The sequence below is a fragment of the Girardinichthys multiradiatus genome, chromosome 20 (assembly GCF_021462225.1).
Source record: "Girardinichthys multiradiatus isolate DD_20200921_A chromosome 20, DD_fGirMul_XY1, whole genome shotgun sequence".
Classification (NCBI taxonomy): Eukaryota; Metazoa; Chordata; class Actinopteri; order Cyprinodontiformes; family Goodeidae; genus Girardinichthys; species Girardinichthys multiradiatus.
Window position 1 is genome coordinate 21,800,699 of NC_061812.1, and position 57,878 is coordinate 21,858,576.

Here is a 57,878-nt window from a genome sequence, read left to right on the forward strand (position 1 = left end):
ATAGATCCTCTACCTTACTTAATAGAGATCATGAGCTGCTTTTACAGATATTCTTCCATTATTTCCTGCGGCACCCACATTTAGTTTTTGTTGCTGAAAAGTTAAATGCTTTTATCTGACCCACGCACACAACTCCAGTTGAGGTAACGTTTGACAAACTCAACATATCTAAGTTTATGATGGCAGGACAGAAGAAGCTTTTGCCTCCCAACCAACTGGTTGTCACGTAGACCCCATATGGCCGTTGTTAAGACTTGGTGCATCTAAGTGGCATCTTAGATGGTTTGCTGCACTTTGCTAACAGCAAGCTTTGGAGAATTTCTTTGCATCCCTTAGAATAATCCTCGCCATTTTTGTTGGCAAGATAAATATTGGTCCGCGCCCAGCATAATGGCCAGGAGATAAGAGAAACGTTATATTTGGAAACAGAAAATCATAGATTGCTTTGTGTTTCTAGGAACTCACATCGACTTAAAAGTATACATTTTAAAAAATATACATTTACAATTACATATATTTTAAAAGGACTGCTATGGGCGCGGTGCTGATGGTGTAGGGGTTAAGCACGCAACCATGTATGCAGGCTACAGTCCTCGAGGCGGCTGTCCCAGGTTTGAGTCCCGGACCCAGCGACATTTACCGAATGTGTCCCTCTCTCTATCCCCTTTCCTGTCTGCCTACTGTCAAAAATAAAGGCCACTAGAGCCGAAAAAATATCTTTAAAAAAAAAATTATAATAAATTACCACTGATACCTGCTAGAGGTCAGACATTTAACCTAACACATTAAAACCTATACAGTGGAAACCAGATGTTTACATACAAGGCAGGAAAAGAACATTTTTCTAACTTTTTCTTTTTCATTGACTGGAATTAAATCATACCAAAGTCTTTTGTTTTAAAAAAGCTTTTCTCCTCAAATTCAGAGGTTTACATATATGTTCTTAGTATTTGGTACAGTTGACTTAAGTAGGTACATTTAGATATTGGTGTGTAATTGAATCTTCTTGAAAAGTGACTAAATAGGAAACAGCTTAATGAGGTGCAAAATTCATGTTACAGAAAACGCAGACAGGAAAAGGGTGTTAAAGTCCAGATGTTTATTTATTTATTTATTGTATGTGATGCATCTCATTTAATTTCCATGGAAACTGCACCCCAAAGAAATCAGATACAGTATCTCTTGAATTAATAAATTCAGTACATTGACAAAGACTAGGTTGGAGTGCCCTCCACTGGCTGATTTAAGGAACAACAATACATGTTGTATAATCAGTGTATCAATCAATGTGTTTTTCAAACCCCCTTGATCCTTGCAAGGCGAGGGGTAGTGTACACCTTGGACCCTAGAAAAGTCACAGCTCTATCCAAGCACAACACAGGACAACCTTACATCCACACAGTCCCACCTAAAGTCATTTTAAAGAGACCAAACACCCTGGGATGTATGGTTTTGAATGGAAAAACCAACACATGCACAAAGTGAGCATCCAAAATTTAAGACCAAGGCTGGGGTTAAAATACTCATAATACTAAACTAAGCATAAAAAGAAAGAACTGTGTTTGGTTGATTATTGCTTTGATTTAACAATGTTTTTTGGTACTAACTCTTACACTGTTGAAAGCTTATTTATTTCCACTTAAATGTTGTCACATATGCAAGTAAAATGCACATGGATTGAGCAACTATCACGTTCTGGGTTTGGATCGGACCAAAGTGCAGATAAGAGCTTCGCAGCCGCATGATGAGAGGAAGACTTTTTTTTAATTAAAGGTCTCCAAAACGTAACATAATCCAGCAAGTACAAACATGAGTCGAGCCAAAAACTTACATGTATACATAGTTCTGTAACGTAGCAAAACTGAGCATAAACAGGGGTAATGAACGAGGAATAGTGACGGAGGAACCAGCGGGGAACAAAGAACACAGACCAACTAATATACAGGGAGAAAACAAAGGCAGGTAATCACAGGAACTAAGAACAGGTGTGGCAAGGAGACATGGAGGCATAAGGGACAGGTGGAACTAATTAACAATAAAGGAAACCATAGACCTAAGAACGGTTAATACAAAAACACAAACCAAGTCCAAGGATGTCATAACATGACAGCAACAAAGTTGAGTAAATGGGTTGTACCCATGAAAAACTTGCTGTCGTTTATAAGAATGCATGCTTGAAGTCAAAAGAAACAAGGCATGTTGCCAATTTATCAATTCATTCATTTAACAACAGGGGGCTCAAAAGTGCATGAAAACCATACACCACATCAGCCTGGTACCTCCTCATCATGCTGGTCACCATTTTTATCACACACTCCTGTGGGACAGCATCCTGATTTTCTTTTTTATGAGTCCAACCCACATACTCTACTCTGCCTCTCAAGCCACATACGCATTTTCCTTCTTTATCCTGGCGCCGACTAATAGAAAATAAACATACCCAATAACCCCTTTAAATGTAAAACTGTTCCAAAATGTAGATTATTCTATTTAAATATACTGTTGAATGGACATACTTTCACAAATTTCAAATGTTTACCTCTATGAAGAGTCTTGCGTGTATGTTTTTTGGCCATCTCTGCTTCTTTGCCACCTTCCCTGGGAGTATGATGACTTCCTATTTGCCTCCTGATTCTGTTCTGCCTTCACAATCATTTCCTCCTCTTCAGAACTTTCTAGAGTCCAGAGTGTCCTTCCTGGCCTATTCTCCTCTCTGAAAAAGACAGACATTTCAGGATTTATACAAATAATAAAACTTGGCTGAGCGTATTTATGACTTTCAGTGTGTGTCTGTCCAACCAACCTCTTGTGGGTCATCTGCGGTTATTGGTGGAGTGTCTGGAGGCAGTTATATGATAGGGAGGCTTGTGGGGTCTTATTGACAGTGTAGCTAAGACAGAAGAGACTGAAAATCTTATCTTGGTATTCAATCTTGTGTTCACATAGATGAATCTGCATCATGCTGTCCAATGAGAAGAAAATGCAAAAACGTTATATTAGATGATTTCTGTGAGGAACAGCATATTTGGCTTGTGTCACAACAGAAAAATAAATGAGCAAAAACAGCTTCAAGTTGCTTTGAAGGGGAAAAATCAAAATGTGATAAAAAATTTAGAAAAAATTAAAAGATTATAACTGAGTGAGAAGAGAATTTTGAGTGACAAATAGGCTTGGTGAAATGCCTTTGAGGTCACTAATATTCAGTATAACTGTATTTATTCTTTTAATTGTATTATTCTTTTAATTTTAATAATCATAATGTGTGATAAATCTGGTTGACATGTTGTGATGAAGCAGAGTGCTGAATTGTACCGTATCTTGCCTCTTTAGATTGAATTTTAAAAAAAGCAACTCAAAAAATATCCAAATGAAGAGCTCACAGTTGTTTTGTGTGTGCTTTATTTTGTTTGAAACTAAGCAATAATAAAATTGTGAGGGCAAGCTATCCTTTATTGAGCTGCTGATATAATGTGATGCTTAAAGACAAAACAAAGAAGAGGTTTGATATTTAACCAGAAAAGATGTGCAGTTTCAGGGACAAGTACATCTTACAGTGATCTAAATAAGAATGATAAAAAAGCAACCTCACAGAAACACCTAACGAAGCAAGTCGATCATCCAAACCTAGGTGAGGTTTAATAGCCACCAAAAGTCCTTCTGTGGTAAAATGTTTAATTCATTTTCTCAGCCTCTTCTGACTAAAAAACAATTTGAATCACACGATTTATAACAGAAATGTTATCTAAAAAAAGTTCCATCTATTCCGATCTGAGCTGTTGTAAACAAACTGGCCTGTTTGTGACCAGCGACTGTAGAATATCAAGATGAAACTGTTTTACAGATTAAAGAGTGAGAGACTTATTTATGGAAGAACATTCTGCTCCACTTTTCTTTCAAAGGTATTTACAGGTACATCTAAAAAATTTGGATATCATAAAAAAGGTTCATTTAGATTCATTATACATAAAATAAAATAGTTCAAACCTTTTTTTCTTGTAATTTTGATGATTGTGCCTTACCCTCAGTCAATTTCTTGTGTAGTTTTTCCAAATTCTTGAATGATTTGAATTTGTATGGATACAGCACTCCATGAACAATCAGCTTCTTTAGCAATGGCCATTTGTGGCTTACCCTCCATGTGGAGGGTGTCAATGACTGTGTTTTGGACAGCTGTCCAGGAAACAGACTTGCCCATAACTGTCCCAAACTAGGAGACTATTTAGAGGTTCAGGAAAGCTTTGCAGGTGTTGTCAGATTGGTTTGTGACACCATGTGTTTCTAATATTTGATTTGATATTTTCACAATATTCAATTTTTCTGAGACATTGAATGTTGAGTTTTCATAATCATAATCATCAAAATTACAACAATATAAGGGCTTGAACTATTTCACTCTGTGCAATGAATATATAATATGAGTTTCACTTTATGAAATGAGTGACAGCAAATATTAACTATTTTCATGATATTCAAATTTTTTGAGATATACTAATATTCCGAAGGAAAGGTCTCTTGAATTGCAAAATAAAATAGATACACTTCCCTCCACAATTATTGGTGCCATAATTTAAGATGTGTAAAAAACAGATACTAATTTCATCTTTTATTGTAGTACCACAATTTCACACTGAATGTTTTAGAAGATCTAACATTCAAATACATCTATTCAGTGGGGAGGAAAATCACATGCTGCAGTTGTTGTCACCCCTAAATGTTTGCTATTTTTAAGTTTATTAATGTGTCTAGTTACATGTATTTAGTAATCCATGACTTCCTGATATTCTTTTCTATACTTGTTTTGAAATAACACTGTATATATTGATATTTAGTTAAAAAATACGTTTTTATTTCCCAACAAATGCATATGTTTATATTCAGATGTCTTTACATTGACAGCAAAGTAGAACCAAAAGTCAAATTCCTTGTTTGTGCACACAAACCTGGCCAATAAAGCTGATTCTGATTCTGATATGACACGGTACTGGGATCCATTTGTCAATACCTCCCTGTGTTAAGTTTTGAGTTTGAGTTCTGTTTACTTTCTCAGCAGTGCCATGTTCTTTACTTGCTTTATTTCAGTTCATTCAGGTTTATTAGATTCACTCTGTTGTTTAGTTGTTTGTTACTTCCCTAGATTCCAAGGTTAATGTTTAGTTTGTGTTTTCTTGTAAATCTGTTTTCCCCTGTTTAGGTTCTTTTGGTAGTTTTATTGTTTACTTTATTCTGTTTGCTTGTATGTTTTCTATTACCTCCCTGCACATCTGTGTTAATTAGTCACTCAGTTTCATGCGGTCCTTCATCCACCAGCTGTTTCTCATTCCCTTCTGATTAGATCCCTTGGTTCATTCTTCACTCTTCTTCAGCATTTATACTCTCTAGTTGTTATTACTCTCCACTGGTTCCTCCTGGAGACTACCCTGTTTGCTGCCTGGCTCCATGTCCTTTGATCACACACTCCTGTTATCCTCCTACCCATGTCTCATGCTTGCCTGTGTTCCTGTACCTGGTTGTCTTGTAAGTCAGTTTATTATTAAACCTTTTTCATCTACTCTACTATGCTCTGCATTTGTGTCCTACCTCAACACACATCAGGACCGCATTTCTTTTAGCCACTCTTCAAAATGGGGAAAAATTAAATAACATGAAATTAAAGAAAGACAGATGTTATCATTGTAAATCAAGAAATAACACCAAGAGGATAACAAGATTAGCAGTATACATGGCCAATAATAACTAGCTTTAATAACAACTGATGATCAGTTTTTAAAGAAACTGGAAATATGACCAAAAGAACTTGAAGAAGACCCACGGTTATCCTGTCCCCAAAAGACTCCTGCAGATACTCAATAGTCTCAATACTCAATAGCTAAGCCAGGTTCCCACAGACTTTTTGGAAATGTGAAAAATCTCTGCCTGCTTCTTGTCACAAATCCTGTTTGTGGTGTTTTTGGACAGGATCTGAAGGCGTAATCATGGAGAGGAGGGTGTCCGGTTTGGGGACCTCAGCATCCAAGCTTTGGTTTTCGCAGATGATGTGGCTCTGGTGGCTTCTTCAGGGCACTACCTCCAGCGTGTACTATATAAAAATAAAAACATATCCAGAAAAGTATACCAAAATTAAATATTATTAAGCATTATAGTAAATTATATATATATATGTATATATATATATAATTATTAATACCAATACTATTAATATTTATGTAAATAATGCTAATGTTAATAATAATGATATCACTATTATCACAATTAAATATTAGTTATATTATTAGCATGGTAAAAAACAATTAATAATAGACTACCTAAAAATACAAACAAGACAGTATCTGACTGGACTTTCTTTTCACCTGAGTGCCAAATGTGTGTTTGGCTGAGGTGTTTCCAGGAGTCCATTCTGAATGATAGTATGCAACAAAAAAATTAAACTAATAAAATAAATATATAAATCTCACATGACAGCAGCTTAAGTTGGTGTTATAATGATGACATACAAATGAAGCCAGTTGTGCTCTACACGACCAGTGAAGCAAGCACCCTCAAGGTGAACTGCTACCTCATTAATGAGAGGATCAAACAAGAACGAGGCTGATTCCTACTGAGTTCCTCATTTGATGGAGTTTGAGCAGAATTAACGAGAGGAGAATCACTCCCCCTGTGGGACACAGACAGGACAGCTGAATAAACTGTTTCCTTCTGCCTTTGTTTTCTGATAATGTATTCATTGAATGAGCTGTGACATAAAAAAAAAACAAGAAACGGGAGCTGCAGAAAATGTAACTGAGAAAGCAAGACAATGATTTATGAAAATGTAAAGTTTGATTTAGATTGTAGAACAAAAGATATTTTAGTAAAACAAAATGAGCCAGGGAATTATGTTATTTAACAACAGGTGTATTTTAAGAGTATTATGAAAAGAGATGATTAGGAGTTTTAACAATGTATTGAAGACTGTGGGTGTGTGTGTGGTGGTTGGGGCGCATTTTAAGAACAACATTCTTCAAAGCAAAACTGCGAGGAATCTAGGATTTAATGTGTTCAGATAATCAAGAGAAACAAAAAAAAAAAATCAATTAAGGTTTAAAACTAACAGTTTGACTTCTATTGTTAAGATTTTTGGTTTTTGACTCATTTGTGCCTGTGTTTTAATAATTTTCTTATTGTTTGTTTATGTTCTGTCAGTCTTGCCATATTCAGTTCATAATAATAATAATAATAATAATAATAATAATGACCATGGAAACATGGTTATTATTATTCGTAAGGTTTTTCGATATTAATTTATTCCTTTGTTTAGGCTCTTAATTTATTCTTGCATTCTGTTCTCTGTGCATTTGGATTTATTTATCTTAGATCAGTGTTAGTCTTTTCTGCTTGGTAGTTTGTTTGTGCCTTAGTTGTGCTCCCTTTAATTAGTCTCCCTCCCTCAGTTTCCCTGCTCCCATTCTGCCACAGCTGTTCCACATCTCCCCTGATTAGCTTGTCTAGTTCCTTTGTAGTTTTCCACCTCTGCCTCAGTATTTAAGCTTCAGGTTTTTCATGGTCCCTTGCTGGATTTTTTCATTACACTGTCAGTCCCTCTCGTCTGTACTACATGACTTTCCTCCCTGAAAGTTCTCATTTTTTTTATTATTATTAAAGAACTCTGTTTTGCTACTTCGGTCCTTCACAAACCTCAACATGACAGCTACGTTTTATTCCACAAGAATACTTCTAAAATCATTTGATATGGTTTTTTTTCAGGACAATTAAGCTGACTGCTTCATCTGTAGAAACATATTAACAGATGCATTAGTTTTATAAATGAAATGGTCTTAACTGGGACTCTTCTCGGTTCCATCTCAAACCTGGTCATCAAGCTGAAACCCAAGAGCCTGAGGCCTCCATGCAGTCTTTTACCTCTTACTGGCCCAACTGACTGAGCGAAAGATTGAGGGACACAGGCCTAATAAATCCAATGGCCTTTGCACCAAATTTTCCACAATTTTCCTCTTTCAGCACTTAGAGTTCATGAAACTTTCTCTGTCCATACTTCTTAATATTGCTGCTAGCTGGGAGTACTGCATCCATCATCAGTGCCTTCATTTGAGATTTCCCAGTGGCTGCAGTCAGCCCCGACCTGAAAATCCCAGAAGATCTTGAGCCCAGTCATTCCTGACAAAATCTTAAATTCTTATGTTGTGGATATAAAAAGTGTAAACACTGCCTGATAAAATGGTGGATTTATATACGTTAAAAAAATAGGATCATTATAAATGATTTCAACATTTTTTCCAGGTTTAATCTGCTATACATATAAAGTATACAGATCAACTAAAAGAATGCAAATCTGTTCAGGAAAAAATTAAACAGATAAACTGCAATAAGGGTAGAATACTCTGTTAGTTATTTTCATCATTTTAGGTTTTTTTTTTTGTCTTTTTCATCATTTTTTTATTTTTATGCTATATCATTGCTGGGCACTGTTTTTTCCACTTTCTAACACCAGCTACAAGCCCTGTAACCTTCCGCCAGCTGTCATCAGCCTTCTCAGACTTTTAGATTGTGTTCAGCTCCCTTTGTATCAGTTTTATCTATTTTAACAAAACCAGTGCATGAACTGTTTAATAAATCATATCCTACACGCAAATGGTGAGATCTGGGCTTTAAACTGCCAAAGTCCCATTTTTCAAGACAACAGAGCTTCATAGAAAAGCAGTTTAGGTTTTACATAAACATGAATGCAGAGCTAATCTGTTCACTGAAAACTTAAAGAACAAAGCATCAGAGACGGTTCTGAACTGCTAGGCAGCTGAGATCCATCATCAACTAATTAAAGAAAAACATTTAGTTTCAGAACTGCAAAAGTTTGTCTCCCTCAGTTCCCAAACACTTCCAGAGCGCTATTAAAGCAAGGCATGATGAAACGCAGTGATAAACGCCTGTACATAAACAGCGACTTTCTTTCAAAATGAGTTAAGCAGTGCAGAAAATAGTCTTCTTTCTGTATAATCTGCTACAGTCACAAACACTTCATAGAGTCTATTTTACATCATTAGGTGGATTTCACGAGACAACAGCAAATTATCTAAATAGGAAAAGAATCTATAAAAGTGCAGGAAGGTCTTTAATGGTGGCATCAGTGCCAGCAGCTGTTTGGTTGATGAAGGGGGAGTCCTGCTGTTTGGCCAGTCTCACACAGAGGTTGTTGTGCTGAGAGGAATTAATAGGAAATGACAGCATAAACAGTCTCCTACGCCCACTGTTCAGTGGGCATCTATTCAGTTGGATAAAGACATGCTTTTGCACTGATTATTCACTTCCTTTGGGGAAATAAGTAGGAGGTAGAGGCAGAAATATGTGAGATAAATCAAAAACATTAGATTTATTTCTGAGAAAAGGGAATGTTTTGTCACATGGGACCTGCTTGGTTATCCTAATGTACCTGAAGGATGACTCACATGGCGTGTTTCATGAGGAAGACAAGAGGAAACTCACCTTACTACTACGGGTCACTGCCATCACCTCAGCATGAATTGAGAATTCAGTGACTAGTCAGAGACCTGCTGGGTCTCAGGGGTGAGAGAGTCCATTCAGCCATTCATCTTTTTCTGCTTATCCGAGGTCAGGTCACAGAGGCGACAGGTCCAGGTAGGGAAAACCGAGACATGCCTTTCCTCCGGGGGGATCCTGCTGTTCTCGGACTAGAAGGGTAACATAATCCAAAGAATTCTGTGTTTGCCCCAGAATCTACTTCAAGCAGGATGTCCCAAAATCCATTTGAAGAAAAGAACTACCTAAAAAGTGACTCTGCTCCAACCTTCTGGATGAACCCTGACACCCACTAATAGAATTTTGTGAATTTCCAGGCCAGGGTGAAGTAAAATAAAGATTTGTTTTATTATATTCTGAACTCATTTCAGTCACTTGTATCAGCAAGTGGACAAGGTTCCTGCAGTATCTTGAAGCCATTCCTTCACTTTTCCAGTTGCCATGCAAAAGAGATAAAAGGAATCGTTTTCAACCAATAATGATCCTCCCAGGAAAGCAGCACTCAAAACAAACAGATTACATAAAGAAGTATTGGATTTTGGCAAAATCTGAATAAATTCAGCAGAATAATGCAGTTTTGATCCATTGCATTTATTAAAGAGGCAAAGTTAGACCACACAACTTCTTCTGGAGTTGGGTTTTTAAGATGTTATGACATCTCATAAGCACAATAACTGCTACCATAACTAAATCTTCAAACCGGTCTTTCAAAAACCCTTTCTGAGACTTCTCACCCAGCTTCACAGTGTAATAAAATTCACTCAAACAGATATTTGTCTTCAAAGAAGTCCAAAAAGGATCGTCTAGGTAAGTATTCAAAGTTATGAAGAGTCAAATAGATCCAAGTATGACTCAAAAAATCCAAGACAGGCAACAACTGTTTTCCACATGGACTTCATTTTGTTGACTGTAAACAAACTGATGCACTTTATTCCCAAAGAGATCTATTTCTGAGTCATGTCAGAAAGACGGGCTCATTAAAGCAAACATTAATTTCACATTTCTGCACGGCTATTACAGTAGTGGTGTCTCCTTTGGCCTTTGCTCACAACAGTTCTCCTGTTTTCCATTCCACGTACTGAATATCTTTCGGTCATTGTTTGTCTCAGACAGACAGTGGAAACAGCCTCGGGTCAGCCTGAAGCTGTTCAAAAGCCTTCTGAGATTTTTTTTAACAATCCACACTAAACCAGAGTTTTGTCTTTTTTGGATAATACCGCCAACTATTTAATGAGAAATGTATTATCCTTGGCAGTCTTGTACATTGTTTGCCATCTCCGTAGAAACAATTTGCCTCTAATTTTAGATAAGATGAAATAATTTTAACATGTTAAACCTTTGTCAATATAAACATTTTCATACCCCTGGAAGATTTGGTTTTAAATTATTTTCAGTATGCAAAGAGGTTTTTTTCGGATAGCAGGAGAGACAGCCATTTCACAAAAGATAACAACGTAAAAGGAACATAAATTAAGAAGCTGTTTTTATTTATATTTTAATAAAAAATCCCCAGTCAAAAAATATTTCTATACTCCTCAGTAAATAGTGGAAGAATCATTTTAGTTATTTTAGAAATCAAAACTTTCTTATAATTACTGACAAGCAAGTCTTTGAGGTTGGAAGGCCTCCTTGTCATCACCCTAATCTTTATCTCACTCCACAGATTTTCCATCAGATTCAAGTCAGGACTCCAATCCAAAACATTAATATTACAGTCAGTACTTTTCTACCGCTTATTCCATAGTGGGTCGCGGGGGAGCTGGTGCCTATCTCCAGCAGTCTATGGGCGAGAGGCAGGATACACCCTGGACAGGTCGCCAGTCTATCGCAGGGCAACACACAAACAACCAAGCACACACTCATTCATACACCTAAGGGCAATTTAGAGCTACCAATTAACCTAACAGGCATGTCTTTGGACAGTGGGAGGAAGCCAGAGTACCCGGTGAGAACCCACACATGCATGGGGAGAACATGCAAACTCCATGCAGAAAGACCCCTGGCTGGGAATCGAACCCAAAACCTTCTTGCTGCAAGGCAACAGTGCTACCAACTGTGCCACCGTTTATTTGAAGTATTTAATATTACTTCAAATAAAAAGGAAAATGTTTTTAAAATAAAAATTTTAAAGCTAAATCTGCTAAAGGAATGAATGGTTTTGCAGTTACCTTTATTTGATAAAAGAAAAAACAAACAATAATAATATATTACCAAAAAACTGTAAGATATCACAAAATATTTCTGTCATACCAACATGACCACATATTTTTCCATTTTCTAATATTGTTGAATATAATGAAAAAAGGTCTTAGGATTTATGTTTTCAGCTTCTTCTATCTACATGCCCCTTTCCAACTCATCCTTCTTGTAACTCTTCAGAACTGTCCTACTTTCCCTGTAATTTAACAAGAAAACAACACTACTCTTAGGACTAAATGAAAAGGAAATGAAAATCATCAGTGATATGCAAACCTAACACAACAACCTATCAGTACAACTAAGCAACACATCAACCAGGCTACCACTCTGAAACAGGTTATTTTTGAGCATCGTGATATCCACTATTATGCTTTATATTGTCTTTCAGTTTTGTCAGGTGGCAAATCCTCAGCTTCTTCTGCTTCTTCAACATTCTTATCTCCCCCTGCATCCTAAGCTGAGTGTCACCACTTCTAGTATATCCAAATCCTTGCTTTATGCTCTGAGAGACATCTACAGGTCACTAGCTTCATGCTCACTTGACTTAGACATTAGCTCCCCCGTGACCCTATACTGAAGAAGCAGGTATAGAAAATGGATGGATGGATGTTTGTTTTTGTTTTCTAATGGAGAGACAGGTGCTGCTGTTGAAATATTTCCAAGAACAGTACAGTACCAGTATTGCTTAAACAAAGCCAGTGATGCATGACATCCACTTTATTGAAAAGGTGACTTTTTCCTATCCTCCAAACATAAAATCAGTGGTTTAAACATTTTGACAGTTATATTAGTTCATAGTTGTTAATTTAGGTTATTAATATCTTGTTTTACCTGTGAAGCTCTCGTACTGCAGAGGGGAAGGCAAGACATTCACTTGGTGTTCAGCATATCTGTCCAAGTGCTTCATGTGTTTTAAGAAAGTTGGAGTGGTTGGTCAGTAGGTGGAAGTCTATGGAGTCACACACTAGAGTCCAATAAAGTCACACCGATGCAAGAAAACAGCTTCTGAATAGCTGTCCTCTGAAGTAGCCAGTGCGTATGAAAGGGTTGCCATACATTCAGAGTGTTTTGTTTAATTCAGCAGAATAAAATACTTCCAATAGTTCTAGTTCATTGATGAAAACCTCCATGAAGTTTGATTCTTAGACACTTGAGTTTCTTGGGAAACAGCCGCCCACCTCCACCATCTCTGGCCATCCATCGTAAGCGTTTGTATTCTTATCATTCACAGCTCGCTAGCGGGGGCAAAAAGAGGAAAACTGCTTTGCTTTTCTGCATATTTTCAAAATCTTATCTGCCACAAATACAACAACCCAAAAAAAAAAAGACAAATGAGGTTCACCGACCTGCTCAAAGAAGCTTTTGATTTTTATCCCTACTCTTCCAGCAAACGCCCAGTTGTCTCTGTGTTTAACTGAGCTGATCAAAGTGCTTCCCATCTCGACAAACATCTGCCGTATTTCATCTGTCATCCTGCAGCAAATGAGCAGAAAGGGTCACTGTTCTGTGAACACCCGATCGTTTTCAAATGTCGAAAAGTTGTGATTCGGGCTTACTTTGTTGCTGCATCATCAAAGGAGGCCACCAGCACAATCAGTCCTGGTTTTATCTTCTTCAAGTATGCCAGGATGTCTGCCGAGTCTTATGTGGAATTAAAATTTGGAAAGAAAAGAATTAGGAGCTTCAGTAAAGCTCAACATTTGAAATTTAATCTAAAAATGGTCACAATTACTTACTTCCACTAATCATATTAAGATAGTCAAACCTTTCTACAACTCCATTCTCACCTATTGGTAGCAAAAAAAAAAAAAAAACATTTTTAGTTAGTATTTTATTTAGTCATGGGAATTAGACTGTGAATACAGATATTAAATGACTATGTAAAACACACGATTAAACAGCTTGGTAACTTATGTAGTTAGTTTCTGTCTGACTTCATAATTCTCTCCCCTTCACAGCACAGCTTCAGTTTATTGAAGTTTGCGCACATTTGTTTCTGTGCAGCCTTTTTTAATTGTCTCACAGTACTTCAATCAAGTTAGGCTCTGGATATTTGGTGAGACATTGTAGTTTGATTATTTTAATTTTTCACCTACTGTTCTCAATCTCAGTGCCCATTCTACGCATGCCACATCCTTCCAAATCAAGTCATTTATAGACACATAGCTAATCAGCGTGTACACCATATTATGTCTGAATCAGACAATTCCCTTTGGCTGCTTAACCATATTTGTCAGAGTGTAATAAATATGCCTTGAGACAATATATAGTGCCTTGCAAAAGTATGAAACCTTTTCACCTTTTATTACATTACAGCTATGAGCTACAGAGTATTTTTAATTTTTTTGTGCTAGAGAAACACAATGTAGCACATAATTTTAAAGTGAAAGGAAAAGAATACATAGTTTTCAAAATTTTCTTATAAAAATCTGAAAGGATTCCAAGAGGGCACCGCTGATGGAGCTTTGCTCTTCTGCATGTTTTTGTGTTTTGTGGTGATTTCTGCAACCATTTGAGGGTCTCTCTCAGCAGAGAGACACTTTTTTTTTTAACCGTGTCCTGTCTGGCAGAGTAGCGCTCAGAATTGTTGTCTGAGTGCCAGGAAAAAAGCCCAACAGATTTACTTTCAACAGTGGAGCATTACAGCTAACACTTTAAAGCTCTGGTTGATATTCATAAAAATAAACTTTATTAGAAACTGCAATGGGATTATTTCAATTGTTACGGACACGGACACAGAAATGGAAAGGAAAAAAAAGAAGCACTAAAGAGAGAAAGGGGGGCAAAAAGGAAAAGGGGAGAGAAGGAGAATAGAATGGAGGAAAAAGAAAGAAGGATGAAGAGAATACAAGATAACACCCTGCTTGCTTCTACACTTACAGAAATGTTCGTATTACCAGCCTTTTTACCGAAAGGTGCACTGTACTTCTGAATGCAAGATGTATTTAGTGGTAAATGCGGCTCAATATAGAACATTTGTGTATCTGCTAACACCTGAATCTAAACACCTGTGGGTCTGAGTGTAAGCGTGCATGTGCATACAAGGTTTCTCCATAAAAATATGCAATAGTGAGTGTGAGGAGCCACAGACCCGCCCCCCTGTACTTGGGAAAGATACGGAGGAGATCCAAGCCACAGACATCCAAAGGCCCCTCAGAGCACAGGAACCCCAGGAGAACCAACACATACAGCCCCACTCCAAGCACCGCCACCACGTCCCACCCCCACCACACAGCGCTCCGCGACAGCAAGGCAAGGGCCCCACGCAATGCTGTCTCAGCCCCCGCCCACAGGCGCAACAGGGCAGACACCGTCGAGCACTGAGCTCACAACGGAGCCCCCAACCCCACACCAAGATGGGACAAACTCACCCGGCAAGAGGTCCCCGGCCAGCGGCAAGCACTCGAGACTGGCGTCCCCAACCCTGCACCCGCAACCACACAGACACACCACATCACTGCCTCTGAAACAATAGCCCAAGTAGAAACATTATCCAGCTCAGCTCTACCATCGCCGCTTAGCCGATCCAGATGCCGGTGACCCCACATCCAAGAAGAGGACACAACCCCCTCACTCCACACGCTGCAGTCCCCCACGTCACCCCCCAGACACAACAGTCAGCAGAGCAGCACACCGCCAAGCCCATCCAACCATTTGGCCACCGTCAGCAGCCCCAGCCAATCAGTCCGTGAGAGGGAAAAATGCACCAGCTTGGGTAACCAGGCCGGGCAAGCCAACTGCTCCAGGCCAAGCACATCTCATCAGCCGCCCCAGTGCAGGCACAAGACATGCTCCACCGCCCCACTCACCTGACCGCTAACCTTAGCCCTGCGCCCGGCCAGGTACAACAGCCACAGAAGGAAGCATTGGAGGAAGGCCACCACAGCACGCCAAGGACCGGGCACCCCACCAACCCCACACCCAAACCCCGGAGGAGCCCCAGGATTCCGGCCACCCACCCTCCCGTATGGCACAGCTCACCGCACCAAGCAAGCTGGCCAGCCCCTCCATCAAAGTGAAGCCACATCTCAATCAACACTGCACACCGCCCATCCAAGACTCCCTCGCCGAAGCCCGATGCCTCCCCAACCGATGGACCATGCACCGAAGTCAGGGGCCGAGCTGTCGATTTCAACCAATTTATAGAATAATCCAAAATTCTTGAGAAATAATTTCTCAATCCAATTACCTGGGAGACAGAGGATTGCGAATGCTGGAGAAAGAGTAATACATCATCTGCATAAAGACTGATTTTATGTTCAATATTCATGCATTTTATGCCTTTAATATCCTTAGTTTGCCTGATTGCTGCCGCAAGTGGTTCAATAGAAATTGCAAATAATGAGGGGGAAAATGGGCATCCCTGCCTGGCATCCCTCTGAAGAAAGAAGCTGGAGCATGTTTAGTTATTGGTCCTGATACGTGCCGTTGGGGAACTGCATAATATTTTTAAGCAGTTTATGAAATAGCTTCCAAAACCAAATTTAGTCAAGGTTGCAAACAAGAATTTCCAGTTAACTCTATCAAATGCTTTTTCTGCATCTAGAGATAATATATTGGTCTCACTATTTTTACTGTAGGAATAGTCTATTAAATTAGGTAATCTGCATGCATTTGTGGATTAATGCTTCCCTTTTATGAAACCAGTTTGGTCAGGATGTATTATGAGAGGAGTTACCTTTTCTAGTTTTTTTGCGAAGGCTTTACAGATTATTTTAAGATCAACATTAATAAGGGATATAGGACGGTTACTGGTAGGAAGTATTGGGTCTGTTCCTGGTTTTAACAGGAGAGTTATGTTGGCAGAATTCATATTTAGCGGAAGTATTCCATTTTCTTTGGTTTCCTGCAACATTCTTTGGAATGTTGGAGCCCAAATATTCCAGAATTCTTTGTAGAACTCTGTTGGGAATCCATCTGGGGCTAGAGCCTTTTTATTGGGCATGCTTGTGAGAGCTTCTATGATTTCGGATACAGTCAGTGGTACATCCAGGGCCATCGCTTGATTATCTGATAATTTAGGAAGTGTTACTTTATCCAGGAATTGATGTCGTTATCTGACGGGTCTATCTGTTGTGAGTATAAAGCTTGATAGAAATCTCTGAAAGTGCTATTTATTCTTTCAGGATTATAAACTGTATTCCCTGTCGAGTCTTTAACAGCAAATATAGTTGTTTTTTCTTTATTTATTTTTAACTGGTTAGCTAAAAAGCTACCTGATTTATTGCCATGTTCAAAGTTTTCTATTCGAAGTTTTTGCACTAAGAATTGGATTTTTTTGTCTATAATTTCATTTAATTCTAGTTTGGCTTTACTTAATTTACTCTGCATTTCCTCTTCATGGGAAGCTTCTAACAGTTTAATGGTTTCTTCTAATTCTTGAATATGTTTGTTTTCTTTTTTTTCTTATGTGATGAGAATGAGATTATTTGACCTCTCATCACAGCTTTCCCTGCCTCCCAGAGAACAGATGTTGATGTCCCCGGGAGGTCATTAAACTCCAAATATGAAGTCCACTCTTCTTTAAAATATTTGATAAATTCTTCATCCTTAAGCAATGATGTATTAAACCTCCAGTTTTTGCTTTGTGGGTTTTCTTTCTTAATTACTAGAGTTTAGGAGACTGGAGCATGATCGCTGACAGCTATAGGGTGTATCTCAGTGTCTGAAATATCAGTCAACAACGAGCTGCTGACTAAGAAATAATCCAGATGGGAGTAAGAGTGATGGACATGTGAGAAGAAAGTATATTCTCTGTGATTAGGGTGAAGAGATCGCCATGCATCGCAAAGTCCGTAATCACTCATGTACTATTTAACTATATTTATTGATTGCCAACTGTGCTGAGTCCCTGTGGTGGTCAACCTGTCTAATTCTTCATTTAGCCCAAAGTTGAGAAGAAGTGAGTAATCCAAGTGTTTAGATACCGCAGAAAAAAAAGAATGGAAGAATGGGGGGTCATCAACATTTGGGGCATATATACTGACAATACATATCTTTTGGTTATGTATTGATAATTTCATTATTATATATCTACACTCTAGATCTGTAACTGTGTCTAATACTGTAAAGTTAACATTTTTGTGAATTAAGATTGGTACTGCCCTTTGCCTAGAATTATAGCAGGCAGAAAACAAATTAGGAAACTCGTGTGATTTAAGATCATTTGTGGCTGTGGCAGATTTATGAATCTCTTGTAATAAGACAACGTCTGCCTATAGTCTTTTAAGCTGATTAAAAATTGTTTACTTTTTCTCTCTGGTGCCTGCTCCATGCACATTCCATGTGACAAACCTTAGTGTACCCATAGTTGTGTTGGGGCTTGGGAATATCCTGCCCACCAGAGGTCTCCCTCGAGCCGCTAGGTGTACTCCTTCCACAGGTGTCCCTGATCTTCATCTGATTGTGGATGCCTTGGAGGAGTACTTAGGAGCCGAGCCACCAGTCCTTCGACGCCAGACGACCATGTGTACCTGTGAGGTGTGGGCGTGTCCACTATTCCGGAACCGTGTTCTAACCTGGATCACTTAGCTACTGTTTGACCTTGGATCTCCTTCATTTTTGGCTGTCTGGTTTGGCTCCCCAAGACCCCCTGGACTCCCGGATTCCCAACCTCCCCTGTAACCTCTGTGAACTCTCTACCTGCCGGGAACCCAGCAAGCAAGAGACTTGTTACACAGTTTCTAAAAGACCTTCCCGGAGTAACCTCTCTCTCTCTCCCCAGAGAACCCAAGAAGCCTTTGTGCCCTCCCGTGGTTGACTGACCTGAGAAAGACCTGAACTTATTTTTGTGCTGTGAAAATAAACCCTTTTCTAAAGAACTATTTTGCTCCTGAGTGAGGTTTTGCATATGGGTCAGACATTTACCTAAAGCGATGACAGAACACTCTGGCCAACAAGACCCAGCAGACTCACTCAGGAGAGAGTTGGTAGATCAACACCAACTAATCCAGTCACATGATACCATGCTCAGGTCGCTTCATGATCAGCTTGCAATTTCTAACCAGCGTTTGGAACAGATGGCTGGGCAGATGCAGGGGCTCATTCAGCACTTACAACCTGCCGCTGTTCCTACCCCCACACCAGCAGGCGGCGCTGCGGTCCCAAAGATGCCTCAGTCGATTACCCATCGTGACATCACCTCTCCCAACCCGGAAAGGTTCTCGGGTGAGATAGGATGTGGTGGGCTCCTGTTACAGTGATTTTTGGTTTTCAACCAATGTCCTCATTTGTTTCTTCATGACAATGCCAAGATCTCCTATATCCTGGGTTTGCTATCCGGAAAGGCTTTAAAGTGGGCTGAGGCTAGATTTCATGATCCCTCCAGTTTTGGTTGTTCTTACGAAAACTTCATCGATGAATTTAAACTCACCTTTTCTGAGGAAACTGGTAAGACTGGCTTATCACACCGATTATGGAGCTTAAAGCAGGGGACTAGATCTGTTGCTGAATTTTCAGTTGATTTTCGTACCTTGGCAGCAGCGTCTGGCTGGGATTCCGGCGCTTTAAAGGCAGCATTTTTTCATGCACTAAATGAACCTTTGAAAGATGAATTGGCAGTTTTGGATGAACCTGAACCTTTAAATGATTTTATCGCCCTAGCCATACGGATTGACAACCGTATCAGAGAAAGGAGAAGGCTTCAAGCTGAAAGAACATCTACCGGCAGGGGTCCCGTCACTAACTACTCTGGGCTCTCCCGCATTGTCACCTAGTGTGTCTCAGGAATCCGAACCCATGCACATGGGCCGTGCCCACCTCACGGCTGAGGAAAGATTAAGAAGAAGAAGGGCAAATCTCTGTCTGTACTGTGGCTCGCCTGAGCATTTTCTAGTCACCTGCCATGTTCGACCAAAAGATCGGGTCCGTCAGTGATGTCAGGAAGCCTGACGGACCAAGACTCTTCTTCCGTGCCTCCCCGTTTAGTCCTGTCTGCTAAGATTTTGTTGCCGGATTCCACTTATGATCTGTCAGCCTTCATAGACTCTGGCTGTGAATGAGACCTGATTGATAGTGGGCTAGTGAACCGATTAGGACTGCCTACCGAAGTACTCTCCACACCGTTTAGAGTAACTGCCTTGGATGGAAAAGACTTGGTCCGTATCACACACCGAACCCGACCCATTCAACTAGTACTCTCAGGTAATCACCGTGAGTCCATTTCTTTTTATGTTTTCCCCATCTCACAATCAGCCATCGTGTTGGGATTTAGCTGGTTGAAGCGGCATAATCCACATTTGGACTGGCCCAGGTCCAGAATCCACTCCTGGTCTTCATTTTGTATTTCCTCCTGTTTGCAGTCAGCCGGTCCCCCAGCTGCTGCACCGGTGGTTCACGAGGAGGCAGACCCCTGTGAGTTGGCTGATGTTCCTACTGTTTATCACAACCTAAGAGAGGTATTTTGTAAACAAAAGGCCCTATCCTTACCGCCACACCGACCCTATGATTGTGCTGTTGACCTGCTCCTGGAGCACCCTTACCCACCAGCAGGTTAAATCCCATTTCACATCCAGAACGTCAAGCTTTAGAGGAGTATATTACCAAGTCTCTAGCTGCTGGTCTAATCAGACACTCCTCTTCGCCATTAGGGGCAGGTTTTTTCTTTGTTAGCAAGAAGGATGGGTCTCTGCGGCCGTGCATGGATTATAGGGGTTTAAATGCAATCACTACCAAGAACAAATACCCTCTTCCTCTTTTGTCAGCCGCCTTTGAACCTGTCCAACTAGACTTATGCAACGCATACCATCTGGTACGCATTAGAGAGGGGGATGAGAGGAAAACAGCTTTCACGACACCCTTAGGTCACTTTGAGTATTTGGTAATGCCTTTTGGTCTTTGCAATGCTCCAGCAGTCTTTCATGCTGTGGTGAATGACATACTACAACGACTATTAGAAAACAGATTATACATAAAGGCTGAAAAAAGTGAATTTCACCAGTCCACTGTGTCCTTCTTAGGATTTGTCCTGAAGAGTGGTCAGTTGTGTCCAGACCCTGCTAAGTTTAAAGCAGTTCTAGAGTGGCCCGTACCTGATTCCAGAAAGCAACTGCAATGATTCCTGGGTTTTGCTCATTTTTACCGTCGCTTTATCAGGAACTTCAGTCGTATTGCTGCTCCTCTAACTAACCTCACCTCTGCTAAATTAGCCTTCACTTGGTCTCCCGAAGCCAATGCAGCTTTCATTGCTTTAAAAGAGAGGTTTGCTCAGGCACCCATTCTGCAACAACCTGACCCGTCCAAGATGTTCATCCTGGAGGTAGATGCCTAGGAATCGGGGGTGGGAGCTGTGTTGTCCCAACGTTCTGAAGTTGATGCTAAACTCCACCCTTGTGCCTATTTTTCCCGCAGATTGACCTCTACTGAAAGGAATTATGATGTGGGCGATGTGAACTCTTGGCTATTAAACTTGCCCTGGAAGAGTGGCATCACTGGCTGTAGGGCTCCACACAACCAGTACTGGTCTGGACAGATCACAAAAACCTGTCGAATCTCCAGTCAGCTAAGAGACTGAACCTTCGACAGTCCCGGTGGTCCCTATTCTTTTCAAGGTTTAATCTCACTATTTCTTATCGTCCTGGATCAAAGAATGTAAAGCCGAATGCTCTGTCCCGTCAATTCTCTCCTGATGTTTCTGATGATGCTTCTAACACTATTTTACCACCTAGCTGCAAGATCGGCGCTTTAACCTGGGAGATTGACAACCTCATAACCCTAGCCTCACGAAATGACCCTGGTCCCAGCAACTGTCCCCCAAATAAGACTTTTGTCCCCCTGTCTGTCCGTTTGCATTTGAATCAGGGGTTTCATGCCTCAAAGTTCTCTGCACATCCGGGTTCTTCCCGCACCATTGCTTTAATCACCCGCCGCTTCTGGTGGCCTACTCTCCACAATGATGTTAAGGAGTTTGTGGGCACCTGTACCATCTGCGCCCGAAGTAAGCCCTCTCATCAGCCTCCTGCTGGGCTACTTCAACCATTAGCCATACCCAAACGACCGTGGTCACATATCGTCATTGGATTACCTCCCTCACATGGCATGACCACTATTCTTACCGTGGTGGACCGGTTCTCCAAATCCTGCCATCTGGTTGCCTTAAAGAAACTTCCGTCTGCTTTCCAGACAGCTAAATTACTGGTCAAACATGTTTTTCGTCTCCATGGCATTCCACAAGAAATTCTATCTGATCGGGGCCCACAATTCACCTCACAGGTATGGAAGCAGTTTTGCCTTGCACTTAACTTAACAAGTTTCTCCATCATCAGGTTTTCATCCCCAAACTAAACTATTTTGCTCCTGAGTGAGGTTTTACATATGGGTCAGACATTTACCTAAAGCAATGACAAGTTGTGCATATGCCGCTAAAGTTGGACAGCGCAGGTCACCACAGAAACGGGTGAAATCATAGTTAGTGCTTTGGGTTGCCTGATGAAGTCCAGAAGCAGAGACATAGCAGAAAAAAAACAGAAATTTAAGAAGGTGCTGGGGGTAAGAGGGGGTGAGAGATATAAGGCTATGTTAAGAAATATTTGCTTGTGTGTGAGTGTGCATGTTTGTGTGTGACAGAAAGAAAAAAGAGTGACAGAGAGGTGCATTAAATGAGAGGTTGATAAGAGGAGACAAAAATGAGCAGATACCCAAAAGCCCAGCCTTGTCCCCGCCCACATCAAACAGTGTAAACAACATGCTGAGCTGTGCTTTACATTAGATTACATTTTCCAGTTATCAACCTCTTATCTAACCAGTATTACGTGTTTTACATTAACCTGCTGTTGCTCCTAATAGAGCCACGGAGTGATCTACTGGTCCCTGAACAACTGACCATTGACATAAAATGTATCTACAGCCACTGTAGCTCTGGTGCCTTCGGTGATATATTTCTTCCTGATTGGGAATAAAACTCGCCTCCGATCGAGGATTTCCTTTGGGAACTGGTCATTAACGCTGAAGTACATTCCCCGCAGCTCTCTGCCCCGACTTCTGAACTGCTCTTCGTGCTTATAGGGCTTGAATTTTGCTACAATTGGCTAAGGTCGGTTGTGATCGGGCTTCTTACCTCTGAGCCTGTGAACACGATGGAAAGCGATGTTTTTTACCTCATCGCTTGGGAGTTTCAGCTGGCATTGGAGAAATTCACAGACTGTGAATTCGGCGTCCTCCTCTGCCCATTCTCGGATGCCGGAGAAGACAAGGTTGTCCTGCATGCCCAGAGCCTGTATGTCCAGGATTGCCTCCTTCATTTTTTTATTTTCTCCAGCCAGCTGTGTCATTCCATCGGTAAGTGTTTTTACACTATCACTCAGCATTTGGTTCTCAGCTGTGAGCGAAGCGAGTTGTTCCTGGCTAAACTCCAGAGACTCCCTCAGAGCTTGAAATTCCCTGTGGAGAACTTCCACCAGGGCAAGACGAGCATCCAGGCTGGTTAGCTTCTTGTCGATAGAGTCCAGGACATCAGCATAGCTTTTCTCTGGGGAGATAGTGGAGGTGCTGGCCGAGCATTCTGAACAGGTACGTTTTGATGTTGGTGTGGCCATGGTTGGAGATTTTTGTGGCTTGCCCATTACAATGTTATCAAAACATTCATCCACGTAGCTCTCCAGGCTGTCCAAGGTTTCCTCACCCAGTTTGTTTTATTGAGAAAATATGAGACAGTGGTTAGTATTTTACACGTTTATGTGTTCGGCTTAAATTTATTGGCTTGTTTTACCTTAGCTTTGTCAGTATACCGCCATATTACTTACGCACAACTCTGGTGAGATCTCAGCAGGTCATCACCTCCTCCTCAGAGAGGAACTTCTAAACATTGCACAGTTCTCTCTTGGCATGTTTTCACCATCATTTATTGATGCCAGCTTTACAGAGATCCTGGCCAGCGAAGCTGCAGCTCTCTATGGTTTATACCACCAGAGATGGCGGAGTAGAAAGAGCGCTGGGTGCTCGTGAAGCTCCAAAAGTGGAGGCTATGCGCACCCTTGCCTTTAATCCACCTGTCAAATGTGCGTTTCCTGGCCTACAAGATGGACGAACTGTTTCTCCTTACCATAAAAAACTTGGACCTCCGCGGCCCTCTGATTTACCGAAACCTGGCTGAGTGAGAACAACCCAGACTGCGCACTTTTGATACCGGGCTTTCAGTGAGCCACAACACGGACTTATCAGGGAAAAAGTGATGAGGCGGAGTCTGCTTTTACATAAACAAAGGTTGGTGCAGAGACAAGTGTTGAAGAAGACAATGTAGTTCTGACCTGGAGTTGTTTCTCATAAACTAAACCGTTTTATTCACCAAGGCAGTTCTCAAGGCTCCACATCAGATGCTGAAAAACAGCTGGCTGAGCTGATAACAGACATGGAGAAAAAACATCCAGACTCCCTCATCATTGTTTTGGGGGATTTTAAGGGTGTATTCACACCAGGAAAGTCCTTTGGTATGCTTGTTTGGTCTGGACCAACAGCGAACTATATTTTTTTCATTTGGTGCGGTTTGTTTTCACATTGTACTTTTTGCAAGTGAACTATTACTTGTAAACAAAGCCACATGGGTGACGATCCCAATGTTCCTATTGGACAGAAATGACGGGGGTGGGACAGAGCACAGACCCGGACATTTAGGAAAACAGCTGTAGACGTCCTGCGTGCAGCACCTCTGTTCTGCATATTTGTGCTGTTGTTACAGCTGCAATATTATTGTGAGGGTGAAGAGCAGCTCATTCAACACAGACTTTGAGACGTTCCACTTATAATTTTGGAACCCCGTCGGAGAATGCCTGCTGAACGCCAACGTTTTCTACGTGCCTTGTCCCGCAACAAGCCAGTTGCGTTGCTAAGCAACACACAGCTTATCAGGTATGATTACCTTACAACACACACCTTTGCTACTGGCTACGATGGCTTTTTATGTCCAAAGAGATGTACGCTTTTTGTAGTTGGTTCTGATCGGGGTCGGTTTGTATTCAGACCATAAGTGAACTGCACAAGAGTCCATTTGGAAGCGGACCGAGACCACCTCAAGAAGTGGGTCTCGGTCCGGTTTTTTGGTCCAGACCAGGGTTCGCTTGAGTGTATTCACACCTGCACAAAAGGTCCGAACCAAGGGTGCGAAGGGTCTGAACTTAGGGTGTATTCACATTCCGCTTTAAAGAGACCAGAGTTTGTTTCCCTCCTTGGTTCGGACATTTTGTGCAGGTGTGAATACACTCAAGCGAACCCTGGTCCGCTAAACATCTGGTCTGCTTTAAACGGACCAGAGTTCGTTTCCCTCCTTGGTTCGGACCTTTTGTGCACCCTCACAATAATATTGAAGCTGTAATAACAGCACAATTATGCAGAACACAGGTGCTACACGCAGCATGTCTACAGCTGTTTTCCTCAATTTCCGGGTCTGTGCTCTGTCCCGCCCACGTCATTTCTGTCCAATGGGAACAATGATCGTCACCGGCGTGGCGTTGTTTACAAGTAATAGTTCACTTGCAAAAAGTACAATGTGAAAGCAAACCGCACCAAATGAAAAAAATAAAGTTCGTTTTTGGTCCGGATCAAACAAATGACTTTCCTGGTGTGAATACACCCTAACAGTGCAAACCTCTCCGATGAACTTCCCAAATACAGACAGCACATTAAGTCCCACCAGGGACACTTAATAATAATCAACTTTAAAGGATGCATATCATGCTGTCAATGGGGCTGCTTTGGGACATTCTGACAACTCCCTGGTCCACCTCATCCCAACCTACAAGCAGAAATTAAAAGCTTCCAAACCTGTGTTTTGGATTGCAGCCACTGACTTAAACCAACTGACTGAAGCGGTGACATCATACATCAGTTTCTGTGACGTGTGTGCAGACCAAGACCTTCTACACATACAATAACAATAAACCTTGGTTCACTTCTCATCCTGAGGAAGCTGCGCAGGGATGAAGAAGAGGCTCAGATCAGTGTGGACCAGGCCCAGTATTAGCAGGTCAGGAACAAACTGACCAAGGAGATCAAAGCAGCGAAGATAAGCTACAGTGAGAAGATAAACAAAAGCTTCTCACTTGGAGACACTTCTGATATTTGGAATAGTTTGAAAAACCTGACTGCCTACAGGAAGAGTTCAATTCAATTCAATTTAATTCAATTCTCAAGGCACTTCACAAAAGTCAGGTACGTACATTCCAATTAATCCTAACCATTGAACAGTGCAGTCAGATTCAGTTATTTATTCAAACTGGAAAAAACGTTTTTTTATCTAAGGACATTCGGAGAACACCGCCCCCTTTTTTCCTTTTTAAGCAGGAACAAGGAAGCTGGTCAGAGTTAATGGGATGATGGATGGAGCTAAACACAGTTAAATCCTGAAGGCGAACCTGTTAGAGGCTGCAAAAGACTTGAATCAAATAATATTCAGAGGTTGGAATGGCCTAATTAAGGATCTGATCTAAATCTTGCCAAGAATCTGCAGGAAAGACTTAGAAATTCATTCAGTCTGACTGACTGTGTTTATTTTCCAAAGAAGAATGGGCTAAAACTTCAGTCTCTAGATGTACAGAGCTGGTAGAGACTTACCCAAAAAATGTGGAGCAAAATGTGGTTCCATAAAGTACTGCATACATGTTAAAATCACATATGCAGTGCAACACTGTGGTTGTAACATGACAAATTATGAAAAATCCAGGGGTGTAATTACTTTTGCAAGGCTCTGCATTTCTTCAAGAATAAACCTTCAAACCTGAAATTATTTAGGTTACTCCTTTAAAAACAGACCACTTTGGACATTTAAACACCATAACTTTACAGGTTGTCTGTGTACTGAGCTTTATGTTTATAATTAGTATTTACCATTTACCACCACAATGTTCAGTCCTGGTCCCACGTTGTTCAAAATGTGACTCATAATGCTGTCGAGACACAGATGAAAATTGATTTTCACAGCAGTATTGCAGCTTTTGTTGGTTCAGAATATGAATCTCCGACCACACTGGTACATACTTTTTACCATCAAAGCAGATTTTTGGCCCAACAACATTAGCAGCTCCACTCTGAATTTTAAAAGGGAAGTAGTCCGGTGGACAGACTGTAGAGAGCATGCACTTTGGTGCTGCTTCAACTAAATCAGACATAAAAATGAAATCATTATCATTATTATCATTTTAACATAAATTGAGCATAACAAATTGCTTAAAGTCAAAGCTAGTAGCAGAAGAAAAGTTTTTGTCTTATCTGTTTTGAATTTTGTGTGAATTGTATTAAACCCTATATTCAATGAAATAAATTAGATAGTATGGCATTGACAACAGACTGCTGCTCAGCTTTTAAGATTTAGAAATCATCTCACCAAGAACATTTTGTGCCTTCTCCTGGACATCAAATGAAGTCAGGAAAAAGATTAGAATGAGCAGAACCACAGCAGTCAGGGTCAGAAACGCTGCCAAGAAAGAAGAAAGATACGTGAAGATAAGGAGTCTCAGAAGAAAACCTACCAGTTTTAAAATAAACCCTTACTTCGGTCTCTCATATCAGCAACAAACTAAAAGACTTTTCTGCCAAAATGAATCCTTTCAGATGCTCTTCATATGCTCATTAAACAAATAAAACTGATACAGCGCAGCTTTGGTGTCATCTTATCTATTGCAGACGCTCCCTGAAAAATACCCAGCAGCCATCTCTTGTGGGACGAGCGTTTGTGTAAACAAAGAAAAGAAAAATGTGTCAGGGCTCTTAGAGTTACAGACAGACCAGGATGTGGCATTAATAGCACACACACTTGTGCATGTCACGCCCATTGCGAACACAATGGTCAGGTTTCCCTTCTCAACCTAAAGGTTTACTCAAGAATCAAGCTACAGTGTACACTAAACCTGCTCTGCAAATGAGCCTTTGACAGCTGAATAAAGAAAAGGCCGAACAGAAAAAGGTAGGTGGGAAAAGGAGGCACAAGCCTCATATTTCAAATTGCATGGGTGAATGAAAAAAAAAAGGTTTAAAGAATCATTGTAGCAGTTGTCAGAGTTTTCTATTTGTATGTAAATTTTTGTAAAACCAATATCTGCATAAAGCAGCTCACACACACCTAACTGCATGAAACCTCTGGAGACAACAGAAGGGAAAAAAAACAAAACAATCAAAGGATTAAAACTGAGGCGTAGAAAACACATTTCCTGATAAGAAACTAAAAACAAAATAGAATTAAATCATAAAATTAATTGAAACAAAAAAAAAAAACTCAAAACATGGCAGAGAATGTAGGACCAAAGCACATTGCTATGAAGGCGGCATAAATATGTATTGTGCATTTTAGCATTTTGTTGGTATTTAGGTTCATGGTTTTGCAGAGAGGTAACATGTTAATGTAGTAATTCTTGCTGTAACCAGTAGCATAATACCTGCCAATAACATTAAATTTGACCATTTTGAATGTAATAAAGTCACTAAGGTAATAATTTGCCAATAATTTAATAGGTTTTTGAACCAATAACGATTAACGTTTCAGTAATGTACTCGTACTCGTCATCTTCCGCTTTATCCAGGACCGGGTCGCGGGGGCAGCAGACTCAACAGAGACGCCCAGACGTCAATCTCCCCAGACACCTCCTCCAGCTCCTCCGGGGGGAGCCCAAGGCGTTCCCAGGCCAGCCGAGAGATATAGTCCCTCCAGCGTGTCCTGGGTCGTCCCCTGGGCCTCCTCCCGGTGGGACGTGCCTGGAACACCTCCCGAGGAAGGCGTCCAGGAGGCATCCGGTATAGATGCCCGAGCCACCTCAACTGGCTCCTCTCGATGTGGAGGAGCAGCGGCTCTACTCCGAGACCCTCCTGGATGGCCGAACTCCTCACCCTATCTCTAAGGGAGTGCCCGGCCACCCTACGGAGGAAGCTCATTTCAGCCGCTTGTATCCGGGATCTCGTTCTTTCAGTCATGACCCAAAGTTCATGGCCATAGGTGAGGGTAGGAACGTAGACCGACCGGTAAATCGAGAGCTTCGCTTTTCGGCTCAGCTCTCTCTTCACCACAATGGACCGGCACAGTGCCCCCATTACTGTGGCAGCCACACCGATCCATCTGTCAATCTCCCGCTCCATTCTTCCCTCACTTGTAAACAAGACCCCGAGATACTTAAACTCCTCCACTTGAGGCAGGAACTCCCCTCCAACCTGAAGAGGACAAGCCACCCTTTTCCGGTCGAGAACCATGGCATTGGACTTGGAGGAGCTGATCTTCATCCCAGCTGCTTCACACTCGGCTGCGAACTGCCCCAGGGCATGCTGTAGGTCTTGGCTAGAGGGGGCCAGCAGGACCCCGTCATCTGCAAAAAGAAGAGATGAAATCCTCTGGTCCCCAAACCAGACCCCCTCCGGCCCTTGGCTGCACCTAGAAATCCTGTCCATAAAAGTTATGAACAGGACCGGTGACAAAGGGCAGCCCTGCCGGAGTCCAACATGCACCGGGAACAGGTCCGACTTAGTGCCGGCAATGCGAACCAAACTCCTGCTCCGCTTGTACAGAGACTGGATGGCCCCTAGTGAAGGGCCCCCAATTCCATACACCTGGAGCACCCCCCACAGGGCATCACGAGGGACACAGTCGAATGCTTTCTCCAGGTCCGCAAAACACATGTGGACCGGTTGGGCAAACTCCCATGAACCCTCGAGCACCCTGTAGAGGGTATAGAGCTGGTCCAGTGTTCCACGGCCGGGACGAAAACCACACTGCTCCTCCTGAAGCCAGGGTTCGACTATCGGCCGGACTCTCCTCTCCAATACCGTGGCGTAGGCCTTACCAGGGAGGCTGAGGAGTGTGATCCCCCTGTAGTTGGAACACACCCTCCGGTCACCCTTCTTATGTAGGGGGACCACCACCCCAGTCTGCCAATCCAAAGGCACTGTCCCCGTCCACCAAGCAAAACAAACTGCAATATGCAAAATGTGTAGGTCAAAGACTTTGGACATTCAAGCATCAATGGCCAGTAACTGGAAATGTACATTCTGGTTACCATGTTTTGTTTTCTACATTAACGTTTTCTTCTATTTAGACAAAACACAGCTACATATAGTGTCTCTTTAAGGAAACAGCAGTCATACAGAAATGTACTTTTATGTAAAAGAGATTATTTTAATAGGAGGTAGCTGATGCGCTTTACTGTTACGGCTGATGAGTTCTCACACTGAGCCCAGTTCTAGTGTCTTTTTCTTGTTAAAAGGGAGTTCTTCCTCTCCACTGTTGCCACCAGCTTGCTCAGTATGAGACTTTGCTGCAAGGTGAATGACTCGATGCAAATGACTGGGCTTCCTTTGCTAGAAAACTGACATTATAAACTGAATTTTTATTCACTGTATCATAACTAGGATAGAGCTGGAATTCATGCAACTAAATTTGAATCTGTCTATATGACGGACTGATTTAAATATATTTCTGTGGACAAGTTCTGCTCGTCTTGTTAAGTGCCGTGTGATATATGAATAAAATGACATAACATTACGTAAACATACAATGTTATACTATCATACTGGGTTGATATTTAATGTAAAATGCTATATCAGTGAGGATTTTTGTTTGTTTTTAATGTCTTGTTTCACTTACTGTTATAAATCTGTATTTGAATGGTAAATGGCCTGCACTTGTATAGCACTTTATCAGTTCCCCAGAGACCCCAAAGTGCCTCACACTACAATCAGTCATCCATCCATTCATACACACATTCACACACTGACAGTGGTGAGTTACAATGTAGCCACAGCTGCCCTGGGATAGACTGAGAGAAGCGAGGCTGCCATACAATCAGTGCCACCGGGCCCTCTGACCACCATCAGCAGGCAAGGCGGGTGAAGTGTCTTGCCCAAATACACAACAACTGAGACAGACAGAGCAGGGTTTCGAACAGGCAACCCACCAGTTATAGGATGAACTCCCATCACCTAAGCCACAGTTGCCCACAGAAGTTGAATAATGTTTTTAAACTATTATTATTCTGTATTTATATCACATATTGGTCAAATCACTTTCTTAATGCTTGGAATTCAAAGTGAATGACTGGGAACTGGACTCGAGACTTCCTTGTTGACTTGTAAAATGATGACTTGGTCCCATCTCTGTAAAGCAGAGGTTTCAGATATATGATATTCCTATGGATCTTATAACTGTAGTTAAGCCTGAGCAGTAACCAGCAATCTTCTGAACAACTAAGGCTAAATAAACCACACAACTGGACTCTTTGTCGGTATAAAGAGGCAATGACAAAAAGACAATTTTAAATGGGCAAAAAGGCAAATGGCCCAAAAAAAGAATGACAACACAGAATGTGAAATGAAAAGCTGTATCTACAGATGGTAGCGCAAAGAAAGTTATGTACAGATGGCAGAACATTGGAACATAAACTGTACACAGACATTGAGAAAATGACAGTTTGTGTCGACGTGGAATACAATGTTTTTTACAGAAACAACTGACAGTCAACATATTGTTGAACAGTTGAAACAAACCACCAAAAATGTGAAGTAATCAGAATGCAGTTAGCAATCTGCTCATTATAAAACTCACTGTTTCTGTCTTTTTGATTTGACAATTTATTAGTATGGTGTAGGGCCTCCTTTTGCGGCCAATACAGCATCAATTCATCTTGGGAATGACATATACAAGTCCTGCACAGTGGTCAGAGGGATTTTAAGCCATTCTTCTTGCAGAATAGTGGCCAGGTCACTACGTGATACTGGTGGAGGAAAACGTTTCCTGACTCGCTCCTCCAAAACACCCCAAAGTGGCTCAATAATATTTAGATCTGGTGACTGTGCAGGCCATGGGAGATGTTCAACTTCACTTTCATGTTCATCAAACCAATTTTTCACCAGTCTTGCTGTGTGTATTGGTGCACTGTCATCCTGATACACGGCACTGCCTTTAGGATACAATGTCCTAGCCACTTTTTCAGGCCTTCTTCACCTAGGAGAAAAATAAATGTTTAGGGTTATCACTCACATCATCAGGCAATATAGTGGGACGACTCTTCATCAACCTTTCCAGAGAAATCATGAGTATTGTGACTGGCAATGCCTGAAAATAAATAGTTTGATCAGACAGCCATCCCAGTACAACAAATTAACACAAACAAGAAATCACAAACTTGGGTAATGAAATCAGCATTTTTCTTTCTTTTGCCATCTTCATTTCACAAAACATAATCATATTTGTACATTGTTATTTTCATTATTATTATTATATACAAAGAAGACAAAAATAAATGACATTGCAGTCTTGCTGTGTACCAGCTTATTAAGGAGTAAAAGAAGATAACAAGCAAATAGATTAGTTGTAAACAGAATCATTTCGTTCAGAAAAAGGAAAGTATAGCCTACCTTTGTAGCACCTGGTGGTCTGACACAAAAACTATGGATACTTGGCCTCTCGTCACCCTTTTTGTAGCATCAAGTAGTGAAAGTTGAAAATTAATTTCTACTTCTGCTTACCACAATGAACCTATTCATGCATAAATAATAACTGTGACATCTAAACATTATTAGTTAAGTTTTCAGTCCAACATTCCTTTCATTTTCTTATCCATCATTCTATTCTTACCTTTTATTTTGATTTTGCATCAGTGCAATGCCCCTCGTTATGCACAGCGCCCTGAGTGCCTTGTTGCTGAAAAGTGCCATACAAACAAACCTGACTTGACCAGACATAAATCGGTATGTATAATCCGTCAGTGATTTTATTGTTTTTAATTTAATCAACTCAAGCAACTACCACTTTTGGTGAAAACAAAATGTTTTAATATAGGACATTAATTTTAATTTTGTCAAAAGGCAATGGTAGGTTTATTCTTTTCAAATGATGTAAAGTTAACAGCATTTTTCCTCCTGCTGAAAGTCTTAAATGAGTGAAAGTTTTTCCAAGTTTAATCACTGCAATTATTTGTTGTAAAGTTTTCGAAAAATCATCTTTTGGAGTCGGATAAAATCCAAGTCTAACTGGTCGAGCTAAAATCCTAAATTTAATATTGTTTGAAAGCCTGTTGTCTTAAAATTGTCACATTATCGTTCTGTAGAATGTTTTTTCCCTTCCAGCTCGTAAAGAGTTTTCACACAACTGGTGCTGCCAATCCTAGAACATGCAGATGTTATTTATGGCCATGGCACAGAAACTAATCTTTATCCCCTCAAACTTTGAAATACTCCGTATTTAGAAATACTTAATCCAATTTAATTCACAATATGGTTTGAGAAATTCTGATAAATTATCTTTTTGTGTTTTACAACAAGAATAAGGAAAAACTTGACATTTTGCATTTCAGTTTAAAGCTTCATCAGCTTGGGATACGTTGCCTCAGTTACTTAGCTGTATCACTGCTATTCATATTTCTAAGTTGCCTTTATTTACTTTATTTTAAAACATCTTTTTCTTGCTTTCAGTAAGAGTAAAGGTTCATTTATTCTGGACTTAATCCTCACAGAGATATGCGCCTGAACTCTGCATCTGTATGTGTTGTCTTATTTTGTGTCTTGATGTTAAGTGTACGTGCCATGCAGTTGCTATGCTGGTGGTTGTGATTGTGGTTGTGTGTGACTATGTGGTTATGAGAGTGTGTGTTTGTGTGCGTGTGTATTCTTGAGAATGTTGTGGGTATTTCTGTGGGATTTGTTTCACATTTGTTTGATTTGTATTATTGTTGTTTATCTTCTGTTCTGCAAGGACCCTTTCAAAAATGAGATGGTACATTTCAAGGGGTTACCCTTGAAATAATCAGGTGTCAGTGCTGCCAATTATACCTTTTATTTCTTTCCATACATAATATGGGCCATGATAGGGTTAAATAAAGTCAAAATCAGGTCGAAGGACATTGTATCTCCCCTGCAAATGTTTCTGTTTGGTCATGATAAAGCTGCTCTCTTGTCTCTCTCTCTTTTGTGGTATTCATTAGCAAGATTATAACGGCTCTAAATGTTCTATTCTAATCTAGCTTTATTTAGATATATTTTCTAATGCAGTAAGTCCTTATTATATTTAAGGATGGGGTCACTAGATTTTATTAGTTGCTATTATTCTAATAATGCTAAGTGCTAATTTCATTAGTTCTAGTGGTTGTTTTACTGTCTTTCCATACCTCGATTGGTCTCTGTTTATGTGTAGGATTCAAGAAGGGTCAGAGTATTGTGTTCATTAAATTGCAAATGTAGTACCGTATTTTCCGCACTATAAGGCGCACCGGATTATAAGGCGCACCTTCAATGAATGGCCTATTTTAGAACTTTTTTCATATATAGGGCGCACCGGATTATAAGGCGCATAGAATAGAAGCTACTGCAGTCAAACGTTTGACTGGGGTTGCGTTATGCATCCACTAGATGGAGCTGTGCTAAAGAGAATGTCAACAAAACAGATAAGTCAGTCAGTCAAACTTTATTAATACACTACAAACCAGCATTCTGATAACTCCATTCACTCTCATGGTAAGGTCTCCTCTACATAGAATTCTATTGAATAGAGCTTTCCTGTTTCTGTCCCCTGACCGTAGTCTGATGACACAGGGGAGACGCTCTCTCCAGGGCCGAAGTTACTTCGGGGTTAACTCCCTCACTCATACGTTGCTGAGTTGAGCATGAAGAAACGGCATCAAAACACTGAGTTGTTGACGAGATTCGGGGTTCTTTTTAATGACTTTGCAGCAGGTAAAAACACAGGGCTCACAGACTCATACAACGCTGCTCCGGTCGCCGTTTCTACCCACCCCACACACACAATAATACCGACGTCACTCCTTCACTCTTGATTCTCAGCTACGGCAGCACACAGCGCCACATCTGTCCGGAGGAGTAATGTCAACATCTTCCATACACACACACGAAACATACACCCCACACACTGAGCTTCTAATCACAAATAGTTCAGGCAATTCCTGCAACAGTACATTCAAACGTTATACACACACAGGTGGTGTTGGACTAGGAGTAAGCACAGTACAGGTGTTTACTGCTATTACTTCGGCGACGCCCCTGACTACGGTAGCCGTAATGCTGCAAGCGGTGCGGCTTTGTAGTTTACCAGTCGTACTGAAACATTTTGACAGAGCGCCGTGTACAACCAGTATGGATCAACCAATTAACCAATTGATCCATATATAAGGCGCTCCGGATTACAAGGCGCACTGTCATTTTTTGAAAAAATTAAAGGTTTTTAAGTGCGCCTTATAGTGCGGAAAATACGGTAAGTACTAAATCTGAAACATAGATACCATTTTTAAAATCTGGTTCAATTACATTTTACTGTAACTGAGTCGTGTGGAAAAACGTATCCGTTTAGAAGGCTTAATGAAATTGATGAACACAAACATGAAGGGCATGTTATGTCTTATAGTCTTAGTTTGTCTTGCCCAGTTTTATAAACAAACCGTACAGTTTCAGTCAGCTATAAATTACACTTTGTATTTATTTCAAGTAACTAAAGTTTGTTTCAGTTAACTCAAGTTTCCTCCATTACAGTCCAGTCCAGTAATTCTGTTAAAGTGAATTTCATCTTGTGTTAAATTTGATTCTAATTTGATCATTCTGAACCTGACTGGAAAAAGTCAAACCATCTGTTAAAATCATGTTTTGAGGGGAGAGATTGTCCCCTTCTGGCACTTCCTTTCGTGTTATCATAAAGAACTGACCTAATATTATTATGGTACTGTTGAGGATCAGATCTGCTCTTGTAGTCTCTAATTATTATTGTGATACCTTATTTAATAAATAACACTGAGTGTCAGACAGTTTAAAATGTTTTTACCTTTCAAGCAGGCGGTCCATAGTCAGGACTGCTTCCCCAGACCTATAAACTAAAAATTATGATTAGTTTCATATCAGAAAACAATTTAAATTAAATGTATCCTGCCACATATACCCTCATTTTTACATAACATGAAACAGACATTCATTTCACAAAAACAGACAGACAAAATGGACAAACAATGGCCACATAAACGTTCGATTACCCAATAACTACAGCATTTTAGAGTGTAACCACTTTGTGTCACTTAATGGTTAAAACTTATTTCTTACCCTTTTCTGGTGACTCGACAATTATTTCCGGGACCAAACAAGTTCCATCAAACTGTTGTTTTAACTTGTTAAAGCGTCTTTGTGGTTGAAACTTGCTAATATATTTATCCTCCCCGTCTCCAAGGCTGCTCCTACAGAACAAGCAGGGAGCTCATTTTCTAGTGATTCTCTCAGTCATTCTCTCACTTCACACACATGTTCACACACTCTGGCCAACCAGACAGTACAGCACCATTTCCTGGTCCACATGAGCGCTTATTTCGTTATCTCTCAGACACCAAAGCTTATGCACAGTAGAGTTTATTCAGTGAGCTAGGGTCTGTTAGCTTAGCATGTTAGCTTACCATGTAGCATGTAGCAGTCAAAGTCCATCAGTGTAATGTGTCCCCCGTCACTTCCGTCAGCTCACTGTTATCAACTCACACATATCCACACTGGCCAGTTGATGTTACACTTTTATCTTTATACAGCTGTTTACTCAAAAAGGAGCCAGCAGCTTTTAAATTTTTCTTATGGAAAAATTAGAGAGCTATTAAAACTCAAGATCCCCGCTTGGCTGTGTTTGTAGGTTCTTTAAGAGAACCGCAGGACCTTTAAACCATGCCGAGTGTTGGGGGTTATGATTATTGATTGATTAATCTTGATCAATAATTATAATTCCAAATCATAATTTGACAAATTCAATTTCTTAACCAAAATCCTCATTTATGAATCGAGACCAGGGATGTTTCTGGTGTTGTAATTGCAGCTCAACGCCTTTGACAATTACAACCGTTAAATACTCCGTAATAATTAATAACTATTGCCGGAGATGTCACTGTTTAATCGACTGTTTCTGCCGAAACGTGTGAAACTTTAACCTTATCTTGACTGACAAATCACTTTTTGCACACAATGAACACAAAACGCTCTCTCTTTATCTATGTGAATACTTATTAATCTTCACCTACTCAACATGCAAAATTCTACATAACAAGGGTAACACATCTAACTAAGCAAAAATAAAGAAAACAGCAGTGGGTGTTGAATCAACCAGCATTTATGGCAAAATTGAGAATATGACGAAGAGGTGTGGTGGTGAGTGGAGAGTGGGCGGGGGCGCAACAACAACTGTACTCAGTGATGTCCTGATCATAAAACGTCCCCCAACTCCTGAGCACACAAAGAGTTATAAACCTTTCGGCAGCAAGCTAGCAAGCAGTGAGGTTGAAGACAAAGGAAAATGGAGAATTTTACCATGAGGTTATTTTAACAGTCCAGTCTTACAACGCACCCGCGTTGACTCCCACATAGTAAAACACGCACAAAGCTAGGAACGCGGCGGCTCCAGATATCAAAATAACACATCAAAGTTTCAATAAGCAAGGTTACATGCACATATCATTCAGAACACATGAGATCCTAACTAGCTATTCTGATCACTCTACAACCTCTGACCCTGCCCAGGCCTTCTAATAAAGAAATAAAAGATTAAATAAAAGATGGGTTTTAAGTGGTGAAGCTGCTTCTGGGGCAGCGAGTGAGAGGGAAAAAGGGGGGGGGGTTTGAAGCGTTGTTGCGCGTCCGCAGTTACACTCCAAGAGAGCGGTCAGTCCCGAAAAATAGGATCTGACCATCAGCAGTCGACTAGGGATGAAACACGGTGGCGGTTCGTTTCCTCAAACTCCGTGTTTTTAGTTACGTGTTAAACTCACGTCTTCGATCGGCAAAGTGAAATTTCTGGCCTTCCTAGTCCAGAAACCTCAGTTATAACTTGCATGTCTCATTCAGGGAGGTAGCTTTTATATTGTGTGCGAGGGAAACCGATCTTCCCTTGCATATGTTGAGAATTAAAATCATGTAATTTCATGCTATTAGTTTAGTTTCATGTGAGAACATTAAACTGAGATTTAACATGAGTGAGCCTTGAGGAGAGATCACAGATCACAGCAGGGGTCAGGATGGCACAAGGGTGAAACAGAGGTTAGAAAGTTCTCAACAGCTGCAAGCAGTAAAAGCTGGCTGTAGGGACAATGAAGCAATAAAGGTCAACCTTTGGACATGGCATAGACACCACAAGGGAGCTTGGCTGATTGACAGCACCAGACGACAAAAGGGGAAGGCACAGTCAGTAAGCTTTGAGGTCAACAGTATAAAGATGTACTGGAACTTGTAATGACAGAGACATCGGGGTAAAGACAGCCATGCTTTGCTGAAATCTGCGATCTCTCTCCGTAAGGGCCCTTATGTAATTTTCTTTCTTTGTGTTATTGTGTATGTATTCATTTTGCATTAGAAATCATTGGACTTATTATCTTCCAGATTAAACTTGCATTAATCTTAATTTCCTGCTCTTCATCTGTTCTTTCTCACGACATCCAGACTGGGAGAGGTTGAGGCCGCAAGAATATCAGTGATAGCATTATTTTACCTCAACACATACAATAAAGGAACTCGAAACCTATACCCATGGACTTTAGCTATCTTTTAGAAGATTGTAGAGTTCTTCCCGGGCTCTCACCATTAAAGCCGCAACGCTTATTAACACGTCTTATCACTTATTAATGCGTACGCAACAATTATTCTGAACCATTTCTCTGCCTCCAAGAATTACAAAAACAGTTCACTCAGAACTAACAACACAGCCAGAGTGCTGCTGTGAGGCATTTGTCCTTTCGTGGCAATAATCCTATCAAAAAGTGGTTTTGTTTGCGGGGCGTGGGCGGGAACACCAATTTCTCTGAGCTACCGCACCCTGTTGGTGGTCAGACGCCTCAGAGCTCCTCCGGTCCTTAGTCCCCAGAAGCAATCACACACTCTATCTAAAGACTCTAAATGATGAATCTCAAACAGTTTCTAACTTTTAGCTTGTTTAATCTAAGTTAAGGCAGAGGAATGTTTACAGAGATCAGTGCTGAGGCTTCCGTCTCGGACCGTCGCCGTCTGTTAGAGGATGACGAAGAGCCCCGATAGGTCACATGTAGTTTTATATCTGGCAATCCAATGCAATGGATGTGCTCTCCCTCAGTGATTATCAGTAGACTATGTGTCACCATTGTGGTGTCTAACTGTTAGATTGTGTAGTAGCGGGTGTCCATACTTAATCTAAGTGTGCTGTGGCTTTCTAAAACCAGTTACCAGCTGCTCCAATATCAACCCCAGTGCCCCAGCCTAAGGTCATTTATGACGAACCTTGGGCCATTTATCCTTGTAATGTGTGTCGATGAGCATTCTTATCCTATTCTAACAAAAGGGAAACATTAGAACTTATACTTTATATCACTATGGCATAAAAGGGATAAACAGCTATGTGTCATATTAATAAAGTTTATTCCTAACAAAAGTTACAAAAACATACCTGTTCAGCTGGGCGTTGCTTACCAACACGTTGTGGGAGAGAAAGGCGTCTCTTGCTCGATGCACGAATTCGTCGATGCCGTCCCGAAAGTATAAATAGAAGGCCGCAACATCTGTGTAGAATGAGCTGCTCTTGGCTCTCACAATAATATTTCTCCTTAAAAAGACGGCAGAAATATACAGAACAGAGCAGCTGCGTGTTGTTGAGTTTGTGAGTCTCAGCGGGCACACCAACATGACGGTTACTCTGTATTCCCCCAATGCTGAGTAATATATCTCTCCTAGATAAAGCAATTGATTGAGCTTTTACTGTAACTAATTATATGTGCTCTCTTTCAGACTCTATCCTTGAAAACTGCCTCACAGTTTATCTGATCTTTCTTTCTAGATGAAACGACTAAAGGAGCTACATCTACTAACATTTACTTTTCCTTCCCCATAGAAAGTACTCCTGGATCAGTGCTTATGTGTTCTGCTTTTGTGTTCTTTTTCCTTCTCTGCTCTGTTCTCTCAAACCCCCAGTCAGTCGGGGCAGACGGCCGCTCACACTGAGCCTGGTTCTGCTGGAGGTTTCTTCCTGTTAAAAGGGAGTTTTTCCTCTCCACTGTCGCTACATGCATGTTCAGTATGAGGGATTGCTGCAAAGTCAACGCCAGTGACTGTCCACTGTCGCTACATGCTCATCCAGGAGGAGTGACTGCTACAAGTCACTGACTGGATGCAATCTGCTGGGTTTCCTTAGATAGAAAAACTTTTTATCCTATTTGAATAAATAACTGAATCTGACTGTACTGTTCAATGGTTAGTTATTCATTGGAATGCATGTGCCTGACTTGAAATCTATATGGTTCGATTGAACTGACTTAGCCCATTTTACAGTTACAGACCTTTCACACAATACAATGGGAAACAACACACAATTATTTTTATCTCTGCTTTCCTCCCTCCCTGCTGGATGGAGTAAGTTTGGGGTCAGGTTTAGCCTAAACTGGCTCAGTCATGGTTGAGGTGCAAACACACCCTCCATTTCTGCTACCTGTGCAACCCCTTCTCTTTTCCAATAGTTATAATAAGGGAGTGCCCGACCACCTTATGGAGGAAGCTCATTCAGCAGCTTGTATCTGGGATCTCGTTCTTTCAGTCAGGGTGTCCTGGTGCCAAGTGCACTGATGGACACCCTTATGGTTGAACATGGTGTTCATTATGGACAATCCGTGACTAGCACAGAAGTCCAATAATGAAACACCACTCGGATTCGGATCGTGGAGGCCATCCCTCCCGATCACGCCTCTCCAGGTGTCACTGTTGTTTCCCACGTGGGCATTGAAGTCCCCCAGCAGAATAATGGAGTCCCTGGGAGGGGCTCTATCCAGCACCCACGACACGGACGCCAAGAAGGCCGGGTACTCCGCATTACCGCCCGGCCCGTAGGCCGTAACGACAGTCAGAGACCTCTCCCCAAACCGAAGGCACAGGGATGCGACCCTCTCATCCACTGGGGTAGACCCAATACGAGTCGGCTGAACTGGGGGGGAACAAGCAAACCCACCCCAGCCCGCCACCTCTCCCCACGGACCACTCCAGAGTAGAAGAGAGTCCAGCCCCCCTCAAGGAGATGGGTTCTGGAGCCCACGCTATGCATGAGGGTGAGCTCGACTATATCTAGTCGATATCTCTCGACCTCCCGCACAAGCTCAGGCTCCTTCCCACCCAGTGAGGTGACATTCCATGTCCCTAGAGCCAGCCTAAGCATCCAGGGATCGGGCCACTGAGGTCTCCACCTTCGTCTGCCGCCCAATCCTCTTTGCACCGGTCCCTCACGGTTCCCCCTGCAGGTGGTGGGCCCACTGGGGGATGGCCTTGCGTCTCTCCTTTGGGCTTGGCCCGGCCAGGTCCCGCGAGGAGCAACCCAGCCACCAGGCGCTCTCCGACAGGTCCCAACCCCAGGCCTGGCTCCAGGGTGGGACCCCAGCTCTGCTGTACTGGGGGACGTCACGTGCCTCGATTGTGTAGTCCTCATGAGGGTGTCTTGAACCGCTCTTTGTCTGACCCGTCACCTAGAGCCTGTTTGCCATGGGAGACCCTACCAGGGGCATTTAAGCCCCAGACAACATAGCCTCTAGGATCATTTGACGTTAAGGTGGCGGTTCAAGGAGGGGATCCACACGCACAAATATTTGGGAGGGGGATATGGAAATGTAATCACTTACCACCCGCAATGCGATTTATTATGCAGAACAATTGGAACTGGATCTGTTTGATTACATTTTTTGAATGTGAACATATATCAGGAGAGGGTTTATACAGTAAATAATGATGTAACCAAAATACAATTTTAAGAATCAAACACGTTTTATATAGTTAAAATATTGGCAAGACAAACCAAATGAATTCAGTACAATCATTGGAAAATACTAATAAATAAAATAAATAATAAAAATAAAATAAATAATTTATTTTTATGTATGTATATTCAATTTAAATGCTTTGCAGGACAGTTTTGTGATATTTTTTTAAATGAGCTATAATATACAGATAATCCACTCCTACAACTATTTTTATGTTGCTAATCTTAAATTCAGGCTTAAATAGTTTGGCTGTTTATGGTTAAGTCTTCAAAAACATATTGTCAAAACAAAAAGAACATGGCAAGTCTCTGAAAAGAATTAAAATTTCAAAGGAGGCAAACCTCTAATAAATTAATTACCATATAATAATATAATTAACATATAATAATATAATTGGCCAATTTGTAAGCTGCAACCGCTGCGAATTACATAGAGCAACACATTAAACAAGCTGTGTGCACTCCTATGGTGCAATAGCCTGTAATTCAATATTTTTATAAAGGCGAAACATAATGTAGTCTTTGCCTCATTGGATTCGTCCAAACCCCAAACATAAAGCATCTGCTTGCAAAACAACATCAAACTCAGCCTTCTGCATGCGCAATTATGTACTCAGAAAATGATGATTTGTCCTGTTATTGCCCGTTTTTTTTGTGGTTGTGTCCCCTGAAAATATAACTGCCAATCATCTGTATCCCAAATAACGATTGCTGTATTTCTAATGAAATGTACATACATACATACAATGCCATACAGTCGGCGCCACAGGGCCCTCTGTCCACCATCAGATTTGTTCTTTCCCGGGTGCCATTTACTTTGATTTTCCTAAATGCACACTTGCAAAATGTTTCAGCTAGTATTTCAGTTTTCTCTTCATCTTTATGTCAGGATCTGTGCTTTGTCTGTTTGTTTGGTGCTGTTACTGTGCTTAGCCCCTAGATGGCATGGAACCTGGAGGAGAGGTGACAGGTGTTCATCATTCCCTTGATCACCTGCTGAGGAGTATATTAGGAGGCTGCCAGCAACTCACAGCCAGAGTGTTGTCCCTTAGTGGATTACCAGAACCTGACCTTGCCTTTTTGTGTGGAACTCTGCCTGGATTAACAACTTCTGGAAAGAAGCTGTCCAGCACCATGAGCAAAGACTCTAATCTCTCGTTACTTCATTGGACTACACCGGTTGGCAGCCTCCTGAATTCTTCACTCCTTGGATTACCATTCAAGAACCCTGTCCACCCTCCTCCTTCCACTGTACCTACTTCTGAAAACCCAGGACCATCTTATCATCCTGGCACACCATTATCCACCATCATCTGTCTAACAGGTAAACAACTATTTGGTCTCTTCGCTCCCCACCCTCTGGCGGATCATTCCATCAACCCAGTAAGGCTGAATTATTATTCTTTAGTTTTGACCCTGAGTATTCCCTGCTTACCATCCTGTTTATTTTTACAGTTGGTTTCCCGGTTCCAGTCTCCCTGCCCACGTCACTACACTGTAAATAAACACTTTACCGTAAAACTCTGTCTCCTGAATTGCTTTCTGCATGTTGGTCAAATCCATTAAAAACAATATGACAGAACACTCTGGCCAACCAGACCCAGCAGAAGCGTTCAGGAGAACTCTATCTGAACAACATCACCAAATCATAACACATGATTCTTCCCTCCGTTCTCTGTTTGATCAGCAGAAACAGGCCAATCAGCAGATTGAACATCTAGCCTCCTTGTTTCAGCACACCTTGAGTAATTTCTCCACGCCGGCAGTAGAGGGCACTTCAGCCCCTCCGGTTTCTCAGCAACTTCCACACTCACTTGTCACTTCCCCGAATCCTGAAAAATTATCTGGTGAGAAAGAAGATTGTAGGGGTTTTCTTCTACAATGCACTCTAGTTTTTAATCGCTCCCCACAATCCTTTCCACATGATTCTGTTAAGATTTATTTTGTACTTGGGTTACTTTCTGGAAAAGCTTTGAAATGGGCAGAGGCTCGTTTTTCTAACTGTTTGGATTTTGGTTGCACATTTTCTGAATTTGCAGAGTTTCGACAGGTTTTCTCTAGTGAGAAAGACTTAACCGCTAACGCTCAAAATCAATGGTCAATTAAACAGAGAGACCGGTCTGTTGCTGAGTTTTCCATTGATTTTCGCACCCTGGCTGGATGGAATGACTGCGCTCTTAGAGCAGCTTTTTTCCAGTCGTTAAATGAATCATTAAAGGATGAGTTAGCATTAGTCGATGAGCCTAAAACGGTGAATGGGTTAATCAAGCTAGCCGTCAGATTAGATAACAGAATGAGAGAGAGAAAAAGATCCCGATTAGATTTCATTTTTTGTGTTTCCCATAGCGTTGAATTTAATAGTTTTGGGTTTCCCTTGGCTCAAGAAACATAACCCTCACATTAACTGGGCAGAAAGCCGAATTGAATCGTGGTCCACTAACTGTCTTTCCTCTTGTTTACAGTCAGCAGTAGCTTTACTCCCCTCTGAGTCAGATCCTGCAGATAACGAGATGTTCGATCTCACTAACGTTCCTCCAGAGTACCATGACCTCAGGTTAGTTTTCAGCAAACCCGAAGCTTTGTCTTTACCCCCTGCATAGACCCTATGACTGTGCAATAGATTTGCTTCCCGGTGCCCCCCTGCCTTCCAGTAGGCTTTATACATCTCAGGACCAGAAAGAAAATTATGGAGGATTATATTAATGAGTCTCTGGTGAGAGGATTAATTCACCCCTCTTCATCTCCACTCGGAGCTGGGTTTTCCTTTGTGGAGAAAAAAGATGGCTCACTACGCCCTTGCATTGACTATACGGGGTTAAACCAAATTACTGTTAAAAACAAATATCCACTTCCTCTTCTGTCCTCGGCCTTTGAACCAGTACACGGTTCAACCATTTTTTCTAAATTAGATCTCCGTAACGCCTACCATTTAGTAAGGATCCGCCAGCGGGATGAGTGGAAGACCGCTTTCAAAACCCTGTTGGGCAATTTTGAATACCTGGTTATGCCGTTTGGATTAAGTAATGCACCTGCAGTGTTTCAGTCTTTCATCAATGACGTACTTAGGGATTTTTTGAACGTTTTTGTTTTTGTCTACCTGGATGACATCCTGATCTACTCTAAAGACATTAAAGAACATACACGTCACGTCCGTCTAGTTCTACAAAGACTTTTGGAAAATAGACTGTTTGTAAAGGCCGAGAAGTGTGAATTTCACAAAACTTCAATCACATTTTTGGGTTACATCCTGGAGGGTGGACAGGTTCGCTCGGATCCTGAGAAGATCGAGGCAGTGCTGGAGTGGCCTGTTCCAGACTCTCGCAAGCAGCTACAACGGTTCCTTGGATTTGCAAACTTTTATTGACGATTCATCAAGAACTTTAGTTTAATCGCCGCACCACTCACTGCCTTAACCTCCACAAACATCGTGTTTTTCTGGACGCCCGAAGCTAACAAGGCCTTCCAAGCATTAAAAGAGAGTTTTTCTCAATCACCCATTCTAGTTCATCCCGATTCTTCCAGACAATTTATTTCGGAGGCCTCAGATACAGGTGTTGGTGCCGTACTATCTCAGCAGTCAGCCACAGATGGAAAACTCCATCCATGTGCTTTTTTTTCTCGCCGTCTTACTAACACAGAAAGGAATTACGATGTGTTTTAATGAGCCAATTAAAACACACAGGGGTGTGTTTAAGGGTGTTATTAATAATCTGTATGTTTTTTCAGGCGTTAATACATCTAAAAAACAAAAAAAACAAAAAAAAAAGACATGCATCCTTTTATATTTTAAAGGTATAATCAACTTAATGTTGACCTATCACATGAAATCCTAATAAAGGAACTGTGTAACCTGACAGAATTGTAAGTTAATTTTGCTTTACAGCAGGACCTATTTGTTGAATATATGAGCCAGTCTAAATCCGTTCAAAATAGAAAAGACCTAAAAAAGTAAATAAAAAAAAATTTTGCTTCACTACATTGATGGAACGAGAAAAACCTTCAGCTTCTGCGTCAACATACTGGAAAAGCAGCTGAAATAGGTAAGACGAATATGAGATTAACAGAAAAAAAAAGAACTTCAGTATACTGTTTCCAAGTTACAAATTGACTCTAGCAATGATGTGTTTGTTTTTGAATCATGAGAGACTCCATTTTAGGAAAAAAAAAGGAATGATAATTTTAGTTACCTGTAGCTTTTCTAAAAAACATTTTACTTTTTCATCTTAGAGTTACAGGGTTACAACTGTTAGGGGCGATGTCAGGAAGGGGCAGTTACGTCTGTTTCTTAGATAACATATCACCTTTGAACTCAAGAAGGGTTTTGGTCTTAAAAACATAGTCTTTGCAGTTGAGATAACACTGTCATGTTCTGGTATAAATACTGTGTGTAAATGTTGGGGCTCTGTTTCATTGGTTGACCTCAGTGTCAGGGTCTTCAAATGCTGAATGTCTTTGAACCATAACACTTGTTACATTGAAAAATACCAGTACTGACAAGAAAAAATGTCGGTAAATATTTCAGGAAACCCGGAAATTGTGGCTTCTTCTTCTGATAATTCACAAAAGCACAATGACATCTTTAAACGTAAGTAAGTAAGTAAGTAATCATTTTTAAGAAATCATTAAATGCATGTGAATGTTCTCAAATTTTGTTTATATATATTGTTTATATATATATATATATATATATATATATATATTTGTTTCTTTGTCATAGAACCCACCGCTGATGACCTTGATGATTTCATCTTGACACAATCAGATTATGGTAAGTAAATGTTAAATGCAATAAAATATATATATATATATATATATATATATATATATATATATATTATAGTTAACCCTTGACAATGTTTCAATTTATAGATTTGATGAGAGAGGTAAACCCGAATGATCAAGTTGGAGGGTTCAGCGGCTGGAATCGACAGTCAAAATTAAGAAGGCGAATTATCTCCAAACAAGAAAAAACCGCAACAACTGAACTTTCTTTTAACACAGAAATTAAAACTGATTCTTTGAATACCCCCCCGTCAATTATCATCATTTCCCCTGAAGACACACCGGACAAGTTACCGGCACCACCAGAAAGTAAGTCCTAAGAACTATCTATTTTTTCTTTGAGAGTGAATGTATTTTAAACCTCAGATAAAAAACTGTTTACAGATTCGACTGAGAGCTCTGTGGCAGACATAGTTGTCGAGCAGGAGCAAGGTAAGGAAATAAAAATTAAATAAAAACAATATATATATATATATATATATATATATATATATATATATATATATATATATGTATTTTAAGCATAGTTCAATAAAATGTCATATAAACCTGTTTACAGATACATCCAAAGATGCCACATTGAATCCGCCCACCAGAAGGTCGCTTTTCAAAGATCAAGACAGCTTTCAGCAGAAAGGCACCGTTTCAATCCAACAAGAAGTGAAATCTGGAGGTTTTACCGCAAAGAATCGGAGTAAGATAAAAAAAACAAAAAAACTTGTGTATTTTAAAAACTATTTTCGTTTTATTTATGAACGCTGTGCTGCGCAGCGTAAGATAACTTTTATTGTCTTCTGTTTTTACAGAATATTTAACCCCGGCCAAAAGACAGCGACTCTCTGCGCTACAAAGCAGAGCAACACTAGTGAGTGGATTAATGAACGGTACGTTTTAATTCATACATACATACTGAATTAATTTGAATTCCTTTATTTTTTTTCAGCTTTAATGTGATTATTTCAATATATATATATATATATTTATTATCTATTTATTTATTTTTTGTTCATTCTCCTTACAGAGGTAACGTTGATGGTAGGACAGATTGGTCACAGAAACGGACAGCGCAGGAAGACAGTCTCTACAGCCTCACGGAATCTTCGTAATAAGGCCTCATCGTTAACGCTTCTGGCAGCATGTCAGATTCTGTTAAAGAAGCATTTTGGTGACATCAAGGTGATTTTAAACTGAACTGATCACTGTGTTTTGTTTTTTGTTTTTTTTGTTTTTTTCTGTAGGTTAGTTTTATTTTTATTTTGTTTCTTATGTTCATAGAAAATGGATAACCGAATCAGACTTGCCCTGGATGAAATAAGAAATTTAGTTAATGAACTTAACGAAATTCCCATTAATGCAGAAGAAAATAGCGCACCGTCTCCACACAGCATTGAGCAAAATTATCATAATCCTTCTACGTCACACTCCGCAGATCGGCACGGGGGTCATTTTAATACGGATGTAGCAGTTAGTTCTGATCAAGTAATCAGACTTGCCCTGGATGAAATAAGAAATTTAGTAAATGAACTTAACGAAATCCCCGTTAATGCAGAAGTAACAGATAACATCGTTTTAAATGCATGTCCTGCTAACAGTGAAAATTTAATAAATGAACATCAGCACGGTGACGTTTTAAACGTAATCAATCAGGCTCTTTCCGATTTGAACAGCGCACCGTCTCCACACAGCAGCATTGAGGAAAATGATCAGAATCTTTCTACGTCACACGCCGCAGATCGGCACGGTGACGTTTTAAACGTAATCAATCAGGCTCTTTCCGATGTGAACAGCGCACCGTCTCCACACAGCAGCATTGAGGAAAATGATTCACCTGACACTCATCAGAATCCTTCTACGTCACACGCCGCAGATCAGCACGGGGGTCATTTCAATACGGACGTAGCAGTTAGTTCTGATCAAATAGAGCGAGATCCTCCAGCTGTGGTTGAACGTGAACATTTTAATAACCATGAAATAAGGAGACCTTTTACCATACCGCCGCCCTGTCCAAGTAACGTTCCAGATTTAGCAGCATTCTATACAGACATCATGCGTATTATCATAAGTGTGAATGCAGTAGGCATTCACACTTATAGTGTTCCTGTTTCTCTTTATTCTTTATTATTATTATTATTCTTCTAGTTGCTCTCCGCTTTTTTAATTCAAACTTTATTACAATTTTTTCAGATTTTCAGTTTTATAATGTAATCCTATGGCGGAATGTTCGTGTCGCTAGAGTGTATGCTCTAGGTTTTTGAATAACTTGAAAAAGAACGAACAAACTCTCTTCACTCGCTCAATTTTCAATCTACCTATACAAATTATACATCAAAACGTAGGAATCTCTTTCGCAATTAAGAAAATGTCACCCTCATTGATGTGGGACACATAGTTTTCCGGCAACACGCCCCGAAGCAACACAAAGTCAACACACCCTCTATAGGAAATCTATAGGGATTTCAGAAAAAATCAGAGCAAAAAATCCTTAAAGTCACATGTTTTCGAATCACCTCCTCTCGTAAACCGTTCAAGGTAGAGACATGAGCCTTGTGCAGATTTATCTTCAGACCTTGCTGGCACTCACAGTGAAGGAAATATTTTGATAACTTTTATCGTTTTGTCATAAAAAAGGTTTGTTTAGGAGTACCAAATCTGTCCTTCCCAAAATCGCTTAAAATTGAAAAATTTCAAAATTATCCATATTTCTACACTGTCATATCTCCTACATGGATTCATGTAGACACATGAAAATCTCCAGGATTGTTCACCGATCCCTGCTGATACCTACGGTCCAAAAATTATTTGGATACCTTTTATCGTTTCCTCGTGACGTAATTTTGTTTGAGAGAGAAAAATTCACCTTCACCCAGTTTAAAAATGGTCAAAATTATACACTTTTTCACAGGGTCACATCTCTCAGACAGATTTTTGTAGAAACTTGAGAAGCTTCATGATTGTTCAGCAAGGCCTGCTGATTCATACGGTGTATGAATCAAATCGATAGCCCTTATAGTTTCCGAGTTATTAGACGTTGTTTGAGATCATGTTCAGGTATTTTTCTGTTTTTCTCCATTTTTCCCTTTCTTTTCACCTTGAGTTTTGCCTTTAATATTATATTTTCAGCGAAAACATGTTAATATTCTCGTTCCCCTGTCCGTTCTGAGAAAAACGGTCCAAGAATGACGTCGATAGCCCTTACGGTTTCCGAGTTATGGGCGGTAGTTCGGGACCATGCGCCTCCATGTCAAAAGCCCAGGCCAGGGGGAGACAATAGTGAGGTGCTGCATTAGAAATGCTGCAGGTGTCAAGTTACACTGACACTCTTTGCTGATTGGCTGATTCATTCCTCACTGTTCTATTTATAGCTCTGTGTATCTCCTACTGTCTATGTCTGTATATGATTCTGTCTTTGTTTCTGCCTCCATTCTCTCCGTGTCTGATACTCGGACACACACACACACGCTCACACACACCCACACACACATTCATGGATTACCATCTTTGTGAGGACTTTTCATTGACTTCCATTCATTTTCATTCGTTTCTATGGCCTAAACCTGACCCGACCCCCTAATCCTTTGATCATCTTCATAGGAGGCAACTACTGGCGGCCATTTTGTGTTGAGTACTTAAACAGCATGTACTGCTGTTCTAACAGCTAGACAACAGTGATTAAATTTAAAAAGCAATTTCATAGACTTTTGTATATAGGCTGTTGGCGCATCAGAACCTGGAACAAATCTCCATCAGAACCAGACCCAAACTCCATCAGAACCTTGTCCAAAATCCATCAGAATCAGATGGAAACTATCAGAACCAGGTACAAATCTTCAACAGAACCATGTACAAACCTCCTTCAGAATCAGGAGGTCCCTTCTATCAGAACCATGGTCCAACATTCCTCAGAACCAGACCCACACTAAATCAGAACCAGACCCAAACTCCAGCAGAACCAGGAACAAATCTCCATCAGAACCGGACACAAACACCACCAGAACCAGTTAGGGACCCTCCATCAGAACCAGACCCAAACTCCATCAGAACCAGGACGAATTCTGTATCAGGACCAGTTAGTCATCCAATATCAGAACCAAGTCCAAACTCAATCAGAACCAGGAGGAACCTTCTATCAGAACCAGGTCCAAACTCCTTCAGAACCTGGCAAAAAGCTCCATCATTACAAGGAAAGAAAAACTCCATCAGAACCAGGTACAAACATGTATCAGAACCAGGTACAAACCTGTATCAGAACCGGACACAAACTCCATCAGAACCAGTTAGGAACCCTCCATCAGAACCAGACCCAAACTCCATCAGAACCACGAGGAATTCTGTATCAGGACCAGTTAGTCACCCAATATCAGAACCAGTTCCAAACCCGTTCAGAACCTGGCAAAAAGCTCCATCAGTACAAGGAACGAAAAACTCCATCAGAACCAGATCCAATGTCCATCAGAACCAGTTAGGAACCCTCCATCAGAACCAGACACAAACTCCATCAGAACCAGTTAGGACCCCTCCATCAGAACCAGATCCAAACTCCATCAAAACCAGGAGGAATTCTCCATCAGGACCAGTTAGTCATCCACTATCAGAACCAGGTCCAAACTCAATCAGAACCAGAAGCATGAGTTAGCATTAGTCGATGAGCCTAAAACGGTGAATGGGTTAATCAAGCTAGCCGTCAGATTAGATAACAGAATGAGAGAGAGAAAAAGATCCCGATTAGATTTCATTTTTTGTGTTTCCCATAGCGTTGAATTTAATAGTTTTGGGTTTCCCTTGGCTCAAGAAACATAACCCTCACATTAACTGGGCAGAAAGCCGAATTGAATCGTGGTCCACTAACTGTCTTTCCTCTTGTTTACAGTCAGCAGTAGCTTCACTCCCCTCTGAGTCAGATCCTGCAGATAACGAGATGTTCGATCTCACTAACGTTCCTCCAGAGTACCATGACCTCAGGTTAGTTTTCAGCAAACCCGAAGCTTTGTCTTTACCCCCGCATAGACCCTATGACTGTGCAATAGATTTGCTTCCCGGTGCCCCCCTGCCTTCCAGTAGGCTTTATTACATCTCAGGACCAGAAAGAAAAATTATGGAGGATTATATTAATGAGTCTCTGGTGAGAGGATTAATTCACCCCTCTTCATCTCCACTCGGAGCTGGGTTTTCCTTTGTGGAGAAAAAAGATGGCTCACTACGCCCTTGCATTGACTATACGGGGTTAAACCAAATTACTGTTAAAAACAAATATCCACTTCCTCTTCTGTCCTCGGCCTTTGAACCAGTACACGGTTCAACCATTTTTTCTAAATTAGATCTCCGTAACGCCTACCATTTAGTAAGGATCCGCCAGCGGGATGAGTGGAAGACCGCTTTCAAAACCCTGTTGGGCAATTTTGAATACCTGGTTATGCCGTTTGGATTAAGTAATGCACCTGCAGTGTTTCAGTCTTTCATCAATGACGTACTTAGGGATTTTTTGAACGTTTTTGTTTTTGTCTACCTGGATGACATCCTGATCTACTCTAAAGACATTAAAGAACATACACGTCACGTCCGTCTAGTTCTACAAAGACTTTTGGAAAATAGACTGTTTGTAAAGGCCGAGAAGTGTGAATTTCACAAAACTTCAATCACATTTTTGGGTTACATCCTGGAGGGTGGACAGGTTCGCTCGGATCCTGAGAAGATCGAGGCAGTGCTGGAGTGGCCTGTTCCAGACTCTCGCAAGCAGCTACAACGGTTCCTTGGATTTGCAAACTTTTATTGACGATTCATCAAGAACTTTAGTTTAATCGCCGCACCACTCACTGCCTTAACCTCCACAAACATCGTGTTTTTCTGGACGCCCGAAGCTAACAAGGCCTTCCAAGCATTAAAAGAGAGTTTTTCTCAATCACCCATTCTAGTTCATCCCGATTCTTCCAGACAGTTTATTTCGGAGGCCTCAGATACAGGTGTTGGTGCCGTACTATCTCAGCAGTCAGCCACAGATGGAAAACTCCATCCATGTGCTTTTTTTTCTCGTCGTCTTACTAACACAGAAAGGAATTACGATGTGGGAGACAGGGAGCTGTTAGCAATTAAGCTTGCTCTCGAAGAGTGGAGACATTGGCTGGAGGGGGCTAAGCATCCCATCTTAGTATGGACCGATCACAAAAATATGGCCTACTTGCAAACGGCAAAAAGACTGAACCCCCGCCAATCACGTTGGTCATTGTTTTTCTCTCGTTTTGATCTTTCCATTTCTTACAGACCAGGCTCCAAGAACGTTAAGCCGGATGCTCTTTCCCGGCTTCATTCACTGGATTCCACTGAAAAAGAGACCGAACCCATTGTGCCGTCCCATTGGACCTTTGGAGCCTTAGTTTGGGAGGTAGAGGACCTTTTTGACAATGCCCAACAAAACGAACCGGACCCTTGTACTGGTCCTCCCAACAGGAAGTATGTACCTACCTCTGTTAGGTTTAGGCTCATCCGCTGGTTTCACACCGCCAAATTCTCAGGTCACCCAGGGGTTTCGCAGAACCATATCACTCATTTCAAGACGATTTTGGTGGCCATCTCTTCATAAGGACGTTACCGAGTATGTACAGGCTTGTTCGGTATGTGCCAGACACAAATCGAGCAACCAGCCTCCCTATGGTTTACTTCAGCCTCTCAGTACACCCAAACGCCCTTGGTCTCACATCGCTCTGGATTTTGTTACAGGTTTACCCATATCAAAAGGGAATACTGTCATTCTCACCATTGTTGACTGTTTTTCCAAGTCCTGCCATCTTGTACCATTAAAGAAACTCCCATCTGCTTTTCGTACTGCCCAGCTGTTGGTTCAGCAAGTTTTTTGCCTTCATGGCATACCTCAGTACATTGTGTCAGACCGTGGTCCTTAATTTATCTCTCGTGTTTGGAAACACTTTTGTTTGGCTCTTGGAGCCAAAGCCTCTCTGACTTCTGGTTATCATCCCCAATCTAATGGACAGACTGAACGCATGAACCAACAGATGGAGTCCATTCTCAGATGCATGACCACAACCGAACCACTTGACTGGTGTGTTTTTCTTCCCTGGGTAGAATATGCAATAAATTCACAAATCTCATCCGCAACAGGCCTCTCACCATTTGAGATTTCCCTGGGTTATCAACCTCGTTTATTTCCCGCTGATGAAAAAGACATTGGTGTACCATCCGTTCGGCACCACATACGCCGTTGTAAACGGATCTGGGGAAATGCAACCAGAGCTCTCCTTCGTACAGCAGACCAGAACAAGAAGTACGCTGACCGCAGATGGCGGCCTACGCCAACGTACCATCCTGGCCAAAAGGTTTGGTTGTCCTCCCAAGACATTCCATTGAAGGCTATGTCCAAAAACATAATCAGAGAATGCAGTAAAGCACACTAATCTGACACTGAAAATATTAATTGAACATTTTATAATTGTGTCAAAAGGCTTTATGAATTTGGGTCAGCAATCAATGTGTGAATGATCATCTAAATTAAAAAGAACTGCATACAGTGACTTGCAAAGGTATTCATACCCCTTGAACATTTCCACATTTTGTCATGTTATAACCAAAAATGTGAATGCATTTTATTTGGATTTAATGTGAAAGACCAACATGTTGTGCCACACTATTGTGAAGTGGATGATACTAATTCAGGGTTTCCAATTGTTTGTTTTTATTAAAAAAATGGAAAGTGTGGCCTGTTTGTAAGTATGTACATCTGCATATTTGCATGTGTAAAAGTTCGAACCATGAATTACTTGTCAATAACATACCTCCATCTTTGTAAAACTGGACAGCTGCAGCTGCTGCCCATATGGCGTCTTTGACATTTTCATGTGGGAGATGGAGACCTTCTTCTACATGCAGTTCTTGCATCATTGCCACCTCGCTTTAAAGGGACACTGCCATGAAGAAGTTGTCCTGTTGCAATAACAAGAACTTTTTTAAACAGGTAATGTACTTCATGAAAAAACAATGTTGAAGTCTATGGGAGATTGTAACAAAAATGAAGATTGAACACAGTCAGCTGGCTTCCTCAGATACATAATTTTAATTTGCATTTATAATTAGTTTGAATGTTTTTGTATGGCGACCTTTACTGTGAATCTGCTCAATTTAAAATCAGCTTTCACTGTTTGAATCAAATTCTGGTGTTGAAGGAGATTGACTCTGCTGTTGCTGGGATTAACAGCCTCTGAGTATTTATTGTTCAAGCTGATCTGAGAAGCCCATTTTCTGCTAACAGAAGTGCATTGGTCTTAGCGGCTGACAGACAGACATTAAAACTGTCCTTCTCCCCTTCTAGCCACAAAGAAACATGTAATTTAACATGTAATTATTTGACAATAATAAAAAAAAGTATTTGAAATACCTGCTTAATTCTTATTTCGGAGCAGGAAGGTGAGTCCCTTCCAGACCGGACTCGCCTTACTGCGGAGATCTGAGAAAAACATGTAGGGTTATTAGTACAACATAACAATCGCTTTTCTGCTACTTTGTATTTGTTCATAAGACATATTGGTCATATTAAGCAGTCAATTTTAAAATTAAATCAATTAATTAAAAATACATACCTCCACATCTTCCCCTCCACAGACACCAAATGCATTTTATCAAGGGTTTCCCAGAGTGGTGTCTTGGGAGCAGGAGGGCAGTGAGATGTGGAGATGCTCTGAAGACCTGGGTTCTTTTAATGATGTTTATTTGATTTTGAGGAGCTTGCCACCTGAAGTCATAGCCCCTCAAAATATAACTTTTACCTCCAACAGTTTTGTGGGTAAACTTGTCATATAAAGTGACTTTCGTCATGGTATCACCGTCTGATCATACTTGATCATACTACAACTCTTATTTTGGGAAAAGGTGCTTAAATACATTTTTTGTCACAACTTTGTGAGTTGTTTAAAAGTTGTTGCAGTGTAAACAACATGATATGGAGTAGATGTGATGATTTTTATGTCGCCCTACAACTTCTAACATTGTCTTTGTGGATAATAATACCTAAAACAAAAACATAATGTTACATGGAGAATAGGTGTAATATCTGTGGCACATTGTCCCAAAGTAAGAGTTTACTCATAGAGCACATCAAGATAATGTGCTCTATGTGTGCTATGAGTTTGATGGTACTACAACATGCCATATTAAAGTTATTGACCATTTTATACATATTTTAATGGTAGAAAAATGACAAAAAATCTATTTAAGCACATTTTCCCAAAATAAAAGTTGTAGTATAATAAAGATGAGGTACTTTCTGTGTGCTATGAGTTTGATGGCACTACAACGTACTATAGTGAAGTTATTGCTTACTTTAATGATTAAATATCATTAAAATGAAAACCCATTATCCAAAGCTATTTGATTGATAGAGCAAACTGGTATTCATGATGGGTTTTTTTCTATCCTACATCTAGCAAAAGAGATTTTACTGAATATTTGGCTATTTAGGCTATAGTCTTTGTGGGAAATAACAATGTTTTTTAAGTATTATTTTCCAATCCAATAAATGTAGTATGAAAAACGTGAGATTACATACACATAAAATGATTCACATTCTTGATTTTTGGATCACAAACCCTTCTTATGATTGCTAACTACTCCTGAAATTTTAGAGCAGTTAGCTCTTTATACAATAGAGGGGTTGACCCTGCCAAAATTTGTACCCCCATCCAAATAATAGATCAACAGTATCCCACATGTCTATGTATATGTGTATGTATATGTATCTGTATAGGTATAGGTATATGTACATGTACACGTATTGGAATATGTACATTTTGGTGTCAGAGGTCCACTGAGAGATGTTGCGTGCCTTTCTTTGCCTACGTCCCATTTAAAACCCTTCAGACCATGCAATAAATATGGGCATTATATTTTGGTCTAGCTGACACTTGTTGATATCTTTTTAAAAATGTAATCATAAATGGATTTCATCTCTTAAGAACATATCCAAAATTTCACAGTTTGTCTCTGGGTCCAATACAGACAATTTATTACATGCTTTTATAAGATGCAGAATAGGTGACTGCAGTGTTCTGCTTTGTGGTCTTCCATATACCAACACAGCCCCTCTACAACTATTGTAAAATTCAGCAGCACTACTTAAGAAAACCAGAAAGAACTAATATTATTCTATTTTTTAATTGTCATCATTGGCTACTTTTACATGGTTAAGGTGAATTCCTGACCTTTTGAGTTAACAATGGTGTTACCACCACAAGCTTATCAGATCTGCTTTTTTCTTATAGCCTGTGTAATAAGGGATTGAAATGATCCTGGTCCTGGCCAAAGTTGACAACAAGGTTCTTTATGTTATTACTGGAGGACAAGTTGATGCTGTAGGAGAGGGCGGTCTTATCACTGAGCTAAAATAATTAACACAGAACTCAGAGAAATCTCTATTCCCAGTCTCCACGGGGTGAACTTTTATTCTTTCACAGCGCACAAAAATGTCATCAAAAATTCCAGAAGCCTCCCTCCTTTTCAGTCTTTACAGGGCAGTTTTATACAGATACAAAGCATTGGGGTCCTCTTGACCAATTGAAATCATAATACTCATTTACGTAAAACTTTTTGGCATCCATAACATTGCTTCTCTGTCGCGGTTCCGAGAATTGACTCCAGCCAAACATCTGGAAAAGATCAAATTAGCCTACGTGATAGTTTACAATAACAATTCCATCACTTATCTGGATGCAAAACTTCTAATGTCACGTTGACCTGGCAGAGTCAGGGTATCACAAGATTTCCTGGCTGAACAGCAATAACAAGCCCATTAGTCTTTCCTCTTGCCAAGAACTTTTCCCTAATGTAATCTGTTTCAAGACAGCTTGCAGGTTTACTCAGAGTGAACAATTCTTCACAGAATTCATCTTATAATGGTAAAAACAATAATAACACTTTTTAATCTAATCAAACAAAACTTTATGCTTCCACAATGCTCTGGACCAAAGACCACTACCTTTTTCTTATCTGAATTTAAAAGCAGAACGTTGAAAGTCATCCAGAGTTGTTTGTTTTTATCTGTCGACTTAAACATCCTTGTGGAATTTTAATTTAAAAGACTTGGATCAGCTACTTTAAGCGTCCTAACTGGGAGTTGGGCTGCTGTTGGCAGCTTTCAGTGAGATCATGGACTGTACAATCTGTCACAAAACCTATGAGGGACTAGACAGAAAATAAGAGACACGGGCATGCAGATCAATGATTTAATTGTCTCTATTGCCCAGTCCACAAGGATTTTGCTTCTACAGAGATTTTTAGATTTCTCAGAAGGATCCATAGATTTTTAGATTTCTTAGCATTTGATTTGTTTTTCTGTGTTCTTTGTGATTGTATTGTAATTGTATGTACAGCGCTTTGAGTGTCTCGTTACTGAAAAGCGCTATATAAATAAACTTACTTTACCTTACAGGCCTCCCTGCTTACCCCTCTCGTCCTGTCACCCTCTTCCTGCCCATTACAGGCTGGTGCATCAGACAATGACCATTCTAACCTCGATCACATCAAGCGGCCTCCCAGCTAACGGCCTTGGAAGAGCACCTGCCAAATAATCAGCTCACCCATGGAGGAAAACAGGAAAAACTGTGTCTTGCAAAACTATTCACACCCCTTTATATTGTGTCATTTCCAACCACAAACATTTAAAGGCATTTCATGTGACAGACCAACATAA

The 57,878-nt window shown here is 40.6% G+C and overlaps 1 protein-coding gene across 4 annotated transcripts; it reads right to left on the minus strand.

Annotated features, from left to right (window-relative positions):
* Positions 1 to 12,423: 12,423 nt before the first annotated feature.
* si:dkeyp-67f1.2 (uncharacterized protein LOC556106 homolog) lies at positions 12,424 to 36,454 on the minus strand. 4 transcript variants are annotated; one of them, XM_047348541.1, is made up of 10 exons: positions 35,728 to 36,454; positions 35,456 to 35,504; positions 31,670 to 32,332; positions 27,038 to 27,127; positions 26,692 to 26,809; positions 26,542 to 26,600; positions 13,464 to 13,514; positions 13,284 to 13,368; positions 13,074 to 13,200; positions 12,424 to 12,962 (listed from the first exon to the last, which is right to left on the minus strand). In XM_047348541.1, exons 5-10 carry the CDS (start codon positions 26,787 to 26,789, stop codon positions 12,870 to 12,872), a joined length of 513 nt encoding a protein of 170 aa, XP_047204497.1. In that variant the 5' UTR covers positions 26,790 to 26,809; positions 27,038 to 27,127; positions 31,670 to 32,332; positions 35,456 to 35,504; positions 35,728 to 36,454; the 3' UTR covers positions 12,424 to 12,869. The 4 variants fall into 4 exon arrangements, with proteins under 4 accessions (XP_047204497.1, XP_047204495.1, XP_047204494.1 ...); XM_047348539.1 differs by lacking the exons at positions 35,456 to 35,504; positions 35,728 to 36,454 and having other exon boundaries at positions 31,670 to 33,860; XM_047348538.1 differs by lacking the exons at positions 31,670 to 32,332; positions 35,456 to 35,504; positions 35,728 to 36,454 and adding an exon at positions 27,205 to 27,346.
* Between the last annotated feature and the right edge of the window lie 21,424 nt (positions 36,455 to 57,878).

Coding starts and splice junctions, on each gene's coding strand:
- si:dkeyp-67f1.2 (XM_047348537.1), bottom strand. CDS start 23,285: ATGGGCAAGCCACAAAAATCTCCAACCATGGCCACACCAACATCAAAA. Junction 13,515..22,780: donor TCGTGTTCACAGGCTCAGAG/GTAAGAAGCCCG, acceptor TGCTACCAATAG/GTGAGAATGGAGTTGTAGAA. Junction 13,201..13,283: donor TTTGATGATGCAGCAACAAA/GTAAGCCCGAAT, acceptor CATTTGCTGCAG/GATGACAGATGAAATACGGC.